Raw genomic sequence first — 60,948 nt, forward strand, 5'->3', positions numbered from 1 at the left:
GTTAAAGAGTGTTCTTCCTATGTTTTCCTCTAAGAGTTTTAAAGTGTCCAGTCTTACATTTAGGTCTCTAATCCATTTTTTTAAATTTATTTATTATTTATTTTTATTTTTGGCTGCATTGGGTCTTTGTTGCTGTGTGCGGGCTTTCTCTGGTTGCGGTGAGCAGGGGCTACTCTTCGTTGTGGTGCGCGGGCTTCTCATTGCAGTGGCTTCCCTTGTTGTGGAGCACAGGCTCTAGGCGTGTGGGCTCAGTAGCGTGGCACATGAGCTCTAGAGCACAGGCTCAGTAGTTGTGGCACACGGGCTTAGTTGCTCCACAGCATGTGGGATCTTCCCGGGCCAGGGCTCCAACCCATGTTCCCTGCATTGGCAGGCGGATTCTTAACCACTGTGCCACCAGACAAGCCCCTCTAATCCATTTTGAGTTTATTTTTGTACATGGTGTTAGGGAGTGTTCTAATTTCATTCTTTTATATGTAGCTGTCCAGTTTTCCCAGCACCACTTATTGAAGAGACTGTCTTTTCTCCATTGTATATCCTTGCCTCCTTTGTCATAGATTTTCACAGTACTGATTCTTCCAATCCAACAACATGGTATATCTCTCCATTTGTTTGTTTCATCTTTGATTTCTTTCATCAGTGTCTTATAGTTTTCTGAGTACAGGACTTTTATCTCCTTAGGTAGGTTTATTCCTAGGTATTTTATTCTTTTTGTTGCAGTGGTGAATGGGACTGTTTCCTTAATTTCTCTTTCTGATCTTTCATTGTTAGTGTATAGGAATGCAAGAGATTTCTGTGCATTAATTTTGTATCCTGCAACTTTACCAAAGTCATTGATTATCTCTAGTAGTTTTCTGGCAGCATCTTTAGGATTCTCTCTATATAGTATCACGTCATCTGCAAACAGTGACAGTTTTACTTCTTCTTTTCCAACTTGTATTCCTTTTATTTCTTTTTCTTCTCTGATTGCCGTGGCTAGGAGCTCCAAAACTATGTTGAATAATAGTGGTGAGAGTGGACATCCTTGTTTTGTTCCTGATCTTAGAGGAAATACTTTCAGTTTTTCACCATTGAGAATGATGTTTGCTGTGGGTTTGTTGTATATGGCCTTTATTATATTGACGTAAGCTCCCTTTACGCCCACTTTCTGGAGAGTTTTTATCTAAATGGGTGTTGAATTTTGTCAAAAGCTTTTTTTGCATCTATTGAGATGATCATATGGTTTTTATTCTTCAATTTGTTAATATGGTGTATCACACTGATTGATTTGCGTATATTGAAGAATCCTTGCATCTCTGGGATAAATCCCACTTGACCATGGTGTATGATCCTTTTAATGTGTTATTGGATTCTGTTTGATAGTATTTTGTTGAGGGTTTTTGCATCTATATTCATCAGTGATATTGCTCTATAATTTTCTTTTTTTGTAGTATCTTTGTCTGGTTTTGGTATCAGGGTGATGGTGGCCTCATAAAATGAGTTTGGGAGTGTTCCTTCCTCTGCAATTTTTTGGAAGAGTTGAGAAGGATGGGTGTTAGCTCTTCTCTAAATGTTTGATAGAATTCACCTGTGAAGCCATCTGGTCCTGGACTTTTGTTTGTTGGAAGATTTTTAATCACAGTTTCAATTTCAGTGCTTGTGATTGGTCTGTTCATATTTTCTATCTCTTCCTGGTTCAGTCTTGGAAGGTTATACCTTTCTAAGAATTTGTCCATTTCTTCCAGGTTGTCCATTTTATTGGCATAGAGTTGCTTGCAGTAGTCTCTTATGATGCTTTGTATTTCTGTGGTGTCCATTGTAACTTCTCCTTTTTCATTTCTCATTTTACTGATTTGAGTCCTCTCCCTCTTTTTCTTGATGAGTCTGGCTAATGGTTTATCAGTTTTGTTTACCTTCTCAAAGAACCAGCTTTTAGTTCTAGTCATCTTTGCTATTGTTTATTTTGTTTCTAATTTCATTTCTTTCTGCTCTGATCATTATGATTTTTTTCCTTCTATTAACTTTGGGTTTTGTTTGTTCTTCTTTCTCTAGTTCCTTTTGGTGTAAGGCTAGATTGTTTATTTGAGGTTTTTCTTGTTTCTTGAGGTAGGCTTGTATTGCCAAAAACTTCCCTCTCAGAACTGCTTTTGCTGCATCCCATAAGTTTTGGATCATTGTGTTTCCATTGTAATTTGTCTCTAGGTATCTTTTTATTTCCTCTTTGATTTCTTCAGTGATCTCTTGGTTATTTAGTAATGTATTGTTTAGTGTCCATGTGTTTGTGCTTTTTGCTGTTTTTTCCCTGTAATTGATTTCTAATCTCATAGCATTGTGGTTGGAAAAGATGCTTGATATGATTTCAATTTTCTTAAATTTACCAAGGCTTGATTTGTGACCCAAGCTGTGATCTATCCTGGAGAATGTTCCATGTGCACTTGAGAAGAAAGTGTAATCTGCTGTTTTTGGATGGAATGTCTTATAAATATCAATTAAATCTATCTGGTCTATCGTGTCATTTAAAGCTTGTGTTTCCTTATTAATTTTCTGTCTGAATGATTTGTCCATTGGTATAAGTGAGGTGTTGAAGTCCTCCATTATTATTGTGTTACTGTCGATTTCCTGTTTTTTTTTTTTGAGGTACGTGGGCCTCTCACTGTTGTGGCCTCTCCCGTTGTGGAGCACAGGCTCCAGACACGCAGGCTTAGAGGCCATGGCTCACAGGCCCAGCCGCTCCGTGGCATGTGGTATCTTCCCGGACCAGGGCACGAACCCGTGTCCCCTGCATCGGCAGGCAGACTTTCAACCACTGCACCACCAGGGAAGCCCAATTTCCTGTTTTATAGCTGTTAGCAGATGCCTTATGTACTGAGGTGCTCCTATGCTGGGTGTGTATATATTTATAATTGTTATATCTTCTTCTTGGATTGATCCCTTGATCATTATCTAGTGTCCTTCCTTGCCTCTTGTAACAGTATTTTAAAGTCTATTTTATCTGATATGAGTATTGCTACTCCAGCTTTCTTAGATTTCTATTTGCATGGAGTATCTTTTTCCATCCCCTCACTTTCAGTCTGTATGTGTCCCTAGGTCTGAAGTGGGTCTCTTGTAGACAGTATATATATGGGTCTTGTTTTTGTATCCATTCAGCGAGCCTGTGTCTTTTGGTTGGAGCATTTAATCCATTCATGTTTAAGGTAATTATCAATATGTATGTTCCTATTATCATTTTCTTAATTGTTATGGGTTTGTTTTTGTAGGTCTTTTTCTTCTCTGTGTTTCCCACTTAGAGAAGTTCCTTTAGCATTTGTTGTAGAGCTGGTTTGGTGGTGCTGAATTCTCTTAGCTTTTGCTTGTCTGTAAAGCTTTTGATTTCTCCATCGAATCTGAATGAGATCCTTCCCGGGTAGAGTAATCTTGGTTGTAGGTTCTTCCTTTTCATCACTTTAGGTATATCGTGCCACTCCCTTCTGGCTTGTAGAATTTCTGCCGAGAAATCAGCTGTTACCCTTATGGGAATTCCCTTGTATGTTATTTGTTGTTTTTACCTTGTTGCTTTCAATAATTTTTCTTTGTCTTTAATTTTTGTCAGTTTGATTACCATGTGTCTCTGCATGTTCCTCCTTGAGTTTATCCTGCCTGGGACTCTCTGAACTTCCTGGACTTGGGTGGCTATTTCCTTTCCCATGTTAGGGAAGTTTTCAACTATAATCCCTTCAAATATTTTCTCGGGTCCTTTCTCTCTTCTCTTTCTGGGACCCCTATAATGCGAATGTTGTTGCATTTAGTTGTCCCAGAGGTCTCTTAGGCTGTCTTCATTTCTTTTCATTCTTTTTTCTTTATTCTGTTCCACAGCACTGAATTCCACCCTTCTGTCTTCCAGGTCACTTATCCGTTCTTCTGCCTCAGTTATTCTGCTATTGATTCCTTCTAGTGTATTTTTCATGTCAGTTATTGTATTGTTCATCTCTGTTTGTTTGTTCTTTAATTCTTCTAGGTCTTTGTTAAATATTTCTGGCATCTTCTTGATCTTTGCCTCCATTCTTTTTCTGAGGTCCTGTATCATCTTTAGTTGTTTTTCTGGGGTTTTATCCTGTTCCTTCATCTGGTACAAAGTTCTCTCCTTTTCATTTTGTCTATCTCTTTGTGAGTGTGGTTTTCCTTCCACAGGCTGCAGAATTGTAGCTCTTCTTGCTTCTGCTGTCTGCCCTCTGGTGGATCTGGGCTGGCAACTCCTTTTCCTTGGGATTTTGGAGGCAATTTCCATTGTTCCCTGTCAGAGTTGCTGTTGAGAACTCTGTGCCATCCTGATTCTTGATCCTTTTTATGTGACTTGTTTTTCCTTTCTGGAAACTTATGATCTTCTCTTTGCCCCAGTGTTCTGCTATTTGGTGAGGGGTAAGTTTCTGTTATTATACAACAGGGTCCACAGAGTAGGCCAGGCCAGGTATACTTGCTGGATCCCTCCTAGGCCTTGAAAATGCAAGAAATATGAATATCTGTGCCCACTCCCCTGCATCATTACATAGTTGCAATGCAACTGCTCACATGTGATGTCTGGTCACCGTTATGCACCTGCAGGCAACATAGCATGATTGTAGTGATGGTGAGTTAGGCTGGGATTCAGACACTGCTAGTACAGACAACTCTGCCTCCCCTCCCAGATTCGTACTGGTTGATAGTCATGGGAGGTTTTATTGTGAAACTAAGAGAGAGAAGGGAGAACAGAGATGTTTAGTAGCGGTAGGGAGCTCAAGTTGTCTTGAGGAAAATGGTGAGTTTATATGGCATTGAAGTCTGTTCCCCTCAGACTCTTCAGGTCCCTGGGCAATGGGCCTGAGTCCTTAGGTTAGAGGGAGAGGTTCAAACCCAGCTAAGCTGCCTTTAAGGAAGACTTTGTGAGGACTTCCCTGGTGGTGCAGTGGTTAAGAATCCACCTGCCAATGCAGGGAACGTGGGTTCAAGCCCTGGTCCAGGAAGATCCCACATGCTGCGGAGCAACTAAGGCCGTGTGCCACAACTACTGATCCCGCACTCTAGAGCCCACAATCCACAACTACTGAGCCTGCATGCTGCAACTACCGAAGCCCGCGAGCCTAGAGCCTGTGCTCTGCAACAAAAGAAGCCACCGCAGTGAGAAGCCTGTGCACCGCAACAAAGAGTAGCCCCAGCTCGCTGCAACTAGAGAAAGCCCGCGTGCAGCAACGAAGACCCAATGCAGCCAAACATAAATAAATAAATAAATTTTAAAAAAAGAAAAGAAAGACTTCGTGAGACTGCACACCAGTCATATGGGGCCCAGATGACAATGTGTGACAAAGCTGGGGAGAGGCCATCCTCTCTGTCCTTGCAAGGAACCACCACTGATCACCTGGAGTCCTGAGAAATGCTATGGACAGCAAGAAATAGTGCTGTTGACAGAGACACAGCTTTCTCACAGTGCGCTCCATCAGCAATGGAAAATCGAGGCTCTTCCTAGAGTCTCAGGTTGTGGAAATAGACAAATGGGAAATGGAGCAGGAGAGGAGGGGCGTGTAGCTCAGCCTCAGAGCTCAAAGAGTTGGCTTCTGGAGCAGATATACATTTGCAAGGCAGTGGATCTGCAATCCACTGCAAGGCAGGGGAAGCTTTTAAGTAATCACAAGTTCTCTACACTGAGAAAAAAAATTGAGAGTTGGCTGAAGAGAGTTATTGAATAGACTATGAGTTCACTTGAGACCCTTAGTTCATTTACATGTGACAAATAGTACAGAGCTAGCAATAAAATGGAGAACCTAATTATCCAGCTTTTATTTTCAATTTTTATTTTACATTGGAGTATAGTTGATTTACAATGTTGTGTTAGTTTCAGGTGTACAGAAAAGTGATTTCATTTTACATATACATATATCTATTTTTTTTCAGATTCTTTTCCCATATAGGTTATTATAAAGTATTGAGTAGAGTTCCCTGTGCTGTACTGTGGGTCCTTTTGGTAATCTCAGCTTTCTTGATGAAAGTCATTTTATTGAGTATTACCCTGAATTGGTAAAGTGTCTGACCAGTGGATTAGAAACTGCTTTACTTCAATATGTGACTCAGAAGATGTGATCTCTTAGCAAGAAGATATACTAATGATATTCTCCCATAGCAACAGTCCCAAAATATTCACCATACCATTTTTTTGGTAGTATTCTGGGCATTTTACCACAGTGACTATTCTAATATAACAGTTTAAAAACAAGTTTCTATTTTGTACTTTTATTTATGTGAGTTGGGGTTTCAAAATATTCTGATACAAAGATCAAGAAGAGAAATCACCTGGCAGTTGAGTATATGTGGTGTCAGGTCTCTTCAATTCATCCCAATTTTCTGAATTCCATAGGTATAATGCAACCAAACTGTATCCAGTAGCCACTGAGACAGAGAGGGAACTCTTCTCTCTGGCAGTAGCTAATGTGAAATAGTTTTATGACAAGATAACACAGTCAGATTATGGAATAGAGGGAACATTTTTGCAAGAATTGTCAAGGAAAAATTCAAGACTTCAAAAACAAATATATGTCCTTGGGGAGAGGAGAAGTTTGCTTTGGCCATATTCTCAGACCCTGGGATATGTATTCACTTTCCTCTGCTTTTTTTTTTTTGCCACGCCACCTAGGATCTTAGTTCCCCGATCAGGGATCGAACCCATGCACCACCCTGCAATGGAAGCATGGAGTCCTAACCACTGGACCGCCAGGGAATTCTCTCCTCTGTTATTATTAATAATAATAATAACAATAATAATAATAGCAGCTAATACTTGATGTATCAGTTGGGATAGGCTCCGTTATGCCTGGGGGTAAACAAAATTCAGTGGCTTAACACAAAGAAAGCTAATTTCTTGCTCATGCTACCTATCCTTTATGGGTTGGCAGCGGGCTCTCACTTATTAGCTACTCAGGAATTTAGGATAATAGAGCAACCACTGTTATGGACTGAATGTTTAAGTCCATAATTCCCCAAATTCATATGTTGAGATCCTGCCCCCTAACGTGATTGTATTAGGAAGTTCTGCCTTTGGAAATTGATTAGGTCATAAGGGTGGAGTCCTCATGAATGGGATTAGTGCCTTTATGAAGGGACCCCAGAGAGCTCTATAGCCCCTTCCACCACGTGAAGACACAGTGCTAAGTCCCCTGCTGTGAACCAGGAAGCGGGCTCTCACAGAATCTTTTGGTGCCTTGATCTTGTACTTCCCAGTCTCCAGAACTGTGAGAAATAAATTTCTGTTCATAAGCCACCCAGTCTATGGTATTCTGTTATGGTACTAAGACAACCACCATCTCGAACGTTGATGGTTTCCATGCCAGAGGGAAAAAGAATCTGAGAAGTCTCAAAGCAGTAAATAAATGCTTCAGGCATGCAGTGACACATATTCTTTCTGCTCAAACTCATTGGCCACATCCAACCTTAAGAGGGCCATGAAATAAAACCCTACCATGCACCCAGAAGGCAGAAAGCCAGAGATACTTAGTGAAGAGCATTAATTGTCTATCGCTTACTGAGTGCCAAGAGCTATTCTAAATATATTACAGGCATTACCTCAGTTCAGCTTCACAAAAATCCTATGAAATAGGTGGATTTAATATCATTATCATACACATTTTACACAGAGAGGTTAAGTTACATGATAAAAGTCATACAGATAGTAAGTGGTAAAGCTCTTTTAAAGCTTTAAAAGATTTAAATCCAGTCATTCTGGTCCCATAGTCTGTGTGCTTAACCACCAGACTAGGCAATCTCTCTCTAGATGGGAAATTTTGAGAAGGATTGTCATAGATCATGGAGAGCCACTAAAGGGTTTTTAATCAGGAGAGCTAGTCAACCAGATTTGCCATTTAGAAAGCTCTCTCCGAAGAGTGGGGTGAAGGATCAAATTAACTAAGGTTAGACTATAAGGCAAGAAGGCTATTTGCATAGTGCAAGGATGAAGATGAGGAGAATTTGAACAAAGGCACAATGATCACAATTAACTGGGTAATCTTGAGCCTTTCTTTCATCAACTTGAGACTCTGTTTCATCATTTTTTGAAAACTGATTATGTTAATACCTATCCTGATGGGGTTTTCTGAGGATTATAATATATAACATAAGCAAAAACTCTGATAGTACTAAGGCTCTTGAATCATAGAGATCTAGATTAAAAACCCCAGCTCTACTACTCCCTAGATGAAGGAGTTTATTTTTCTAACTCTCAGTTTGCTCATTTGTAAAATATGTGTTAAAATAAGAAAATTTAAGTAAGTTAAAGTAAGAAAAATTATTATAAATGGGATATAGGTTGAGAAAATTAGCTTAGGAGGAAGGCAGAATTCCTTCTAGAGAAAGAACTGAGAGTTTGTTTAGGAAAAATACCTTAATGAACTTTTCTGTTTATGAAAGTCAAATCTCCTCAGGCATGGCTTAGAAGGAAAGAGCTTTAGACAGAGAATCAAATTGTTTTGATTGATAAAGTAATAGAAAATTTTAGGTTTTCTCTGATGAAAGTTTTCAGGGCATCCTGATGTTTTGGGGAAAGTAAAGAGATGGAGGAGAGTTTGCCTAGAGATAAGATAACTCTGAGCATCTGGTCTTACCAGCTTCCCTGATCCATCCTTCCCATAGCAGCAGTGACCTTTTAAAACCACTAATTGAATCATGTTGTTCCCCTTCCCCCCAGGACAGTGTCTGATACTTAGAAGTTTCTCAGTAACAATCTGCTAAACGAATGAATGAATGGAATGAGTGAACAAAAACATTTGCCAGATGGCAGGTGGGTCCCTAAAGAAAAGGACAGCCATTGAGAAATTCTGTACTTACTACACTCTGCAGTGAGGGTGGCTTTGGACAATGGTGTTTAATAATCATTTTAAAGTAGTTACCTCTTCTTTTACTGTAATTACCCCTCCTCTCCACCCCACCTCCCCAAATAACCTTCAGTAAAGGTCTGCTGCACGAAACTGCACTATTTGGGGAGGACTGAGGAGTGAAACAAGAAAGTGTCTAGGGACCAGGCAAAACAATGCCCAAAGATGTCAGTAATCACAAGAGGAGACCTAATGAACAGGGGGACCAGGAATTCAGCAGGAGCATGCATTCCAAGTGAGAGGTAACCAGAATCCTCTGAAAAGCTGGGGAGGTTGTGATGTCCTCTTATCCTGGGTTAGGAGGTTGGGCCCTTCTATTTGGCTGTTGAAGGAAAGAATAAGCTGGAGGACTTTGGAGTATTCACAACCACCACGTTACGTAAGGATGGTAAATATTTAACTCGTAGAGAGGTTTTGGGATTATATTGGGCTAATGCATATAAGGCGCTTAGCACAGCGCCTGGCACATAGTAAGAGCTCAGCTAATGTTAATTGTTGTTTCCCTTCGCTTGCCTCTACTCTCTCCACTCGCTTTCCTCCGGCTCCATTCATTCTTTTCCAAGGACATGCAGGGGGTGGGCCCACTTCCCCTCCGCCCCACCCAAGCTCCGCCCCTCACTTCTGCCCCGATTGGTTCCTGAGAGGCGGAGCGGAGGGAAGAGCCCAGTCCGAAGCGGTGGGGGCGGGGCGCATGCGCGGGCTGGGAGGGGTGGAGGAGGAGAGGAAGAGCTGCCGGAAGTAGGCGGCAGAGGTGGTGGCAGGGCTGGCAGCAGCTGCCAGGGAAACCGAGGCGCGGGACGCACGGCTCACAGACAGGCAGGCCTGGGAGTCATCTCTGCGCCCGGCACGCAGGAGGCCTGAGCGCCCCCCTTGCCTGGGCTGAGGGTCCCTGCCTGGTCCGGCAGCCTCGTCGGGACCCGGGTCTTTCCCTAAGCCCGCCAGGGGGCGCCGCGCTGAGGGGCTGCAGAGTGGGGGGCGGGCGCGGCTGACCCGAGAAGGGGTGCCGGGCCGGGCGGTGGGAGAGGGCTCTTCCCCGCTCAGGAGGTGCCCCTGGGCGGGGGACCAGGAGTCCTCACCTCTGGACTGAGGCAGGGGTTTCTGGGGGCGAGGAGGGTGCGTCGCCCTCTGCCCCCGCCGGCACCCTGGCCATGACGGGCAAATCGGTGAAGGACGTGGATCGGTACCAGGCGGTCCTAGCCAACCTGCTGCTGGAGGAGGATAACAAGTTTTGTGCGGACTGCCAGTCTAAAGGTAGCGCATCCCTCCTGGCGGGCGAGGGGTCCAGCCTCCGGGCGGCGCGGGGGAGGCGGCCTGTGTGGTGAGGGGGCGGTCTCTGGAGCTTAGGTGGCCCGGATCATCTAAATGGTAACGCGTGCTACCGTTGCTGATGAGGCTGCTAGGTGTTCTGCGGCGCCGGGATTGGTGTGGGGAGAGATTGGGAGGGCGAGTGTGTGTGGTTGGGGGGTGGGGCGGTGGTGGTGTGGGTGGAAGTGGCGTGGTGTGTGCAGGTGAGAATGTCTGTATTTCAGGGCTCTGAATGAGTTCTGGGCCGACTGTCAGTCCAGAGACAGCCCAGAGCTCGCAGCCTTCCGCTTGCAAAGCTGGGGGCGAACTGCGGTGGTGCGCGCGAGGGTGGGGGTGGGGGCGGGGAGAAGCGAGATGACGGGGAGGAAAACTGCTTAAATGATTTTTAAAGGTGGTGAGCGTCGCTGCCTGCTATTTGGTTAGCAGTTCCATCTGTCATTTTACAGCCTTGCTGAGATCTGACAGAGCGCTTAGGTGGCTTTCCTCTTTCTGGATGTGTGGAGGGGGGAACTGCCTTATGCAGTGACACAGTGCGGACTTCTAGACAGCCTAGCCCTGGCTTGTGGAGTGTGTTGGAGGCCTGATGTGTGTGTGGTGGCAGAAACTAGCAGACTGTCTGTAGTGCAGGATTGGTTTAATCAGTGCGGAGGAGGAAGCAAGGGATACATCGAATTTGTTGCTTTCATGGCCATCACCCTTCTAAAGATGAAATATGACCATTGTAGATTGGCAGAGCCATTTAGTCTTTGTTTTCTGTGCCCTCAAAGATTCATGATTTGATACAATTACAGATCAGTATGCTACGAAAGCTTGGTTATTAGTGAAATATTTGCACTCGAAATTGATAGATTATAAATATTTTGTTTCCTTATTTTCTTTCTGAATTCTTTGGAATATAAATTGGAGAAGTTGGGAAAATTCTTTTTGGTTTGGGTAGAAAGGGATATATTTTGGGAGCTATTGTTAATTTACTTTTGTTCATAATGCAGTGAATTTGCCTGGATTGTTTGCCATATAGCATGTTGGGCGTATAGTACATAACAAAGGTTCAAATGTATTTATATTTATCAATATTGAGAAAGGAAGTATATGCTTGATTGACGCTTTCACTTAATTACCTTTTATTTTAGAGAAGTAAGGTTTTGTTTTTGTTTTTTGTTTTTAATTTTGGCTGCGTTGGGTCTTCATTGCTGCACACGGGCTTTTCTCCGGTTGCGGCAAGCTGGGGCTACTCTTCGTTGCGGTGCGCGGGCTTCTCATTGTGGTGGCTTCTCTTGCTGGGAGCACGTTCTCTAGGCACGTGAGCTTCAGTAGTTGTGGCACACGGGCTCAGCAGTTGTGGCTCGCGGGCTCTAGAGCGCAGCCTCAGTAGTTGAGGTGCACAGGCTTAGTTGCTCCATGGCATGTGGGATCTTCCCAGACCAGGGCTCGAACCCGTGTTGCCTGCATTGACAGGCGGATTCTTAACCACTGCGCCACCAGCGAAGTCCGAGAAGTAAGGTTGTTTAAGGAGAACAGGAGACAGAAACTTTAATTTGGACACCTCGTATTATATTTTAGTACCCTTTACCAGTGGATAAATGGCATTTGCCATTAGGAAAGCAGGTCCCCAGACTTCTCTCCTGAATTTTTGCATTGGCAATAATTCATTTTAAAAAGTACTTTAGAATCAATTTACGTTGAGTAAGTTAATTTCTTATAGTTGACTCTTGTGAGATCTTGTGCTAGATCTATTGGAAGATTCGGTTTAAAATTTAAGAGTCTATCTCTTGGTTTTACTCAAATTCCCTTGTGTCCTCAGTTGACAGATCTTGAGTCACAGTGAAGCAACCCACTGGAGTGAGCATGGCTACATTTGGGGAGTCAGATGCCATTCTGATGATTAGTACCACCCCCATCCCCTATTTTGCATACCACTCTTATACTTACTCATATTCCTATAAAACATAACATATGGAAGAGAGGTTGATTCATCACTTCTTCCTCCAAATTTTCCGTTGCTCTTTATCAACAGAATTACTGGGGATCAGGTAATAAAACATTAGTCAATTCATTCTTAATGAGAGCTAGTAACTGCTGGTTTGTAAACTTTATTAACTGCTCTTGATAGTAGAATTCTGGTTTCTGAAACAATTTCTTTTCACAAATTAGCTTTACATTTTGGCTTGGTGGCTTCAGTGACTCGGCCATTGTATTAAAAAGGAGATGACAATGTGTCAGTCAGTCATCTTTCAGTTAAGACATTTGTTGTGGCCTCAGTTTATCCAGTTTGTGAATTAACTAGCCCCTTCCACTCTTTGAACTCCTTTTACTCATTTTCCCTCTCCTTTTTCCTGATTTTAGTTGTTGTAATCATCATGTGGACAAATGTCAGACCATGGAAGGAAGAGACACTTGCATCTGTAGATTAAGTTAGCTGTTAAGCTCTGGTAAAAATAAATAATAATAATACACTTAGTGGGAGGAGGAATTTTAAAGCTGTAAGCTAAAATGAGGTTTGTACTTGAGTATTTATCTGTAGGTCTCATGTCCTTTCTTCCTTAGAAAACTGACAGCTTAATTGTATAGGACCTGGTGAGTGACTGCTTGCTAATCCATTAATATAAAATCAGATGATGTAGCCCTGAACTGCAGACCTTTGAGCAGGTATTTTTGTAATGTTCCAAAATAACTCTGGCAATAAATCTTTTTTTAAAAAATCTTAAACTGATTTAAGAATGATATTATCTTTAGATATGTAATTTGAACATCAGAATAGAGAATAAACATGTGTTCTCTTTATATAGTACAAGTTTTGTTGGTCCTGGGGTTTTTTAACTCTCTTGAGTGTAAGACTCACCAGTTTCCGGTACCTCTAAGGCACTGAAATAATTTCTGTGTGGGAACGGAGGCTGCTTTGGTATTGCCTTTAAAAAAATGCTGTGACTTGCTTTAGGCTGAAAGATGTGGTTTCATCACCCAAAACCCTTAAGTTATTGTGACCTTTAGGGTAAAATTTTAGACTGACTTAAGTTGTGGAAGAACAGAGGACAAACATACTGGAAATTTCAGATATGTTAATGGTTAATTCCATCTAGTTGAGGCCAGGTCCCATTTTTGGATAGACCCTTGGTGGGGTTATACTGGTCTAAGGTTTAGTCTTTAGCTCTGCAGTTGCATATTTTATCAGTGTGCCTGGAATAACCCCTAATCAACCTCGTCAAAGACTGGTTTAGGACTTCCCTGGTGGCACAGTGGTTAAGAATCTGCCTGCCAATGCAGGGGACACGGGTTTGAGCCCTGGTCCAGGAAGATCCCACATGCCGCGGAACAACAAAAGACTTGTTTAAACTGGACACTATCTTATTTACGATGAAAGGATCTACCTTTCTGATGACCTGAATACTTGTATACACTGTTGGGACACTCCTTTCTCAGTATCAAGGTTAGTGAAAAATTGAGAGCTGTTTAATGAGCAAAGAATTAGAATGGAAGAAGTTTGATGGTCTTGAGGAATACTTACTTCTAACTGTGAAATACCACATGGAATTCTGGAGTCTGACAAAAACTTTGTAATACCTTTTTACTTCTCTGTTCTTCTGCTACATCCCATTTCTGAAATGTTTCACTTTGAATCACCTAACCGTTGCCTTTGTTCCAACTCCCATTATGTATTCTTAAATTTCAATTCACTCTTTGCAAAACCACTTTCATGTGGTTCAAAATTCAAAAAGTTCAAAAGGGAATATGTACAGTGAAAAGTTGTGTTCCTGTCCCTGATCCCTTAGCCACCATTTTCCAGTGCTTCTGCAAGTTACCACTGTTAGTAATTTCTTATGTGACTTTTAAGAGATAGTATATGCATGGACAAAAAAACTACATTTAAATATATTTCTTTTCAGTGTTTTTATGCAAATAGTAGCATGTTGCCCACAGTTCATGGCACCTGGCATTTTTCAGTCCACAGTATAACGTGGAGGGCATGGAGGTTCCCTCTCCATGCACATTAAAGAGCGTCCCCATTCTTTCAGGGTATTAAGTTGAAAGATATGCGTAAGTGATTTGGAAACAGTTACTCTCATTGAAGTCATCTTAGAAAGTGTCCTAGGCCCATCCATAGCACAGGTAGGCTCACCTTTCAGGTGGCAAAGAATCAGAGCTGTAGACTTTTGATGTTGGAACATACAGTTAAACTCCATTACTCTGATTATTTTAGCTTTGTGACCTTCAGCACACTACCTTTCTCAGTTTAATTTTCCTCATTTGAAAAATAAAAATGCGTCGTAAACTAAAGTGTTACACAAACGTAGGCATTATTTATTATTACCATTGCTGAACTTGTTTATTTTATCTTGATTTTATTCATTTCACTTTCAGACTTTATTCCCTTAAATACTCTAGTTACTGGAAGCCACAGTTAGAATGACTCACTGAATAACTCACCAAATAAAAAACCACCGAGTTTTTAAGCCAAAACCATTTCCTATAGGACTTTATGGTATCCTTGAGGATGTCTGGATGTTTCCTGACTCTTCAAAGCGGTATGAAAGGTTAGACCAGGGAATCTTTCTGTAGACATTTTTTTTTTAATATTAGTCCCAAATTTTAACTCTGGTAAATTAATCTCTAGCTTTGCTTTACTTTTGTTTTCTGTCAATAGCTAAATCATTGCTTGTTAAATATCATTCCTTAGAAATGAACATTCCTATCAATTTTTAATTATTTTAGCTGTATCTGTGGCACCTCTTAAGAGATTTTTTTTAATTGCATCAGATCTGGACAACAGAAGGAATTTTCCTTCCATCTCTGGTTGTTAAATACCCTTCTCCAGCCAAAATCAAATAACTTTCTGGCTTTTTACCTTAACTCTGACGGTTGTAGTCAGGTTGACACAGTTTTACTGAAAGTAATTTATAAAAGTCCCCATTAGGTTGTCTTTTTTTTTCCCATTTGAAACATGAATTATTTTATTTACATTACTCTTTAGTTCAACAAATTTTAACAATATTTAAAAATTATCTAAATTCATAAAAGTAGTTCATAAATTTCAACATTTAATTATTATGTACATACTAGGTTGTCTTTTAATATTAACTTGTTAAACCTGTTCCCTGGGAGATACTTTCCTATTCGTTCTCCTTGCCATTATCCAGTGGCAGTGGGATAGATAGTACAAAATGCCTTATCTTTTAAGAACTCTTTGCAAGCCTGAGAGTACAATCCCACACTATATATATTCATTCAGAAAATAGTTCTTAAGCACCTGCTTTGTGCCAGACACTGTACCAAGACATGTAGATTAAAAGATAGGGCCTTTGGTTTCAAGGATTTTATAGTCTAATGGGCAAGCAGATGTGTAAGCAGATACATGATGTAATGTAGTAATTATCATTGTAGGATTGTGTACAGGGAGAGATGAAAGCATTGAAGACAGCAAGAAAGTCTGCCTAGGAAGTCATGGCTCAGAGAGACGAGTAGGCTATGTCTTGAATGATAAGCATGACTTTGTCAGGTGAATTTAGGGCATTCCAGGCAGAGGAAGCAGAATGTGCAGTAGCCAAGATGTGCTGTACCGTGTGTGTGTGTGTGAGATTATTTAGTATATTCTCACTACATGTTGGGGATTGGCAAGGGATAAGGTAGGCAGAGACTCATAAGGTTAAAATTCTAGCTCTGTAGTTGACTTGCTGTATGGCATTGAGATTACGAATATGCTTTAGACTCCCTGTTGTGTAAGAAGCCCCTAGTATTGGAAGCCCACCTGCTACTCAAATGGAATTATAAATATTGCAAACATGAAATGTTCTCTAACTGCTGAGTAGTAAGGAAGGTCTGAGTATTGTGCCCACTAGATCTCCATGGAAGTGTACCCTCATGAGTACATTAAACTATCTTAGAGAAGTCTAGTGAAATGTCAGCAGTAGATGTCGTGCCATTTCTGGAGTTGATGACGTTGAATTTTGGGGCTGAGCACGCTCTCATACTCAAGCAGTCTAAGAGTGTTGAATGTTTGAGTGTGCCCTTGGTTGTTCAGTGCTTAGGATGTGTAAACAGGCAGTCGCAGCCACATCTCTCAGTATACCTTTCAACAAATCTATTGCTTTTAAATAAATCAGGAAATTTCCTTCTTTCTGCATTTTTCATCTGATGTCATTATGGTATGTAGGTGGCAGCTTTCTTGGGCACAGCTGTCTATATTACTGTTCACCACATGAGTCATTGTCGGTTTCTGTTCTGCCTGAAAATTCCATCTTGGAAATAATGTCATGCAGCTGGAGACCACAACACGTTACTCATTATGAACATTGCAGCTGGCTTTGTATGTTATGTTGAAAGCTACCTGTGCCATAAGGAAGAGATAAAGTGACTTATTAAGTGGACTCAGACTCAATTCCTCCAAATGATATCCCCTGTGAAAAAGACGCCCAACAAGAATCTGCATAAAACACAAATGTGTTTTACATTCTAAGCATACAGTGCCTAACTTTTGTCATTGTGTCTGCGTAAATCCTTACCACAGTTATACTTCTGTCTGAGCCAGTGGCCAGTTTAAGTAGATACTAACTTTGAAGAAGTTCTGTGTTGGCTCCTGGAGTGTGACAGTTCAGCATACCACACTGAAAAGGTAGGAACCAAGTCTATGTAGAGTAGAGCCCCTTAAAGTTAATTCACTTTTACCAAATTCCTCTATTGTTAAAGAAATATTCCTCTGCTAGTTAACTTCTTAAAATTGTAACTTGCTACAGTTAACACATCCACTAGAATGTAAGCTCCATGAGGGCAGGGGGTTTGTGCCTGTTTTGTTCACTATAGTATTCCTGGCACCTAGAACAATGGTTGGCACAGGTCAGGCTCTCAGTAAGTATTTGTTTGAACAGTATAAATCCTTTGTTTCTTATTAGAAGAAGTCCTTTATGAGTTATCTGAATGTTTGTGTAATTCTTAGGAAATCTAAGTTTTAAAATATATTTTAAAGGTAGGGACCCTTCAGAGAAACAGAAAGCACTGTAGGTAGTACAAGCAGAGGGAATTTAATATGGAATAGTTTCCATAGGTGATACAAGAGCCAAGAAGGTCAATGGGGTGGTGAGACAACCCAGAGATTGGCAACACCTGGGAGCTCCCAGGCCCCTAAGGAAATTAGAAGGTGCTGGTGTCACCAAAGGCTAGAAGCCTGAGCCATCTGCTGTGAGCTAGAAGCCTGGAAAGAAGAGCTGTCTGGTGGCAGCTGGAACTCGGACCAAGTAAGATAGAGAGCATTACCCTGGCTTCCCTCCTTCTCCTGCCTTTCCTCGTCAGTGCCTCCCATTGGTGGAACTTACTCATAAATCAGTTGGCAAGGGAGCCTGGGAGATGTAGTTCCCTGTGATAGTGTAGAGCAAGGGGAGGATCCAAGCTGAGACAGGCAAAGGCACAAAGGCACTTAAATCTCCAAGATGTAATTCTTTCTCCTTGTAAGTAAACAGTTATTTTGGACAAGCAATAAGAAGGGTTTTCAGGCAGATAACCTCTTGTGCTTCAAAAGGATCTAGGATCTTAACTGTTGCCAGAACAGTAATTAGTCCTGGGAAGTAATGTAACTTTGTATAGTCGTGTAACAAGTAATGTAAGTTTTATATAGGCATTGCCTATATAATTAGGATGTGCGGATTCTGTGGAATCTGTATTTGACTTTTGGTCTCCACCAGGACAATTTATCGTTTGGTTACTCAGAAAATAAGTTCCCACCCTGTTAATTCTGGGAAGCCTTAAGCATGATGTGTATGCACTGAGCTTGTCCCATCTACAACTAAAAGCTTTGAGTAACAAAGTAACACTTAAGATGTACAAAGAGAGTTTTGAGGATTGCAGCCTTAAAACCTGGTACAGATTAGACTTTCCTTGATAGTTAAGGAAGTTTTCCTTGTGCCACGTATTTTTTTAAATAGTTTGATCTGTTTGCCCGTGCCGCCCGCCCCCTGATTCAGTCCGGTTACCACTGGGTGAGAGAGGTAAGATCACTGGACATACTATCTTCTATACTGAACCTGAAAAATAAAAAGTATTTTGTCTTATTTGGAAGGTTGCTGCTGCTCCATTTAAAGACAAAGCTTCTCAAGTATGGCTACTAGTTTTCTCCTTGATTATAAAGTGTTTAATGAGTTACGTGATACAAGTTTAGCACTTTCTAGAAGTGCTTTTTTTGTCAATCAGGTCACCTGCCTTTGGGCGCCTGCCACGTTAATGGAATTGGTGGAACTAGGCCAACAAGGGTTTTCAGTGGAGTGTGAGTATGTTTGCTTTAGGCTGTTATTTTCCACAGAAGCTATGGATAAGGAACCTTCATTGAGTAAAGTTACCAATGGTAAAAAAAAAAAAAAAAAAAAAAAAAAATTGCATAGGTTTCATTCTTTTTCTGTTTTCTCCAAAAATTAATTTCCTCTTAGCAGGTACTCCTATAATTCGCAGATGTGATTGAAATGTAATTTGGTATTGTAAAAAGCGTATCAGCCTGCTTCCCAGAGTACCAGTTGTTCCCATGCAGTCCATTTTACCTTAAGAGGTACATCTATGCGTTTTTGAAGCCTCATGTTTAACAATTACAGTATTTCACTACTTTTGACTTCACTATTTGACTTTTCCATTTTCCAAACTTTCTCCTTCCCTACCCCACTCTTCTGGATCCTATATTTCCCCACAGGCTTTGTGGATGCTGGTCCATTGATGGCTGAACTGCAGGTCCCTTCCCAGTGAAAAACCCCAGAGATGAGCCAAATCTGCCTTCATCTGTGGCCATCCATCAGTGTAAGGTTGCCCTGGAGGTTGTCTTCAGTTTGTCCACCACTCCCCTTGACCCCCATGCTCCCTCCTGTGTGGCTGAAACGCCCTGGAATCCCACCTTTGTAACATATTGCTGGGATTTTATTATTGCTGCTCGTTTTCATTTTCAAGTAACGTTAAGTAGTTTTCTGACCATTTTTGTTGACTGTAGCCCTCTTTTTCCCATTTGTATATTTCCTACGGGTATTCTGGTTTGATTTTTACATACCTGTAGGATATGGTTTATTTAGAAAGTACTGGACTTCATAAGCCCACTTGGAAAATGCTCTGTTGATCCTTATTTAATTTCAAGTCAAAACTTTCAAAAAGAAATGTCTTAATCGGAAACAATGAGAACTGGATCCCTCAGGCTTCATGTCATTTCTCCTCACCCAAAAAACAAATGTGTAACTTACTCATTTTATCATGTGTTGAAAATAGTAGAGCAAATACAGGAGGAAGAGAGACCTACTGTCAGCTGTAGCTGATAAGCCTGTCCCAGCACAGAGATGTGAAAAAATAGAGCACCTTTTCTTTTCCTCTATTGCAAATAGCCATACTGTCTTTCACAGCAGTTGCTAGTGATGGGAAGACCATAAATCCCCATGCCTCTATCTCAGAGCTTATACCTTTAGATGTGAGTTTACATGTTAATCCTACAATGTTACTTCCTGAAGTGCACACGGAGTAAATTTTAACTTCTTCCTCTTTTCTTGTCTTAGTGTGAGTCCCCTCTGTGTGTGTGTGTGTATTTAGAAATGAGATCTCTAGTGTTTCAAGCCTTGAGTTAAAAACTTTGTCTTAATATTGTTTAGACGGTTTTTGTTCTAATGCCTTCAAAAAATAATTTCGTACAGAATTTTCCATGTGAACTGGTAATATCATATGCTGGTGAGGGAAGGGGCATTGGTGTCTTTTCTTGTTGATACTTTACCACTTGGGTTATAACTGACCCAAGCCCTCTGATGAGAAATAGGAAGGAAACTCCCTGTTCTTATCATGATGCTTGTGTTCAAAATAGCTGGCAACAACGGACCTAATGGAAACCAGTTTGTGTGACGGCTGATTTGAAAAAGAAAGAAAGAAAAGATTCAGGCTCTTCTGCTGTGCTGAAAGCATTTTTATTGAAATAATAGCTGTAAGGACTGGGGACTTTGTCTCTCTGAAGGTAGATGTGAGGGGTTGGGTTGGAGGAACTGTTTCAGACCGAGGAGAATTTTGAGCAAAGGTCTTTCGTAGAGTGTGAGTGCTATTATTAACGTTACTAGCTTTTATGTGAGAGAAAGGAAGCATCATTAAATACAACATTGGAATCAGGAAGATTCCAAATCACCTCCTCTGAGCATTCTGACTTGGTTTTGAGCCTAGTCTGTGAATAGGCACCAGGCACAAGTGACTCAAATCAAGGGCAGAGTAAAAATAAGGCTCAGTTTCATTAGACTTGTTATGCATATAAGGGGAAAAAAGGGACTTCCTTGGCGGTCCAGTGGTTAAGACTCCTCGCTTCCACTGCAGGGGGTGGGGGTTTGATCCCCAGTCGTGGAACTAAGATCCCACATGCTGGATGACCAAAAAGAAAAAAAAAAAAATTTGTTACCATAGGAACAGACTCCCAGACCAGTTGTGCTTATTAGCTAAACATCATTAAATGCTTTTCTTTAAAGAACAAAAACTTTATTTTTTCTCATTATGAAAGTTATTCATATTTGTGATGAAAATCATTGGAAAGTATGAAAAAGTATGATGCAGAAGGTATTTCATATAATCCTTATCACCCATTTTTTATTTCAGCTTATACTATTATAATTTTGTATCATTATTGTTTTGCTTAACATTTATCATAAGCATTTTTCATGACATTAAAAACATTTAAATGCCTTTATTGTATTCCATTGTTTGAATATATCATTGCTTAACTCTTGCCCAATTGTTGGACCCTTGGGTCTTAATTTTTCAGTGTTATAAGATAATGAGACATTGTGAATTTTTGTGTTGCTGTGAGACTAATGGGTTATTTATGTGTTCAGAGTTGAGTAGTTATGTGGGCCCTCTAATTTTAAGGAGTTGTCAGGGAGTCCTCTGGGTTGAGCCCATGTAGGGATGGCCTTGCCGTGGGGGCAGTTCATTTTGAACTGCCTCATGGCAGTGGACATTTGAGACAAGGAGCACAGAGAGCTGGGGAGAATCCAGGCTTGACCGTAAGGAACAGATGTATGGGACGTGATCACAGCAAGATGGGCCAAGATATATTCTTATATCTCACGTGCAATTTCCACGTTATATACTTGGTATGTGGAAATACTGTTGGGCCGTTGATCAGCATCTTATGTTGTTCGTACAGGCCTCCTTCACTTAAACTCAGTCCACTGAGAAGGAGGATTAGAAGCCCCACATTGGTGGAAAGGGGAATAAGAGCCACTGTGTTTTGTTTTTGTTTTACAAAGCTTTCCTTAGACTGTGAATTCCATGAGGAGAGGGACTGAGTCCCGTGTTTTCCTGTTAGCTAAAGCACAGCATCGGGTACATAGTGTCTGTGTCTCCGTCGTGAACGCTATTTAGTTATGCGTGTTCAGATCATAATCTTGTTTAGTTTTTTGAAAGTCACCCTCGTACTCTTAACTCAGATATTTGAAGCTCTGTGACGTTGCAGGAAGCCGAGCAGGTGAATCTCAAGGTTGCTCTGTGGCAGTTGCTTCTGGGCACCATCTCTTTTGTGTGCTCTGGCATCTGTACCACCTTGAAAGCTGGAGCCAGTCGCAGAGCTGGTATTCTGCCCTTTCCGCAGGAGGTTCCCCACCATTTTAGGGGAAATGGAGCAGGGAGTGTAAAACGGGAGGCTGAAATAGCAGTCCTTTAGCCTTTTTGTGGGCTGGGAGTAAATATTTAGACACTGTCCTCAGCTGCTGTAGAGATTAATCATAACCTTGCAACACTTTTAGAAGCTCCCCTTGTTCCTGCTGAAACAGGTTTGTCTAATTTGAAGAACCTTGCTTTGGCTCTTTCGAAGCCGCGATTTTTTTTCCCCAAGAGACCTGCTCTGAGTTCCTCTGCGTAATGTCCCCTTTGCAGGAACTTTCTATCCACACGGCTGGCATCTTTGCGCCGCCCACTTGCACCATACCTTCCGACCCGTACCTCATTATACCCAATTCTGAAACACCTGGCTTTTGAAACATAGTGAATATCTTCTTTTGAAAGGGCAAATCTCCACTTTTTGCTCTGCTCCCTTAAGCCAGGGCTGTTTTGATGATTAACATTCTGCGTGTCCCTGGACTAACCATCTGTATTTTGGTCCCAGAATTCATTTCTATTCTGCTCTTTCTATAGAGATGAAAGTTCTCTAGCTTTTGGATACGGTTGTGATTCAGTTAAACTCTCGCTGGTTTTCCACCTGTTTGCCATTGGTTGGGGCTCCTCTGATGTGTTGGGAAAGCTGCACACCGTCGTGGAAGGAAGAAGTTCACACGTCTGTGGTCTTGTACAAGAGTTCATTTGCTGACTCGGAAGGTTTTGTGTAAAGCCTCTCTCTGCCTGTGTGAAAAGCACGAGCTCCCCTTCAAACAAGTGAAAAATGAGTTCTGCCTGGCTTCTTGTTCTTCGCTCTCCTCCACTCCTGGGCTTCCTCTGAGGAAGAGGAACGTGGCTGGGAAGGGGTGTGGATGAGCCTTCACACACAAGCTCAGGCCTTGGGCTTTCCAGCAGCAGAGAATGTGTGTGGGAGAAGAGAAAAGAACCCCTGAAGAATAGGATATCAATTTAGGGACTATTTTTGAGCATCTACTATGTATAACACACATTTGGGGTGTAGAAAGATGATTCTCATTCCAGTCCAGCTGATGATTTCTTCTATGAACTTGGGTAAATGACTTGACCTCCCCGGGCCTTAGATTCTCCAGCTGTGCTTGGAATAGATAATCCTTAAGGTTCTTTCCAGTTTTGGAATTCTGTATCAGAATGTTCATCTCTCTGTTACAGAACAAGAGAAACAGCTTTTCCACAGGATTGGCATATTCTTATATCTCACACGCTTCAAACTAAGTGGCTTCAAGATGGTTTCTCAGCACTATTGATGTTTCGGATACTTCTTTGTTGAGAGGTTGTCCTGTATAGGAGGTAAAGCAGCATCCTTGGCCTCACCTACTAGATGCCAGTAGCACCCCAACTTTCTGCCAGTTGTGACAACTTAAAATGTCTCCAGACATTGACATTGCCACTTGGGGGGAAAATTCCTTCAGTTGAGAAGCACAGCTCTAAAGAAAGAAGAGGGGTACTGTTTGAATGTGGCTATTTTTAGTATCTATTTTCATATTGGTTCTCTGCTGCTTATTACTTGTCCTGGGGTTGGAGGATGAAGAGCAATCTCATTGGTCAAGAGCTCTATCACCTTTCTTTGGTAGCTTCTTCTAAAGATATGCCTCCCCTCAGTGGGCAGGCTTACTTTGCATCTTCAGTATTTTTTTCAGAATATGAGAAGCTATTGGTTGTTGCAAAGAGGAAGCTAAGGCTTTAACGGGAAGTAACTTAAAAAACATAAAGAACTAAATGTCCCCAGGGAGTGAAGACAATAACTTCTAGCGAATTGAGTTAAACATCTGTTTCCTGAAGTGAGGTCATGGTGATAAGAAATTAGTTTAATTATAATGTCAAGTTTTGAAATGTCAGGTCCACCTGGCCGACTTTGAAATAATTGCCCAGCTGTTAGCTCAGCAATCCATCTCTACACACCTCCAACCCCCAGCCTGATGAAAGCCATTGAGGTAGTGATTGAAATGTTCTAGCTCTCTTATAAGATCTGGGTTTTATCCTTATGCTTTTGCTACAAAATGTTGGTTTTATTTTATTTAAAAAAATTTTTAACCATTTTTTTGAAGTATAGTTAGTTTACAACACTGTGTTAGTTTCAGGTGTACAGCAAACTGATTCAGTTATATATATATATATATTCTTTTTCAGATTCTTTTCCATTATAGGTTATTAAAAGATATTGAATATAGTTCCCTGTGCTATACAGTAGGTCCTTGTTGTTTATCTATCTTATATATAGTAGTGTGTATATGTTAATCCCAGAGTCCTAATTTATCTCTCCCCCACCCCCAAAATGTTCTTTTTAGGTTGAATTACTTTACATTGTCCCCAGTGTCATCTTTTTCTTTTTTTTTTTTTCTTTTTTTTTTTGTCATCTTTTTCTCATCTCTTTTCAATCCACATTCTGGACTGGGTTGGGTGCAGAATGATGCTCTTTGCTGATTGGGGTAGAGTGTGTTCTATGAGCATCCTTGCTGGGATGCTCTGGGATCCCAGAGCCATGACTGAGACACTTGAGCCTGTGTCAGTCTCTATCCCTCAGTCCTGGCAGGCTCCGTGTTCTATTCCAGCTGAGCCTTTGCCGGAGTAATTGGCCACATGGAGCCTTCAAGCCAAACAATTGTTTGTACTGAGATAGTCTCACTGTTTGGCTCCTAATGAAATAATCTCCTTCCTGCCCCCAGTGAAAGCAGCTATTTTTTATTTCCTCCCTCCCCTTTTCAGAGAAGCCATGCCTCAGCTACCACTCTTCTCGCTTATTCATGAATGCTTTAAGCAGGGTCTTTGTGCAGAGGAAATTAGCTAGAGCCAAAATATCCGAGCTAACCAGGATACAAGGAACATTAAGGACACCCTTCCTCCTAATTTTCTATGTAGGACATTTAAATCACCTTTGTGTGGTTTTCTGAGTAATAAGGGATTCAAACCTCAAGTCCACATAAGAAAAATACTCATTCTAGGTTTTTAAAAAGTATGCTAACTTAGGCAGTTGTTACCTAAAGGAGCTCACAAAATAAAAACAAATATAAAACCCAGCGACAGAACAAGCATAGCTGAGTGCCACCGGAGAATGACACAGTGCTGTGAGAGTCAGAAGAGGAAGGAAAAAAGGCTTGATGGAGACAGCAAGATTTTCACAAAATAAGGTTTTGCAGATGGAAGTAATAGCCCACGTAGAGCTATTTGTGAGCAATATTAAGTTGATCCAGAAAGTATAAGTAGTCCAGTTTTCCTTATTTGTCAAACCTGTGAACCTCCAAAACATGAATTCAGGAAAGAGAATCCACAGGTAGAGACAGAAAGTGTCCTGCTTCTCTTTCCCTCTTTGGGTGCTTCTTCTGGATTATCGATTGCTTTCATTATATTGCTGCCTCTGCTCTAAAGCTCTGGCTCGTATATAGACACAGATCACTTCCTTTGATTCTTTTCCCTTAGCCCTGTTAACACCATTCAGAACTTTGAGTACAAAGAGGGAACAAAAAAGGGAACTTATCACAAAATATATGAAACTAAAAAACAGCCACCCTTTTCTTTGAAGGTTTAACTTCTGATCCTACCTCACTTGGCTTGTTCCCAGTCCCTGTTCTGTTTCAGAATCCTGAGGTCACGTGCCTTAGCTTCACAGGACCAGTGTAGATTCTTATTTACCTTGCTTGATTTTTTTTTTTTTTTTTTTTTCAGCACCAGGTCCTCCTCCATGTGAAAGGTACTGTCTAAGGACCCACCACCAGCAATTTTCTCTCTAGAGAAGTTGACCCAGAGGATAAAGCCAAACTAGCCTTCTTGTGCTGCTGCACACTTAGGGCTCTTTTACTCATTTCTCAGTGGATAGGCATCCAGGCCTCTTCCTAAGGTTACTGGCATAATCAGAGACCTCATCCTCCAGGCTGAACTCAGCATTCTCCAGAAAGAGAGGGGCTTCCCACTTGGAGCCCCAGCACTGTGTACCACAACTTTCATACTGGTCTCTCATGGGAGCATTTATTTGACAAGAGCTATGAACATACTGGTTTTTTTTAGAAGGGATAACTTTTATTTTGACTTCATAAAAATTTAAAACATTTAAACAGCAAAGCATTTGCTAAACAAAATAACAGAGGTTAAAGAGAAATTTAAAAACAAGAAACAAAAAATTGCAAAATGTCAATTCCCCTAATCTATGCATTTAGGACTAAACCAATAAGAATAGTACTGAGATTAGCTGGGGATGTTGTTATTTAGTTTTTGTTTATTTTTACATTGTTTTAAAAACCAATCAAAATTTGTAGGGATAAATATTGTTACATTTATAGATTTTTAATAACAGCTTGTTGCATTTCCTGTATTGTTTCAAATGCCTCCACCTGGTCACATCAAACCTCAGTTGATGCTTTAAGTAATAGAGGGTCTTTTATTGCAGCCAAAGTATAGCAGGTATGCTGTCTAGTTCTAGAGAGTCCAATGAAGTGGAAATAATATATTCTTAAGCATTATATTAAACCCTATCTTAGGAATTATAGTAAAAGCAAATGTAGCATCAATTGAATAACAGCCATTAACCAAAGAGAGAAATCAAGAGGACGTTTAAAGACAGAAAACATTAGGCAGATGTCCTACTATGCTTGTGGATATTTAGGAGGTGGCTGCTCTGTAATTAAACCTGGACATGACCCTGGGTCCCTCAGCCCTCATGGTTTGACCTCCTCCTTCCCTGGGAACTTGATGAAGGAGAGGGATTCCCTGACCCTCTCGGGCCTCTGCTTGCTGAATAGCAGGGCAGAGGAGCCCCTGGGGGAAAGCTGGAATTTAAACCCTGCTTTGGCCAATTTTGTCTCCTGTGACCATTTCTTTTCTTAGCTTGTTGAGCTTTCTCTCAGTCAACAGAGATGCCAGCCAACTTTGTTGAGGGTTTTTTCTCATGGGACATGATCCGTCTTTGATAGAAGGAAATGTTTCTTTCCAATTCTCTCTCTAGGTCTTTGGCCAGCTTTCTGTAGGAGTTGCACTTGGGGAGTACACTGCTGATATTTTCTTACACTTTGGGAAGTTTCTTCTTTACTTCTAAGCAGTAAATTCCCTCCTTGATTAACTTTGTGCGAAGTTTCATTATATGTTCTTGATGTAGTTCAGTCACTATTTGAAGTTTCAGCTGAAGCTTTTGAATTTCACTTTCAAGCTGTGAATATTCAAATTGCAAAGAGGGTTGCTCAGTTTGGAAATTTCTCATTTGACTTGTAAGCTCCTTTTCATTTGATTGTCTTCAATAATTTTTTAAAATTAATTTATTTTTGGCTGCTTTGGGTCTTCATTGCTGCGCCTGGGCTTTCTCTAGTTGCAGTGAGCGGGCTTCTCATTGCGGTGGCTTCTCTTGTTGTGGAGCACGGGCTCTAGGTGCTCGGCTGCAGTAGTTGTGGCATGCGGGCTTCAGTAGTTGTGGCTCACGGGCTCTAGAGTGCAGGCTCAGTAGTTGTGGCACACGGGCTTAGTTGCTCCGCGGCACGTGGGATCTTCCTGGACCAGGGTGCGAACCCGTGTTCCCTGCGTTGGCAGGCGGATTTTTAACCACTGTGCCACCAGGGAAGCCCATCTTCACATAATTTTTAAAATGTTCCTTGTTTTTCTCCTTCGAGCCTTCTTAAGGAAACATTTAAGTAACAGCATGGATGAGTTTCTTTGAATCTACTTCTGACTCATAGTCTAGGTGGTCTCCATTTTCTGATCCATTCTTTTTGTCTAATCCCAAATTGCCATGATCCACATAATCTCTAAAGAGAGCAGGTAAATTTGTCCTCTCCAGCACAGTTTTTGTCATAGATCTTTTTAGCTGGCTCTTTTTATGATTTACAACCTATTTCACCCGTGTAGTTGAGTTTTCAAGCTTTTTTTTCTTCACTTCCCACACTCTTTGCCCCCATCCTGCAGCTTCTCGGGAAAGGAATCCTAGGCTTTCCTGAAAATGAGTGTTTTCAACCATACCATCCATTTTTTCCCTCTGAAGTTGTTCTGCATTCTTCTGAGGCGCTTTTAGGGTGTTTTGGCACCAGTCACTAAGGGTTGGAGAGAGTTTGACATATCTTTGAGTAACCATGTATGTCCTTGAAGGCAAGCCACCATCCCTCCATGAAATGAAAGTTTAGGGGCTCACTTCTAGTTATTTTTCAAGAAAATCTACTGTGTTCTCAAGTAAAGAGGTGGACATGTTTAGATTATTACGTTTTGCCATACTCAAGGTTTGTAACATCAGAGGACTGGCCTCTGCTGCAGGCATCAGCTTGTGTAATCAGTCTAACCTTCTCACTGACTTTATGAGATTCTTCAACCCGGGCAGAAGATGTTTTGGCTAGCTCTTTCCCCCTCTTTAAAATATATCAGCTCTCTACTATGAAAACAATCATAGCATCACATACCAGAACCTCCCAGGGAAACCCCAAGAGACTTGGGCCTCAGGCTTTTAGAGAGCACCGCCAGCAGTACTGCACAGCTGCTGCTCCAGGACTGGCTGGAAAGACACCTCTGTGGCAGTCGGAGGCCCTCTGTGTAGAATCAGGGACTCACCTTATCCGGGAGTCCCTCAGTCTGCCTCTTGTCCCCAAATCAGAGAAAGGCCTCTGGGTGTCTGTGGGTGAGAGTCACCCTCTCAGATTTCTCTGTGTGGCTGGAACCTAGCAGCTGGCAGCTACACACATCGTTTTAGAGGAAGTGATGTCTTTGTTGGTATATAGAAGTAAGAAGAGGAATAACAAGAATTGATTCTAGAAAGGCCCAGATCATGGAAGAATTTAAGCCACACTTAGTTTGGAGTTCAGTTGACAGTGGGGGTCTAAATTACACGTCTTCGAATGGGGCAGTGACATCATCAGCACATACCTTGGCAGAATGTCCTTTTCAGAGGCAAAAAAAAAGTTCAAACTAGGACCTGGTCCTTTCCCTTCTGAAGTATTCTGGGAAATAGAGTTGAGTAATAAAGATACAGGTTGTTTGATTTGGTAGTCTTTATTACCAGAAACATCACCTAAGTATACATTAGTTACTGTCCACTGCTGGGATAGCCAGAAAGGAAGAGATAGAGCCTAACCTGCAATAAACCTTTACCTTCCAATAATAAATAAGGCAAATAAGATTGATGTGGAGCTAAATTTACTAAAAGTTAATTGCCCTTCCTTCAGTCTTTTCAGAGTAGTTAATTAATTTTAGAGATACAGTTATTATCTTTTAGCCCATAGCTTTGTGGCTAGCAGGGGTCAGGTAAATACCATGAGATATGTACAAGCATGTTACTGGACTAATTCAGAGCAAGTACCGGTTTTCCTAGGATTTAAAGGAAATCAATAGCCAGTGTATAGAGAAGCTAAGAAAGCTGCTGCACCTAGCAGTAGACATGTGCCTTGTTCTAGCGCTGGCCCTTTGGCTGTTTTATTGTTTTAGTTTTATTACTTTGTGTAGGCTTTTTAAAAATTGTATTTAATTTTCTCCACCACCACCCCCGCTCCAGAGCAGAGCAAGGTCAAGGCCAATCCATTGTCTGTAAGCACTGCTAACGGCAAGAGAAAGATTAACAATGTCTCCTCCTTTTTTCCCACTAGCCCCCATTCCACTTCCCTGTTGATTTCCTAGTGTTAAAGCTTTAATGTCTTTAGAGAAAGACCATTTTATTTTATTTTAAAAAGAATTTATTTATTTATTGGCTGAGTTGGGTCTTCGTTGCTGCGCGCGGGCTTTCTCTAGTTGCGGCGAGCGGGGGCTACTCTTCATTGCGGTGCGGGGGCTTCTCCTTGCAGTGGCTTCTGTTGTTGCGGAGCACACGCTCTAGGTGCACAGGCTTCAGTAGCTGTGGCACTGGGGCTCAGCAGTTGTGGCACGCGGACTCTAGAGCGCTGGCTCAGTAGTTGTGGTGCACAGGGTTAGTTGCTCCATGGCATGTGGGATCTTCCCAGACCAGAGCTCGAACCCCTGTCCCCTGCACTGGCAGGCAGATTCTTAACCACTGCGCCACCAGGGAAGCCCCAAAGACCATTTTAAGTTATCTGCTGAAATGGGTTTAGATGTAGACTAACTAATTATTTCATCAGTGAGTGCTCAGCAGTGTTCTACTTCACTAACCACCTTTTTCTGGTTACCTGGTAGGAGGATAATGTTGCTTTGCTTTGTCTCCATGGATATCATAGCAGTTTGTTTGCTACATCTGTTCTGTCGTTGACCTCCTGGATTAAGTTGGCTCAACTGGCTTGTATTTTAGTTGAGTGTAGAATAGCTGCTCTCTTCTTCTAGAATCTCCAAACCTCTATCTGTATCTTGCATTTTTTGTTATTTTATATAAATATGGGAGTAGTATAGAAGTAGCACCAGGAGGTAAAAATGGTAAGAAGGCAGATTAATGGGACTCAGTGTAAAGAAGGCATCTCTAGTATTCAATGCCATCCAACAGTAGAATGGCCTTCCTTTTGAAATGGTACATAACTGACTTAGTACCAGAGCTGTTTAGGGAGGAACCAGATAAAAGGATCTCAATGACTAATGAGAAGGTTAGACTCACCGACTTCTAATGTTCTTTCCACCTCTGATCTTCCAATTTTAAATTCCTTGGTGTAGTATTTACCTTTATTCTCTAATCAATCTCAGAAATCTTTCAATTTGTTTTGTCTCAAACATTTAAGAAGATAACTTTTAGGGCTTCCCTGGTGGCGCAGTGATTGAGAGTCCGCCTGCTGATGCAGGGGACACGGGTTCGTGCCCCGGTCCGGGAGGATCCCACATGCCGCGGAGCGGCTGGGCCCGTGAGCCATGGCCGCTGAGCCTGCGCGTCCAGAGCCTGTGCTCCGCAATGGGAGAGGCCACAGCAGTGAGAGGCCCGCGTACCGCAAAAAAAAAAAAACAAAAAAAGATTAACTTCTGCTTTTTCAAATATATGAACGTGGACAGTGTCTCTTTTTGACAAAAGGAAACAACATTCTTACAAGATGTACCGGATGGAGAGGGACTTACTTCTTCTCTTGCAGAGCGTACTCAGAGCAGAGGTTGATTGAGTAAGCTTTTATTTTGGCCTCATGGTTCCTTAAAATGTTTGTACTTGCAGAGGTTCAAAGTTACTGTTTATTGTTATTTTGGAATAGGGAACTAGGTGAATTCTCTTTTGTGTAGATGGAAATAGGCTGATAAACATACCTCTTAGTAGCCCTACTTAATTTCTCCAAGATGCCACTGGTGTTTATGTGTATTCTTCTTTGTAGTGAATCAAGGTTTGAAGGGATATAATGAGCGGAACTGAGGTACCTAGCGTTAGAATTGTTCTTAAAACAAATACTGCTGCTTCTTTGCTTTGATTCTCGAATTTCATGCTGGAGTTAATGACAGGCCAAGTTCAGGAGAAATTTGCTTCTATTTTCAAATCAGAATGTGTTGATGGAGGTTCTTCCTTACGTGTCTGTCACGTTTAAACCAGCTTTCAGTGCCAATCATAGGCTCCATGAACTGAATTTGATTTCATATTTTTAGACTCATCAAGATCTAACATCTTCAGGGAATTCCCTGGAGGTCCAATGGTTAGGGCTCCGAGCTTCCCCTGCAGGGGGCACAGGTTTGATCCCTGGTCAGGGAACTAAGGTCCTTTATGCCTCATGATGCGGCCAAAAAAAAGACCTAACATCTTCATAGATTATTTCACGTTGTACCTTCAGAACCACTGAATTTCAAGCAGGAAGGGACATGAAAATTTCCTACAAATCAGCCAGTAGAACAATGGTACTAGAAGGGACTTTACAGCTCATGGTTTACCCCACCCACTGTGCAGGGATCATTTCTCCACCATCCCTGAGAATTGATCATCCGGCCTCTTCTTGAACACTTGCACTTACTGGGATTCCACTGTTTCTGGATATGCTGCATTTGTTTTCACGGAACCTTAATTACGAGTTAGGAAATTCTTCCCCAGAGTGTGCCCAAATCAACTTCTACTCACTGGTGCTAGTTATGCCTTTGGAGCCTCACCAAAGTAACCTAATCCCTTTTCTGGGTAATATCTTTGCCTTGAAAGTGTTTGAAAAGTTCTTCTCCCTTCATTTTGCAAAACAGAAAAAAAATTGTATGCTTTTTATCTTGTTAATTGATGACTTCATTTAACAAATACTTATTTTGTATGTACTACTTGCAAGTATGGTGGTAAATGTTTGGGATAAATGATGAAGGGACAAGGTCCTTGCCTTCCAGAGCTGATTGTCTATTTAGGGCAAGAAAGTTTCGTAAGCAACTAATTGTAATAAGATGTTAAGTATTGGAAGAGCAAAGCATGCAATGGACTCTTAGCCATAGCAAAGGTCAAGATTTATTCCCTTGATGGCCTCACAGAAAGAGGTGACATTGGACTAGATTTTGACGTTTTTGAGCAGGGAATGGAGGAGAAAGCCATTTCAGGTAGGAAGAAGGTGTAGGCAAAGAGGCGTGAGTCATGACATTTTTCAGAATGATGACTTGCTCGTCCTGTGTAAAGCACGGGCTCTTAAAGGGCTTTATTATCATGCTAAGGAGTTTCAACTTATCTTTCAGCCAGTAAGGAGCCATGGATGGCTCTGTTGTTTTGTTTTTAAAATACCTGTACTGTTTTTTCTCATTACAGAAGTAATGCAAGTTCATTGCAAACAATTTAGAGAGTATGTTAAAAAATAGGAAAATAAATATTTCACAATCCCACTACCCAGAAATAATAGCTTTTAATATTTTACATATATTCTTCTAGACATTTTTTCTGTGCATACATTTATTCACATTCTTAAACAAAAATGGTTTGATTTGTTCTGTTTATACTGTTTAAAATTGTATTTTATAATTAATATAACGTGGACGTGTTTCTATATTAAATAAAGAGCTACAATTTTCTTTTCCCTGAGTAGTGATATCATAGTTCTTTTATGGAATCTGTTGATGTTTTTTGTTGGAACATTAATATATTACTGAACATTCTTAATATATTTCTTTGTGTACTTGACCTGTTGTTTCCCTGATGAATTCTTACAGGAGGGGTGGGTGGTGTTCAAAGGATTTAGTTACTTTCAATTATTATTATTATTTTTTTTTTTTTTTTGCGGTACGCGGGCCTCTCACTGTTGTGGCCTCTCGCGCTGCGGAGCACAGTCTCCAGACGCACAGGCTTAGCGGCCATGGCTCACGGGCCCAGCCACTCCGCGGCATGTGGGATCTTCCCGGACCGGGGCACGAACCCGTGTCCCCTGCATCGGCAGGCGGACTCTCAACCACTGCGCCACCAGGGAAGCCCTCAATTAATTTTTAAACAAATTTTGCCTCCCTGCTGTGTGCGAGGAACTGTGCTGTGTCCTGGGAATGTAACAGTGAACATCACAGATCTGCCTGCTCTTGTGGCACTTATAGTTTAGTGGAAAAGACATGTTCAGCAATCACACAAATAAATATATGATAAAATATGGTACAACTTAGAAAAAGTAAAGGGTAAAATAAGTGAAAGTCTATAACCTTTGAAAAGTCCTTATTTTTAGAGGTATATACCAAAGTATATACAGATTGCATGGTATGATATTTGGGATTTGCTTCAAAATATTCCAAGGTTGGGAGTTGAGTGTGTGGGAGTATAGCTGAAGTAAGATTGGCCAGAGGTTGATAATTGCTGAAGCTGCTGGTTAATTATGCTCGGCTTTTGTGTGTTTGAAATTTTCCATAACGAAATGTAAAAACCAGAAGAAAAGATGGAAGAGAGAATATAATCTGGTTTAGATTGGGGGACCAAGGAAAGGCTCCTTTGAGGAAGAAGCTTTTCAGCTGAGACCTTCATGATATATAGGAGTTGACCAGGCTACAAGGGGTGGATAGTGGTTGGGGAAGGAGCTCTTTAGGCAGTGAGAGCAGCGTGTACAAAGGCCAGAAGCCCTAAGTAAAGAACATGTTGGTGTTTTGAGGAAATGAAAGAAGGCTGGCATGATTGGAGTTGAGAAGATGGGGAAGTAGCCATGGGCCAGATCATATAAGACCTTGGAGACCACGTTAAGGATTTTGTTCTTTAATCCAACAGTGACAGAAGGCAGGCTTCCCTAGAAAGGTTTTAAGCAGCTGAGTGACAAGGTCACTTTTGCTTCTTTAAGAGCTCAAGCTGACTGTTTTGCAGAGAATGGTTTTGCTTTGGTGTTGGAGGAGAAGGGAATGTAAAAGCGGTGAGAGACATTAATTAGGAGGTTATCGCACTAGTCCAAGAGATCTGGTGCGTTTGGATTAGAGAAATAGTGTTGCAGATGGAGAGAGGAGATACTGATTTGAGAGGTATTTGGTCTTGGTGATGGTGTAGATATGGCGACTGAAGAAGAGAGGTATAAAAAATGATGTATAGGGCTTCCCTGGTGGCGCAGTGATTGAGAGTCCACCTGCCAATGCAGGGGACACAGGTTCGTGCCCCAGTCCGGGAAGATCCCACATGCCGCGGAGCGGCTGGGCCCGTGAGCCATGGCCGCTAAGCCTGCGCGTCCGGAGCCTGTGCTCCGCAACGGGAGAGGCCGCAACAGTGAGAGGCCCGCGTACGGCAGAAAAAAAAAAAAAAAAAAAAAAAAGGAAGAAAATGATGTATAAATTTCTGACTGCTGCGTTTGAACGGATGGAGGTGTAATTGATTAAGATGGAGGAGAATGGAGGAAGAACAGGTTTTGTGACAAGAGATTGAGAGTTAAGTTTGGAATATGCCATTCAGAAAATTAGCACCAATTTACATTTACACCTCTATATTTGAGACTACATGAAAAGTTTACATTTGGGGGCCTGATCTGTACAGATTTGTGTTTTGGAGAGATTATTCTGGTGGGAGTCTGTTTAGTTGTTACTCTGTGAGCTCTTTGAAATAGGGAATCTCATCTTTATTGTCTCTGCCTTTGTATTCCTGGTACCTAGCAGGCAGAGTGCTTGGCACATAGTAGGTACTCAATAAATAATATTAAAAGAATGAATGCTTAATACAACATTGTAAATTAACTATATTTCAATAAAATTTTTAAAGAAGAGCTAACAAAAAAATCTTATGCCCGTTTTAAAAAAATGAATGCTTATAGGTGAGATATGAGAAGGTCTAGGTAGAAATGGATAGATTCTGGGAAAGTTTCCAAGGTAGATTCAACAGGGCTTGGATGGAAGATGGAAGAGAATTTCTCTCCCTTCCTTCACCCTTCCTGCTGAAGAGCTTTTCAACAGCTCCAAGATGCTGGCAGGTCTAACTTATGGGTATCCATTGATTTAGCAATGTTTTCTTTTTCCCCCTTAACATTTATTTTTTGGAACTCCATGGGTTAGAGATCAACAAGTTGTAATTAGTATAATAGTAGCTTCAAGCTATCTGTAACTCTAGTTCTCTTCTCTCTGCTGATTTCTCAAGCCCAGAACCCTCCTAGGCCTAGTAGCTCTGGTGATGGGGGAAGTTTCAGCAGCAAGAAAAATTTGCAGCTGGGCATCAGTAGTTAACTCGGTTATGTAGAAGCCATCCAGTAGTTGAATGTAAATTGGATTTATTTATATGCTTTCCATTTTACAAATGGAGAAATAAGCCCTGGAGAATCTTGTCAAAAGGCGTGTAACTAGTCAGTGTAAGCCCAGGTTTCCCTGATACTGGGCTGGTGCTTACTAGAGCTGATTTCTTGACAGATTAACCAAATCCATATACTTTCTTCATTTTTACTGACCCCTCATTGCAGAGTGATTATTTATTAATTTTAATATTGCTTAATGCTTCCTGAGCCTGCTTGTCGGCCCCTGATGAATATGTTCACTTAGCCATGACCTTGCTCTTATGTTGTGCTAATCACTACCAGTTTATATCACTGTCTATCATCCTCTTTGCTTTCAGAATGGTTTGAAATATTGCCTCTCAGAGTCTCTTTCCATTTTCAACTTCAAAATGGTATCTTTTATATTTTCTCCCTGGTTGCCATGGCCAATGTGTATGGAACAATTGGATTATCTTTGCATGTATCCCATATTTAAGTAGGCTGGCCTTGTAGCAACAGTACCAGGTGCTGTGGAATCCAGGCACATCAGATGGCTGTCAGCTTCCCACCTTCCTCTGTGTGTGCAGTGGAGGCGTGTATGGACACCAGGGCAGGGTGGGGGCGTATAACAGAAAAGGGGAACAGCTGGGGGTTTGAGTAGTATATTCTCAAGGAATATATTGAGGGAGAAAAAAGAAGCTGCTTAAAATTTCATGTTTTCTGAAGACTTTGAAATTGTATCGAGGGTAAGTTTCTTTCTGCTCTTCAGTCCGTTGATTTTGATTCTGACGTTTTAGGACTAGAACTCACATTCCTAACAAGCAGCATTCTGTGGTGTTGCATAGTGTTGGCTTATACCTATGAATTCGTTAACATGCCCTTGTCAGACTTCCCTGGTGGCGCAGTGGTTAAGAATCCACCTGCCAATGCAGGGGACACGGGTTCGAGACCTGGTCGGGGAAGATCCCACATGCCACGGAGCAACTAATCCCGTGCACCACACCTACTGAGCCTGCGCTCTAGAGCCCACGAGCCACAACTACTGAGCCCACGTGCCACAACTACTGAAGCCCGCATGCCTAGAGCCTGTGCTCTGCAACAAAGAGAAGCCACCGCAATGAGAAGCCCGTGCACCGCAACGAAAAGTAGCCCCCACTCGCCGCAACTAGAGAAAGCCCAGGCGCAGCAACGAAGACCCAACACAGCCAAAAATAAATAAATTAATCAAAAAACAAAACAAAACATGCTCTTATCATGAAGGAGATGAATGGGAAATGGGTTCCAGTAATCTCATTCTATGCCTTGTTCTTATATGTAGCTCTCTTTTATTATTACCCCTCTATATTCTCAGCACTGTAAGGTGAATATTATTGTACACATTTTGTAGATGAGGAAACTGGGGTTTAGGAAGCTTAAGTATCTCTCTGAAGGTCACACAGCTAATCATTGATGAAGCTGACCTTCGAAATGTAAGTTTTTTTTCTGGCTGCAAAGATTATGCTTTTAATAACAACACCATTTTCCCATAGTTTCAGCCATATAAGTATCTCTCCTGTGTTTTCCTTTTCTCCAATTTCAGAATCCTTTATGGAGCATGCAGTTATTGATTAATAAATCTAGTGGCTTAAAACTAAAGGAGGCTGAGTGTCTGAGATAGAACTGTCCGTATTTCACTGGGAAAAGGTTGTAGGAGGGATATGGGAGGGGGAGCAGAGAAGGCTTCCTCTGACCTTTCATGAAAATTTTATTGCCTGTGTTTCTATACTGAGGCCTTGTTAGTGGCTCCAGAATATCAGGATTTAGTCTTGTATTCCTCCAAGACAAAGAGACGTTAAATACTCTGGAACGGGATCTGGAGAAATTCCACAGTTGTGACAGTAGCTTAGATGTTTGGGAATCACCTTCTCCAGACTTAGGGTCAGGAAGCAAATAGCATAACATTCCACAGGTAACTTTTTACTTTTTTAATTTTTAATTTTATTTTTGGCTGCGTTGAGTCTTTCTTGCTGAGCACGGGCTTTCTGTAGTTGCAGTGAACAGGGGCTACTCTTCATTGCAGTGCGCGGGCTTCTCACTGCAGTGGCTTCTCTTGTTGTGGAGCATGGGCTCTAGGCGTGTGGCCTTCAGTAGTTGTGGCTCGCGGGCTCTAGAGCGCAGGCTCAGCAGTTGTGGCGCACAGGCTTAGTTGCTTCCCGGACCAGGGATCAAACCCATGTCACCTGCATTGGCAGGCAGATTCTTAACCACTGCACCACCAGGGAAGTCCCACAGCTACCTTTTAATTAGTGTTTTGGGCTTCTGATTTTGTTAGCAAACAAATATAATGTAACTATCTTATGAGTTCTAGAATCTCGAGCAAAGGGAAAATGGTAAAGAAACATGAAATATTAACTTTTAGTCCCATTTTAAATCCTGTATAATTTAGATTTTACCTGAGTTCCTTTATGAAAACTGTAACCCAAAATAGACATACAGCACGCTAAGGAACCTCATTCACATCTATTTAGGTTTTCTGTTTTGTGTTTATGTTAACTCCCACTGAAAGAAGTGTGTGGATCATTTGTGTGTTTATTGGCTACATAGCAGATCTACTGTGCAAATCTGGGGATTTGAAGGGACTGAAGGTCTTTTTAGAAGATAAATCTGAGCCTAGCAAGATTAGAGCAGTAAGAGGGTATTGGGATAAAATTTGAGGCAGAGAACACCACCTGGTGGTTATAAGGAGGATCTGAGCCTTCTGTATTTGTAGTTTTTGCCATAGTATCAGTAATATCTTTGTCCAAAAATTACATTCTTACTTATAATAATTGCAGATTCAAATTTCTAAGAATAATTTTCTGCCATATGATTTTAGCATTCCCTTATTAAAACTGCTGCCAAAACCCTTAGACCAACCAAACTATTATCTGTGTCCAGCAGAAGTGAAACCTCATGTCCTTTGTTGCTCCAAATGCAGGTCCTCTTTATTTCTGTAGAAAATCAATTAGTGTCTTTTCACCTCTTTATCAAAACCTCTAACTCTGACATCATGCTTCTTTTATGTGGTAAATTTCTGCTTAGTGGAATGATGGCAGAGGAGATATTAGTGATTTTTCAGCAGGTGTTTGGCAGGTGTCATATAAAAGTAAGTCAGTTTTATCCTGTATAAAAGTTATGAAGAAGAGATTGGAAATTTCCCAGAGTGTGATTATTAGGGTGAGCAAAGTTGGCAGGGGATGGGAGATTGTGTAACAGAATTTTACTGAAATACGTATCTGAGATTTCTTTTTTATTGCTATAAGTATCTGTATTATTTGACAATCGTGAATCTAAATAATTCTGTAGTTGGGTAAAGTAGGGACATCAGCCCGAGGGGAGAGGATCCTATTAAGTGAATCTGGATGCATATTTTATAGGCCTGGTTGGGAGGGGAAGATAAACAAAGTTTTAAATTTCAGGCTGAGCCTTGAGCTGGCATGGCATGTCTGTATCTTTTTTCCTGGTAGGAAAACTGAATCCAGGTCTCACTACCATTGAAATGTTTCTTGAGGGAGGGCTGTTCGTGTAAGATACTAAATAGAATGTGACATGACTTCCCATTGTTCTCCTGGGATTTTTAAAAACCATGAGTAACAGTATTATAATATTTGCATTTCAACACTCATCAGATACTGTAAAAAGCTGCTCCATATTCAAATGCCCACACATTATATAATCCCATTTATATAAAATGTCCAGAATTGGCAAATCTACAGAGACAGAAAGTAGATTTGTGGTTGCCTGGGGCTGGGGTGGGGGGAAGTTGGGAGGAAATGGGGACTGCTTGCTAATGGGGTTGAGATTTCTTTTTGGGGTGTACACCATCACCAGAATTAGATAGTGGTGATGGTGTACAACTGTCTGAGAATACTAAAAACCACTGTGTTGTACACTTAAAGAAAACTTAAACTTAAAGAAAGCTGATTCTTGGAGGAATGAACAAAACCAATTTTTTAAAGAAAGGTGATTATGGGAATTCCCTGGCAGTCCAGTGGTTAGGACTCAGCACTTTCACTGCCAGGGCCTAGGTTCAATCCCTGGTTGGGGAACTAAGATCCTGCAAGCTGCACAGCACAGCCAAAAAAATAAAAATAAAATCTAAAAAAAAGTTTTTTAAAGATGATTGTGGTAACAGTTCTCTCACTTACGTTCTAGCAGAAATGTTGTCTGATAACCTAAATATTCCACTTTGGGTCTTGAATGTTGTTTTAATTGGTACTTTATTGGCCTGTTTCTGACCGTCACAGGACCACGATGGGCCTCCTGGAACATTGGTGTGTTCATCTGCATTCGATGTGCTGGGATCCACAGGAATCTCGGGGTGCACATATCCAGGGTAAAATCCGTTAACCTCGACCAGTGGACTCAGGAACAGATCCAGGTATTCACACAGCCCAAGAGTGAGTCAACTGCTCCCATATTTCCATGTAAAAGTAGTTCCGGATGAATTTCAGTCAAACTGGGCATAAAGGTGAAGGTAAAGGAAAGTTTAGTTGTTAAACACTTATGTCACATTTAACATTTTTAATCTTTGTATTTAAGACACAAGTTATTCTACTTATATTTTGCTTCCTTCAAAGCACTAATAGTCTATGGACTAGGACCCCATGGATCCGTGAAGGTATAAAGGGGGATCTTTGGATTATTTTCTAAGGGCCTTGGCATTTGCAGATCTAACATTTATAGTTTTAGATACTCACTTAAAAGAAGAAAACCCTCCAACACATAGACTTATAATAGTGTTTTATTGCAGAAATGCATATATGAATCTTGCTTGCTGTCAGGTTGGTGGGCTGGGCATGAGATACTTAAGTTAGTGAGTCCAGCCTGGCCCAAGAGCTGCACCTCCATGTGGCTTCATTGTTCTATATTCTCTTCCTGCATTGAAACTTGTTAAAGTAATTTTTTAAAAAAATATTTTTTCCTTTGTTTGGGGGGAAAGAAGCTCCAAACAAAACGAGTTGCTAAAGTTGGTGTTAGAAATAAGAGGTTATTCCTAACAGAAAATGGCTTTAGAAGTTACTTTAGATTATTTTTATGGATTCACTAAAGGACTAAAAGGTTAGTTATATTTTCCAGTTACACTTTACTGTATCTTATGAAGGAAATTACATGCCATGGAGGTATTTGGGAATTTGAAGATTTTTTAAAATCTTGGAATTTCTCTCTCACAAGTGTTAAGGAGTCTTTCAAAAGCCTAATGAGAAGCACATTTATTGGTACTACAACGGAATAGGTTAATTACTGCTATAAACTCAGAATTGTAGTTGTTCCTGATTATTGCCTGCCTGATTAGGCACTGATTATTGCCTGCCAAGTAGACATTTTGATTGGCAGCTATGTCTTGGACTTTCAAATGGGATCTTGAATTATTATTGAATTAAATGTATCCTGTCAGACAAATCTTTCAATAAAAGGAGGAGGGGTGGCAGGAAAGACAGCTGTGAAAGTAAATGGTTGGGAGTAGAGCAGAGAGAATCATGGATTGGAAACCAGAAGACAGGTTTAAATCTCGGTTCTCCCATTCCCTAGGTTGGTTCTTCAATTGTAAAATGGTACAATTGGGTGAGAAGTTTTTCAGTTCTTTCCTGATGTGACATTCCTTGTTTCCACATCTTTTTTATTGCAGTGCATGCAAGAGATGGGGAATGGAAAGGCAAACCGACTTTATGAAGCCTACCTGCCTGAGACCTTTCGGCGACCTCAAATAGACCCGTATCTTTTCTGGAGCAACTCAGAAGGCTGAGTGGTTTTTTTTGGTGTTTTGGGAGAGTCACACAAGACTCAGAACCCATGATCTGACTGGGCCATATTTATATGTGGATTAGTCGAAGTCTGGCTTTTCCTCTCTCCAGCAACCAAGACACACAGGAAGTCCACATATACTTTCTAATGTCAGAATGGTGGTGTCACATGGGGAAGACTTGTTCAGGAATTAAGACTGCAGTGGTTCACTGTGAATTCTTCCATAAAGTGACATCTCCAATAATTTTTGGATCTCTGAAACCATTGTTTGATAAAAAGAATATTTATTGTGCTATGTTGAGTTAGCAAAACTACCATTCATTTTTAACACCTTTTTATGTCCTAGCTCAAAGAATTAACTGTTGTTGACCAGTTAATCCATGACTTTCTTCCCCCATCCCCTCAAAAGGAGATAGCACCCAGCTCACAAAACCAAACCCCCTGAACGCAGTGCTTCTCAAAATGTGGTTTGTAGACCATCTTGTTAGAGTTTGCTTTTGGTGGGTGCAGGTGGAACCTGTTAAATGCAGATTTGGGGCCCTGCAGAGGATCCACTGATCAGAATCTGGCAGTGGGGCACAAGAGGTTATAAGGGGCACTCGGGTGCCTTTGTTTAAGACTTGTTGACTTAAGGGCTTTAAAATAGATAAATGACTGCTTTACCTGTATTCTAGAACAGCCACAGGCTCCACTGATGTCAAAATGAGGATTGATCCCATTTTCTGCTATCATTACTCTGAAGGAAAATCCTAGGAAATGGTGATTCCCTGCAGTAACCACAAAGGAGGCATTTAAAGGTTTTGGTCAGGGAAACCCCACGTGAAGAGACGGGAGCCATATGGGGAAACCAGGCAGGAGGGAGAGAGGAGAACAATGTTCCATGAGATACAAATTGACCTTTTATAGTCATTCCATGAGAAAGATTTGTTTGATTTATCCTTAATAAGCTTTTTGCAGAGCTGTCGAGGGATTTATTCGAGATAAATATGAGAAGAAGAAATACATGGACCGAAGTCTGGACATCAATGCCTTTAGGGTTGGTTGTAAATCTTTCAAGTTTTGTTCATAATAAGTAATTTGCTTATTAATCAGCCCAGGTGGGAATTTGAAGAACAGCTACCAAAATACTCTAAGTCCATAAAGGAAAAAAAAAAGCCAGCTATAGAATCAAGACCATGAAGTATCATGGAGCAAACTTTTGCCGCAGGGATGGACCAACCATCGGTGAATTCTTTACCGTGATTTGGATTTAGGTGTTAGTGATTCCCAGTTCCAAATTCTTCAAATGGACATGTTGGGCATGCTAGATCAAACAGAATAATATGTGTGCGTATGTGTATACACGTGTGTGTGTGTGTGTGTGTGTGCGCGTGCATTTTTTTGCTGTAAATGCAGTCAACAAAATTAGGTGTAATTAAAGCACCAGAGTTTCCTTCAGTTTGACCAGCATATTATTTCCAGTGTGTCGACAGACTGCCAATGGGACCCTTGTTCTTGAGAGGGGGTTTTAGGAGACTCCCAGTCGCCAAGTACACTTTTCATCCTAGGCGTGTAGTTAGAATCTGAAATACAGTGTATGATAACTGGACAAGTATAACATACGGGAGGAAGTACAACACGGTTTCTGGAAGAAGAAAATATGCCTGACTAATGACAACTAGAGTGGAACCAATCAATATGACTATTTAGACCTTCAAAAAGCCTTTGACAAGACTCTATAGTAAATTTGCCTTGGAATAATTAACTGTTTCTCTACCCAAGGAAGTATGGAGAATATGGGATTCTCCAGTTCTAGCCAAGGACCTATCTAGCTATCCTCTATCTTCTATCTGTTATTTATTTTAATGGAAGATGTACTAGCCAGTGAAATCATTAAGTTTACACAGGGCTGTAAGCCCTTCCAGGCAATTTAAAGTCAAGCTAATTGGAATCAGCTCCAGACTGATCTTTTGAGCTTGTGTGAAAAGGGACACTAACTGGGAGGTGAATTTCAATGTAGGCAAGTGCAGGGTAATACGTGTAGTTAGGTAAAGATAATTCCTTCTCAACTTAGTATGAAGGACTCTTACCTCACAGTCATCCAGAAAAGGGACCTGGAAGTTATTGTAACTGTCCCAAGAAAGAATTAACCCAGTGCACAGCTACGGCTTGGATGGCATCATCAAAAAGGGTTTGAAACCAAAGCACAAACGTTTTCCTTTCACTTGTAGAAAACTGTGGTCTCTTTCCTTAGCTCTATTCATTGTACCAGACCATATGAAATCAGACAAGGTCAGAAAAAGGTATCTGAGGTAATTCAGAAGGTGGGAGAAGAGGAAAGAGAAGCTATATGGAGATAGATAGTGTTCGTTCGTAATTACAACACATGTGCCGTACCCATGAAAGCAGCCTGTTTTACTCACTGACTGTTTCCATTTAGGAAGGAAATATTTCCTATGTGCCAAAGAGCTATTTCTTTTTTTTTTTTTTTTTTTTTTGCTGTACGCGGGCCTCTCACTGTTGTGGCCTCTGCCGTTGTGGAGCACAGGCTCCGGACGCGCAGGCTCAGCGGCCACGGCTCACGGGCCCAGCCGCTCCGCGGCACGTGGGATCTTCCCCGACCGGGGCACAAACCCGTGTCCCCTGCATCGGCAGGCGGACTCTCAACCACTGCGCCACCAGGGAAGTCCAAAGAGCTATTTCAAACTTTTTTATTTGATGTACTTAGATTTTTAAAAAATACTCTTGCAAAGATTTATATGCCAAGAATTAATATTTGCTAAGTGAAGGCATTTATTATCAAATCTAAAAGAAACTGGCTTTGTTAATTAAAGAGTATTCTTTTTAAATGGACAGATAGGACATTTTTAACTTCAAGAAATAAAGTGTTCTGTATTAAAGCATTACACTATGCATGAAACAGACATAGCTGCATGTGTTCTTCATGATTATAATACCACTTTATAGATAATATGAAAGTTAAAGTGGAAAATCCATGCCTACTCTTATCTTTACTGATGATTATCATTTTGGTGTGTTCCCCCATTTTCTCCTACTTTTTGGAGGCGTAATTATAGTACAGTTACATAGAATGTCTCCTGCTTTCACTCGACTTAACAGATCTTTTTTTTGTAACGTTACTTGTTAGTTTTCACAACTTGTAATTGTTGAATCTTATTCAGTGAGTAACTAGATCACAGTTTATTTTACTATTCTCCCCTGTGGCATAAAGGTTAAGTTTTTCTTCAGCATATAAAATTCTGGGATGAAGTTCTTGGTGTATATAACCTTTTCCATGTTTTGGATTATTTTCTTAAGATACATTACAAAATATCGTATTATCTAGGGTAAAGGGTTTCAGCATTTGTCTCTTTGTACTTTTGCCAATATACTTTCTAGAAGTTGTGCTATTTTATACTGTCTTCTCAGCATTGGGTAAGAGTGGTAGTTTTACTCAATCCCTACCAATATTAGATATTATTATTAAGATTTTTCTCCCTCAAAAAGTGCTTTTTTTTTTTTTTTTTTGGCTATGCCTTGCAGCTTGAGGGATCTTAGCTCCCCAACCAGGGATTGAACATGGGCCCTCAGCAATGTAAGCGCAGAGTTCTCACCACTGGACCTCCAGGGAATTCCCCCCAAAATTAATTTTAAATTTCACTTTTCGATCATTAGCAGGGCTGACCATTTTTCATGTGTATGCTATACTTCCTTTTGTTTTTAGTCAAATTTTATTTTTTAAAAAAGCAGCAGATCAACATTACAATTCAAGAACCTGATGTAAATATGCACTTGACAATGAAGCACATCTGAGTATGGAGTGAAAAAAGTTTTCCAAAAAACCATCAAATGTATCATCTCCAAATACCCAAATAATAAGTCACTTCTACAGGCCTTTTGTTGAGTGGAATCGTAAACAAAGAACAGAAGATTTATTGCTGCGAAAACAAATCTGTAGTACAGTAGTATGAATCTTGGGTATTAAGCATATCAGTTGAATCAAGTTAGGAAGTTGAAAATCTAATAAGAAATTGGTGTGTATGAGAGAAAGTCTATAAGCCAGCTGACCCAAGAGCAACTGAGATATCAAACTTGTTCAGTGAGACCAGACATTATTTTAAATCTCCATATTTTGAAGGCAATTAAAAATTACAATTCCAACAGCCCACAAACTAAATTTAAAAAACTGTAGAAAGCATTAAAACCATGTTCAAAGAGCCACTTTTCCAGCTCAATTTCAGCACCCCAAGGGAAAAGAAAAGCATCCATGACTATCACAGATGAAAACAGAATGAATGTCATCAGAATCAGTTATTTTTCCCCACTGAGGTATAAAATCTATATAGAAATTTGATACTATACTGTAACAACTTGTACTTCTCATAGTTCTATTTTAATGTCCTTTAGACCCTGTTTAATATAGTTTTCTTAATTGTTATAAAAATGTTTTCATGATTCTGAATCTGGTTCCAGTTCTTTTTCATTTTTTTATATCAATATTTAATAACACTAGCTACCAGTTCTGATCAGAAAAAAAATCTTGGACGTCTCTTCATTATAACAGCATATTCAGCAGAAATTACTGGTGTGCAAGCAAACCATAAAAGGTACAGCTCTCTGGAAATCACATTTCGTAGATTGTTTCAGTCTGAATATGCTTTACAATGATTCTTGATGGAAGACTCTTCCGATCTTGTAAACATCAGTGTGCACAGTCTTGCTACTACGTAGTTTCATATCCTTGGACAGGAGGGCCGGTTCACAGCTAGTGAAAGCGAGAACAGTCTAAGTTTTAACGGCTGATAAACCCTACATCCTACAGGAGGAAAGCACTTTTCCTTTTTTGCTACTTAAGAATGTGGCAGAAATGGATGCTGAGGTAGCCCCGTCAATCCTTATTTTCTTCTTTCTTTGTAAATTTGGTCTCAAAATTCTGGAAGGGAGACATTTCGAAGAAGCCACTGCTAGGACTGGCTTCCACTGCAGTCTCTAATGCAGGGCACCTGGCTATCCTCTTCTGTGGCTTTATCTAGGCACTGATTACTGTTCACAGGCTGCAGGGTTAATTTCGCCGGGTCATACTCCCAAAGTTGGTTGCCTTTTAGGTGGTAGCGTTTGAGCATTGTGACTGGGCCAGTAAGTTTGCAGACAAAGGTCATCGGTTCTAATTTCTTTGTTGGCAGTGTAAGAGAAAACCGGATTACCTCCCATACCATGACAGTTAAAAATTCCAACTTTTTCATTCTCTTTTCTAGCCATGTTATACAGACACTGATTTGTTTCCACATTTCGTATCTCTCCCAAAGAGAAATAGTGATGTGGAATCTGAGAATCTGCATAAATATTCTCTAGGTACCAAAAGAAAGGTCTGCATTGGAGTTTGCGTCTTAGACCAAGTCTTGGTGATATATCTCCATAATCTACCTTTGTAACACCTGGATAAATTATACAGAAGAAATGCTTGAATTCATCCATACACACTTCTGCAAGTCATCTGTTGTTTTTATTGATAATCTGCCCTGTGCCTCCTGGAAACGTGTAGGGTGTAGCTTTCTGAAACACATGTCCAACATGTGAGCAAGTAACAATCTCCAAAGTTCCTCCACACTGCCAAATCCTAAAGGAAATTTCTAGGTTTTCTCCTCCCCAAATATCCATTCCAGCATCATATGTTCCAATTTCCTGAAAGTAATCTCTATTGAAAAAAGGCCTCCTGCCATTGTAGGTGTTCTCACGGGAAGAATTCCATCCCCTTTCCTTCTGTCCATTTCTCTTTGGGGAACAGGATACCAGCGAAAATTAAGCTTCCAGTTGAATCCACCATAGGTCATGTCAGAACCTGCCTTGTATTCAAAATTATCATCACTGATCACATCAATGATAGGATAGTCCACTGTCTTCCTGTCATGTTTGATCCTGGCTAAGAGAGGCTCCAGCCATCCCACTGTACACTCACAGTGAGCATCTTAAAAGGTGATCACTTGGCCTTTAGACACTTGGCCTTTAGACACTGCAGCTCCTTTTAACCTAGCTCTGATCAATCCAGAGCATTGCTTCATTCGAATGACATGAACTGGTAATTTAATTTTTTCACCTCTCTAGAGGTCTTTTCAAAAAGTCTCTTTCACTGGCCTCATCTACTAGAACAATTTTTTCTCGCATGTGTCTTGGTGAGCGATTAATGACACTATGCACACTTCGCAGAAGTGTGCTCCAAGCCTCATCGTGGGAAACAATCACCACACTTGTTGTGATAATATTCCTTGTATCCAGGAATATTATCTGGATACACCTTTGTTTTACACCCTTCTAACCTAACATCTGGTAAAGATCTGTTGAGTGCAGTCATCTCACTTGCCGTTAAATTGAACTGATTGATTTTAAACATGTCTTTCATCTTTTCTTGATCCTCTTTAGTAGGAATGACGACTGGTTTCCCCATTTCTCCAGGACTTTCATGAGGCTTTTGTACTGGCTCTAGAACATCCCCAGCAGGAAGTCCTCTCTTTATTTTTTCATCACAGTTGTTGCATTCACTGAAGTGAAACAGCAGGAACATATCCAAGAGTACCCAAATCAAGGAGGTGGCTAGGACCACCTTGCAATACGCAGATTTTCTCACGGCACTTTAAGTCAAACGCAAAATTTTAAAATATATATAAATATACAAAGGTCATGAAAATTATTCCAATCCAGTTTCATCAGCAATCACGCTCATAACCTTGGTCCGCGCGCGGCGGCGGCGGCGGCGGCGGGCGCTCCTCGGGGCCGGCTCGGGAGGTCGCGGCGCGGTCCCGTGGGCCGCAGCGCGGGCGCTATTTGTCGGGCTACCGCCCGCCGCTTCGCCTCCTCGACCACTGCCTGCTGCTCGCCCGACGCGAGCCCCGCCTCCGCCGCCTCTACTTCCTTTTATATGCCTGTGTTCTTGTTTACTTTGTGGCTCTGTTATGCATTGAGATTTGATGATAAAAATGTGACCAGTAACGGTATAATCTGTGACAGTATTATGAAACTGCCTCTGAAAGTAACAAAAACTGAGAAAGGCTTTCTAATATTCTGGTTTTGATGTGCTTTTTGGTTTTATACAGATGATGCATTCAGGACACCCTGAAAGGGATACTTGAATCCTTTTACTCATTTTTGCCTTATTTTCTTGATTTTTGTTTTTCTAATCCTTAAGCTTGGTTTATTTTCTTATTTTTAAAAAAGGAGATGAAGAGGGAGAGAACTTTTGATGGAAGTTAGAAAATCACAAAGGCTGTATGCCGAGTAAGATGAACAGTTTTCACCCCTGTGCCAAGTTGAGCAAGTTAAACTAGGGTCAAAAAGGGGCAGCAAAACTGGTGAAATGGTTTAACCCCTGTAGATAACCCCATCTGCACACTAGCGGTCATAAGTGTGTTAGACAGAACAAGGAGGGAGGTGCTTAAGAAATTTGAAAGATGCCTCTTGCAGTCTTGAGGCCAGGGTGGAAGAGGCCAACGCTCATGCCTCACACCAAGAAACCCCGAGTTTGTCAGACTCCTACATCGGATTCAGTAGGGATATTTGTGTCCTTTTGGGCCATTTGAGGTTATAATTTGTTGAACTGTTAGTCACCATGGGGCCTGTTCTTTGTCTTGTTTTGTTAAATCATCCTAGAAAGAAAAAGATGACAAGTGGAAAAGAGGGAGCGAACCAGCTCCGGAGAAAAAAATGGAACCTGTTGTTTTTGAGAAAGTTAAAATGGTAAGTGGGGAAGTATGTGCACTGTGTGGACGGCCTTGTTCACATGGCGTGTTCACATGTGGAGGGGACAGGTGGGGTGGTGTTGATAGCATATCGCACCGTTGCACCTGGGGCTAAAGGGGGGCCACGTTTGGGTTAGATCACCCGCTGACACTTCTGCTGCTTTCTCATTGCCTTGTTGCTGCCTGATCTGCTCTGTAACACTTCTTTTGGGGTCCAGATGGGAGCTTAGGAAATGCATCTGTCCCATCTGAGCAAGAGGCACGTTTCATGGCAGAATGCCAAGGCTCTGTGACACCTTCTGAGCAGAGGCTACATTAGTCCTTCTCTCCTTAGACCTTCTTTACCTCGTTTTCCTGTTGTGGTTAAGGACAGTCCAGAAGCCAGGCTATCCTCATCCATTTTAAACCATCCCTTCTTGTATTCTTTCTCTGTCATATGGAAGTAGACACCTTTCTTTTCCCACAGGACATATTGTGGCAGTGGTAGTAGATGCTCCACTATAGGAGTTTAGATTCTTGGGAAAGAGGACTTTTTCCTGTTTGCTTAAGGAGGAGTCTTTTATCGTCATTCTGAGTTGCGCTGTCTGTAGAACGCATTCCTTAGTGATACTGGCAGAGTGAATTAGGTAACCTTTAACTGAGCTTCTTTTCAGTATTAAAGGTTTTCTAATCACTGGGAGATGTGCTGGCTCTTGTACCATCGGACACCTGCCTTTATTCTTGGCTTTTCCTGGAACCAGAAACTGCTGCTCCTGTTGGATACCCTGATCTGTGGTTGTCTTGGTTTCAGAAAGATCTGTCTCTTCAGAAAGCCAAATAAGCACAGATGACAGCTTTGTTTTTCACTTTAGCTTTGATTTCTGCACTGTGCCTCCTGACTTGATTTTTTCACACGATACTTCCTGAGTTGTGTTTCTTTGGTAACTCTCTTTGAATAACAGCAGCCATGCCACAAGAATCCCTGTGGCTTTACAGTAGAGAGGAGAATAGAAGGTTCAAAAACACCTGCTTATTTTTTTCTGTAACGTATTTTCACCTTAGCCACAGAAAAAAGAAGATCTACAGCTACCTCGGAAATGTTCCCCGAAATCCACAGCACCTGTCATGGATTTGTTGGGCCTTGGTAAGAGTTAGACTTTTCCACTCCCGTAATCATACAAATTTTGATGAATTCTCTGTGATCCTGGGAAGATAGGTAGAGATGGGACTCTTCGGTTGGTGGCTTCATCACTAAGATTGTTCCCTCGTGTTCTTCCTGTTGTTTTACATCTGAGCAGTTGTTCTAAGAGGTGTTTCATTTTTCACTGTACTGTGAAAAATGTACAGTGATAGAGTAGTGCTTAAGTACAGTAGTGGTGGAGCATGGCCTTTGAAGCCAAAGTCCCAACTCTGCCACTTACTATCTATGTGACCTTGGGTAGCTTACTCAACCTCTAAACATTACTTTCCTAACCTATGTAGTGAGGATGATATGAGTCTACTTCAAAGACGATGTTGGAAGGGTTAAATGAGATAATGCCTCTAAAACTCTTAGCTCCTTGCCCAGCACAAACTAAGCATTCATTAAACGTTAGCAAGTTTCACTAAACCAGCACCTGTGAGCCCTGCCCCCATCCCTCTCATTTTCCAGGTGCATCCTGTTTCTGAGACGGCCCATTACCTTGTGATCATGATTTTCCTCCAAACTTTTGAAACCCTGAGCTAGTGGTTCTACCCCCTTCAGAAATAAGAGCCTATTCTTACCTTTCACAGTACTGATGGCTATACTTTGTTTCAGTCCATTCCTGCTTATTTAGGTTATTGGCTACTTCGGCTTCTAATGTCTGTACTTTTCATTTCTCTCTGAAAATGAGTCCTACACAGCTTTGCTCCTCAAATAGCCCGAAAGGAGCCAGCCAGCCCCCTTGTGGTGGTGCTAACGTAGCCTTCAAGCCTGGGTTTCTGCTGTCCTTTGCCTGAAAGCTGGGCTACAGGCTTCTCCAGACTGTTCTGGGGAATGTGGGGTGAGGCCTCTTGTGAGATGCCCCATCCAAGCTGGGTGGTTCCAGAGCATAGATTTCTGGGTCCATGATGGAGCATGTGGGCCTTCGCTGCTTTGTGTCTAGAATAGAAGGAAGGAATGGGCTTAATGAGCAGTGCTACGTTTTAACTTTGATCTGTCTTTCCAGATGCTCCTGTGTCCTGCACCATTGCAAATAGTAAGACCAGTAATACCCTAGAGAAGGATTTAGATCTTTTGGCCTCTGTTCCGTCTCCCTCTTCTTCAGTTTCCAGAAAGGTGAGTCTTGTGGGTGCCTCAGGATTAAAGAGCATTCTGGAAAGGGTGATTCTGATAACTTAATCATGGAACCAAGTCATGCTTCCTTGGTGGAATTGGACTTTGGTTTTCTTGATTCTTCCCTTAACGCTATCATCTCTGGTACAGCCTAAGGTTACTATTCATTCCATGTTGTCTCCTGCCCAAAAAGAGTGGGCCCTTTGAGTGGACTTCTGTTGAAGGTGTGTCAGATTGTAAAGGCTGATCCTGTAGGTCAGCTCCTCAGCCTGAGTTATTGCCAGAGAGTTTGTAAGTAGGAAAGACTTGAAACCTTTAATGGCTACCGTTTGTGGAATACCTGCTGTGTACAACAGGCTCAGTGCTAGGTGATTTTGTATCTCATTTTGTATATTTCATTTATGATTTAAGATACTCACCACAGGGCTTCCCTGGTGGCGCAGTGGTTGAGAGTCCGCCTGCCGATGCAGGGGACACGGGTTCGTGACCCGGTCCGGGAAGATCCCACATGTCGCGGAGCGGCTGGGCCCGTGAGCCATGGCCGCTGAGCCTGCGTGTCTGCAGCCTGTGCTCCGCAACGGGAGAGGACACAGCAGTGAGGGGCCTGCATACCGCAAAAAAAAAAGACTACAATACTCACCACAACCCTGTAAAATGGATCTTTTATAGATGAGGAAATGTTAGTTCAGAAAAGTTAATGTGACTAGCTTCTCGTTGCACAACTAGTAAGTGGTGGCACTGGGATCTTAATTCAGTTCTCTCTGGATGCATCGGTTGTAGGTCATTTTTATTTGTTTATGTGTTAGTTTTCCACCAAATCACATTGTTTTGCTAAAGAACAAAGAATTATACCAGAGCTTAACTATCAGGTGTTTCCAGATATTTGTATGGTAAAAGTGTCAGGAAGCTATTAACTCGAGCCACAAATTCTTTTGCAAATGTTAGAAGCGGCAGAGAGATGCGGGAAGTCCTTACAGAGACCCCCCATGAGGACCATTCCAATCCCCACCCCCCTCCCTCTTTGCCCTAAGGTTGTAGGTTCCATGCCAACCGCGGGGAGTGCCGGCTCTGTTCCCGAAAACCTAAACCTGTTTCCAGAGCCAGGGAGCAAATCAGAAGAAACAGGCAAGAAGCAGCTCTCTAAAGACTCCATCCTTTCACTGTATGGATCCCAGACGCCTCAGATGCCTGCCCAAGGTAGAGTTTATGGGGGTCATGGCAATGTGCCGGACAGAGACGTGAGGCCTTACATGCAGGAATCATTTGTTGTGACAGGGGCAGTTGCTCTGGGGGCCAGGACATCACACTCCAAACAAACCTGAACATGACATTCCTTGTGAAGCTACCAAGTATCAGGAGATAGAGATTAACGTAACTCAGAGCCATACTTCTGTGGTGTCTGGCATCACAGCTCTGTGAAGTCTGACTCAGGGTCCGGATCTGGACCCTAAAGGGGAAGTGGCTGTGTCAGCAGCCCGCTGGAAGCCATAGCAAGTCTTGTAGGGGCTCTGTCTAACCGTTTTGCTGTGTAAAAGAGCATTCTGAGTTGAGGAATTCTAGCTGGAAAGGAGCAGCCAGTGAGAGTTTGGACTCACCTTGTACGCATTCCTCTTTAACAGATCTGTATGTATGTTTTCTTGGCAGCAATGTTCATGGCTCCTGCTCAGATGGCATATCCCACAGCCTACCCCAGCTTCCCTGGGGTCACACCTCCTAACAGCCTAATGGGGAGCATGATGCCCCCACCAGTAGGCATGGTAGCTCAGCCAGGAGCTTCTGGTATGGTTGCCCCCATGGCCATGCCTGCAGGCTATATGGGTGGCATGCAGGCATCCATGATGGGTGTGCCAAACGGAATGATGACCACCCAGCAGGCCGGCTACATGGCAGGCATGGCAGCTGTGCCCCAGACTATGTATGGGGTTCAGCCAGCTCAGCAGCTGCAGTGGAACCTTACTCAGGTAAGCTGCTCCATTTCACTCAGGACAAGAGTTCTGAGCCTCCCTCAAGCCTGTCTCACTTAGTGTCTCTCCCTTACCCTTTGAATCCTTACAGTGTAAATGAGATATTGCCAGAGACATTCTCGGGTTTGCTTCATTTATTTATTTTTTTAACAGAAAATCTGTCTAACCTCAGACTTTCTAAGGCATTTTGGGTTCCTGTAGAATAAGGGTAACTGCCTAATTCTAAAACTCTCCACACATTCATCAAAACAGCCTATACAGAGAAACAATGAGTGCAGATAAAAGCACCCATAACTCACGACTACCGCATCTAATAGAATACTACAAACCTCAAATTACATGACAGTAGGCACATAAACACCGAAATCCAGCGGAGCCAGCATCACAGAGAGACCATGTGAAAAGAGGAGAGGGAGCAGGGCGCTAGAGGTGACAGAGCATAGATAAAATCACCCCCTAGAAAGAGAAGGCCCTGTCGTGATTAGAGACATGCTGAGAAGAGGTCTGAGACGTGGTGGAGTAGAACTCTGGTTACTTGGAGAATCAAAAACAAGGGACTTGAAATATATAGGTTTATGGGTGGTAGCTTTGGAAAAGCATTGTGTCTAGGAGAGATGGGGATGACCTAGAAGGAGGGGGTGCTCTTTGGAGACCTGGTGGCGAAGGGGAAGTAAGAAATGAGAAGTGGAAAAGAGAATCACAAAATCAGAAGGTCCACCATTCTCCTTCCCATCAAATAATCATTTCACTATACTAACAGAAGAGGGCGCTCTTGTACTAACAAATCTAGTAGTCTCCCCAGACCCTCTCACCTGTCTGTATTATTGCTGATTCGAAAAAATAGAGCACTACAAACTAAACAGAAAGTGGCAGATGACATTCGTACAAAACTACTATGAGAAGAAAATAGAAAATGAAAAATCAAAACATTTCAGGAAGTGGAAATTCTTCCCCAAAAGCAGTCACGAAGTAGAAGAAAACTGTTACACAATCCACCAATCTGAATTAAATGTCCTATAACAAACACTTGCAGATAAGACAAAGCAGCCTGAATCAGAAATTTAAAAACTTACAAGCAAAATGGACAAAAAACTGGAAGTTGTGAAGTGAAAGTTTACTGAACACAGGAAACAAATTGAAAAATGACACAATTATCTTAGAAATAGACTGAATTACAAGGTAGTCAAAGGAGAAAAGATTCAACTGAAAATATATTTGGCATTGAGGAAAGGCATGAAACAGCTCAGAGAAGAGAACTAAATATAGAGAGCTGTAATAAGAATCAGAGAGAAAGTAATGCAGAAGTTAGGCAAAGAAGACCTAACATAAATATATTTGGAGACTCCCAAAGAAAAAGACAAAATAGTGGAACAGAATTAATATATTTAAAACTATAATACAAAACCATCTCTTAGAAATAAAAGACTTGAATATAATATTGAAAGAACCCACTGTGTATCTGGAAAAATTGACTCAGAATGGTCAACTCTAACATATCCCAGTAAACTTTTAGACTCTGTAGACAAGAAAAAAAATCCATGAGTCCATAGTGATATTTTTTAAAAGTGGGTGTGGGATAGAAGGAGGGAAAGCCTTCTTTGCTGAAGAATGACAACTAATAATTGTAGAAAGAACAGGGTATTCACACATTCTCAAAGAAATACCCTTCAGATTACTTATTAAGTACAGTGAAAGAACATATGATGGATACAACCTTAGATAAGTGATCAAACATAGAATTATCAACAGTGGGGCACATTAATTTCATGTGCTTCCTGGTATCTTATACTAAGAAGGACACATTATCACTTACATAGAAGTTTTGCCCAAAATATTTAACTTGGATCCAATCATAAGAAAACATGAGATAAATCTAAATTGAAGTATTTTCTGTAAAATAACCAACCTGGACTCTTAAAACAGTGTCGGGGAAAAATGGCGGGGGAACTCTTCTAGATTAAAGGAGACTAAAGAGATGTAAAATTGAAACGTAATGTATATTAGAATATAGTGTTAATATTAAACATCTTGGACATATTAGTTGTAATGTGGTTCTAGGAAAGTCTTCTTTCTTATGAGATGACTCCTGACTTATTAAGGGGTGAAATGTCACGATATGTGCAATTTTCAGTGCCCATCAAAAATTTTAAAAAGCTGACACATATGTATATATCAGAGAGAGAATAAGGCAAAAATGTTAACAATTGGTGAATTTAAGGAGCGATATATGGGTTTCATTGTACTATTCTTTCAGCCTTTCTGTAAATTTGAAATTTTCTTTAAAAGCTGGCGGAAGAAAAATAGTTATACCTTCTCCTAAAGGAAAAGAACTTAAACAGAAAATGGACCAGGCTTGGGAAATTTAAGGCATTTTTCTTTGAGAAATAGCTGCTTCTGTTCACTGCCAGAGCCCAGGCTTTCAATTGAATTCATAAAGAGGCCCCAACCCCACCCAGGCCTGATGCCACGGACTCTTTTCTCCCAGCAGTTTCCCTTCTCATACACTGAAGTCCTGAAGACATGTTGGTCTTTTTTTTTTTTTTTTGCCTTCCTTTGTTCATTCTGAATCGTCCAGTTTCCTTTTCTTCTTCTTCTTCTCTCTGCTGGAGCTCTTTCCCTGACACTGTCAGTAATGACTCTGCTGGAGATAAGACAGGAGCACCAGCGTGGAGGCTTCTCTTTATACTCTCAGGGTTGGCCACGGCCAGTTCACAACAGGCCCCTTCTTTTCAGGATGAGAGATTGGAAAAGAAACAGAGACTAACCTCCCATGCCGCTTTTATGTTGACTCGCTCCAGGATTCCCCCTTCCCCTTACTGAGCACTAGTCTCAGACAACATCTCCCTTCTGGAAAGTCCTTCATCTTCGTGGTCTGGTATCCTCGGAATGATCCGAGAGGGTTCAGGGCAGTTATGTACCACGACAGAGCTCCCCTTTGTCTCACTCTCCCCTCCCCGCAGGCGGAAGGACTCCTTCCCTGCCTGTTGCTCTAATTGGCCACAGGCCCACAGCCTGGTCTGAGACTCTCCTCTCTCCCTTTCAGATGACCCAGCAGATGGCTGGGATGAACTTCTGTGGCGCCAATGGCATGCTGAGCTATGGACAGTCCATGAACGGTGGGAACGGACAGGCAGCAAATCAGACTCTCAGCCCTCAGATGTGGAAATAAACACAACGCACCTGGATGACTACCACTCTCCTCAGCCACCTCTCTCCCGTGTTTCCTCTTTCCCCAGCTGCTCCCCCACCCCCATCCCCTTTCCTACCTCTCTCTGTTTGGTTTAGAAACTGCTCAATCCATCACTTGGGACTTGGCATTCTGCCCAGCCCAGCCACGTCCCAAACACGCGGACCTCTCTGTTGTTTTCTGTCGTGCCTGTCCCCTAGCTCTCCTGACTCCCTCCCCAGCCTCAGCCCTGGTCCTCTCCTGGCACCAGCACCTTAGCAACTGTTGGCAGAAGGCACTTAGACTGCAGGATCAATGTGCACACCTTTGAGCACCTTTCCCACCAGGTGAAACCTCCTATCAGACTCAGAAAGGTCTGATAAGCTATTTCCATATGTTTAAATTTGGGGTGAAAACAGAGGCATGCTCCCCTGACTTATGGGAATGAAGAAAGTAATGAAATCAAATTAAATATTCCTTGGGTCTTAGAGCAGGTTGGCCCTAGCCCTGGCATGAGGCAAACGCCCTCCTACAAGGACGAGTGAAAATATGACTCTGCCTTGCCCTGAATTGCTTTCTGGATCTGAGGCTTCAGGACTTGCTGCTTCGGCCAGCCTTTATTAACACCAAAGACTCTACGAAGGTTCCCCACAAAAACACACACCCATTTCCCTGCCTCCATACTGCCTTCAGTAGGATCTGACTTTGTGGCTGGAGGACCAACCCCTCCCGTGGGAATGCAGAGCTTAACATGTGTACTGCTTGTGTGTGTGTGTGTGTGTGTGTGTGTATTCCACCTCCCACTCCCTCCCCATCTGCTCTGGGTATTTTTGGTTTTGTTTTTTTAGTTTTAGGTTTGCAACAGAGAGGAGTTAATTTATCAACAGCCTAAAACTGTTGCCAGTTTTTCTTTAGTTAAAAAAAGGTACAATCTAATTGGTAGCTCCTGTCCTCCTTTCCCCTCTCCGCCCTGCCAGTCGCTCTCTCCTGCCGGTGTGTCCAGGCTGCTCTGTGTCCCCACCTGTCCAGGTGTATGAGGCAGAGTGCCTGGACAGCTTTCCTCTTAGTCATCATTCACCCCACTTGAAAATTAAAACAAGAAAACTTTGCTTAAAAGATTTCGTCTTTGGGAACCACAACTCCTGGTTGCCTTTCTCCTGTGTATGTGTAAATTCCTTAATAAATATTGCAGGGAAGGACCGCTCGCTTGCTCTCACTGTGTCCCTCTTGGAGGAGGGTGAGTTCCACGCAGGTTTTCTGCTTTCCAGGGGCAGTTCCCTCACTTTCCTTATATTTAAAAACTATTACATTTAGGATGGATAAGCAACAAGGTCCTACTGCACAGGGAACTATATCCAATCTCCTGGGATAAACCATAATGGAAAAGAATATAAAAAAAGAATGTTATATGTATATAACTGAGTCACTTTGCTATACAGCAGAGATTAGCACAACATTGTGAGTCAACTGTGTTTCCATTAAAAAACAAAAAACTTTGGACAGAACATACCCAGGGGCCAGGCCCAGGCCCAGGCCCAGGCAGTCAGAAAGGGGGCCTTTCTCCAGGGGTGTCTAGAGTTGTGAGGGAGGGAACTCTGGATTTCTGTACCTACTGGAGTCCCAGAACATCAGAACTAGAAGCACTCCCCCCCAACCCCCCAGCCAATAAAAAGCTCAGCCCACACCCACCCTTCCTTGGAGCACACCTTTTGAATACTTCCAGGTGTAAGTGAGAGGATAGCACAGTGGCTAAGAAAGTCAGCTCTGGATCAGACTGCCAGTGTTCATTTCCCTTCTTACTCTGTGATCTGGGCAAGCTACTCAGCCCCTGGGTCTCAGTGTAAAATGGGACTCATGGTAATACTTTAAGTAAAATGAATCTGACTTTGTGGCTGGAGGACCAAAGTGCCCTGGTGCATTTAGCACACAGGGCACTTTGCACTCAAATGTTAGCAAATATTATGTACCATTATGTGTTAGGTATTAATTCATTCAACAGATATTTAACAAGTGCTTACAATGTGCCAAGTACTGTCTTAGGCTCTGGAATGAAGCACTGAATCAAAACCCCTTGATCTCGTGGGGTAGAGTGGTAGGAGAGATGGACGACAAACAAGTAAATAAATTATTTAATTTCAGGTAGTAATAATACAAGGTAAGACAAGTTTAGATGGTGGGTATGGGACCGTTTGGATGGAACAGTCAGAAGGAGGTTACATTGGAACTGAGACCTGAATAAGGAGCCAGTCGTGTGGAGATCTGGAAAAAAATGAGAGCAAAGGTAGGCGTCTGCGTTGGAAATCGTTTGGTGGAGGTATTGGTTTGGGAGTCATCAGGGTGTGGATGGTATGTAAAGCCATGAGACCAGTTGAAATCGCCTAAGGAGAGAGCATAAAGAGAAGAGGACTGAGCCTTGGGGGCCATCAGCTTTTAGAATTTGGGAAGAAGAGATAAGAAGAAAATGAATCTGACGTAGTCCCTGCTCTCAAGAAGCTTACAGAATCATGGGGCAACAGACTTAGAATCTCTTTTACATGTTTTATGGGAGCTAGGAAGGTCAGGGAAGCCTTCCTAAGGTCAGAGGCATTTGAGCTGAGTCCTGGGGGCCAGGGAGGAGTTAACCAGTGGGTGAGGTGGGGGTGAGGAGAAGAGTCGTCCAGACAGTACCATGTGAAGGAAGAGACAGAAACCTGCAAGAGCACAGAACATTCCAGGAAGCACAAGCAGTTCTGTTTCTAAGATCTGATGTGAGTCAAGGTGTGGTGAGAGGTGAGACGCAAGTGGGTTTGGGCCAGATCACGGGGGGCTTCCTTCACCCTAGGAAGGAGTTTAGCCTAAAGCATTGTAAACAGTGGAGTGACATGGTCAGATCTGAGTATCAGGCGGCTCGCTCTTGGATTGCTGACAACAGTGTGTTTTGAGAGAACAAGACCAGGTCTAGGGAACCAGAGCAGGGCAAGAGCTGAATGAGAGCCTTGGCAGTGGAGGTGGGGAGACTGGAGCTGCTTGGAGGAGCATTTCACGAACAGCTTATGAGGCACATGGAGTGCTAAAAGGTGTAACACAAAAATGCTAAAATAAGTTTGGAAAAGACTGCGTGTTGTATCACTTCTTGTACTGACAGATCTAGAATATAATATCCAAAAAAAAAAAGGAATTCTCTGGCAGCCCAATGGTTAGGACTCGGTGCTTTCACTGCACCTGGTTGTCTTGGGTCTACCGTGGTCGGGGAACTGAGATCCTGCAAGCTGTGCAGCCTGCACCAAACCAAACCAAAACAAAAACAAATAGCAATGGCTCCCAAAAGTCCTGTGGTAAAACTATTTAAAACAATTAATAGACTATATTTTTTAGAGTGGTTTTAGGTTCACAACGAAATTGAGCAGAAAGTACAGAGAGTTCCCATATACCCCTGTCCCCCACCTAGCCTCCTCCGCTTTTGACATCCTGCACCAGAGCTGTACATTTATTACAAACAATGAACCTACACCAACAGATCATTATCATAATTTACATTATGGTTCATTTTGGTGTTGTATATTCTATGGGTTTTGACAAAAGTACAATGACATGTATTCACCATTATAGTATAATACAGAATAGTTTCACTGTCTTGAAAACCCTCTGTGCTCTGCATATCCATCCCTTGCTCTCACATAACTCCTGGAAACTAATGATTTTTTTTTTTTTACTGTCTCCATAGTTTTGCCTTTTCCAGAATGTCATAGAGCTGGAATCATACAGTTTGTAACCTTTTCAGATTGACTTCTTTTACTTAGTAATATGCATTTTTGTCTTTTCATGGCTTGTTAGCTCATTTCTTTTTAGTGCTGAATAGTATTTCAGAGCCTGAATGTGCCACAGTTTATCTATTCACTTACTGAAGGACATCTTGGTTGCTTCCAAGTTTTGGCAATTATAAATAAAGTTGCTATAAATATCTGTGTGCAGGTTTTTGTGTAGACATAAATTTCCAATCCATTTGAGTTATTACCAAGGAGCATGATCATATGATAAGAGTATATTTAGTTTTGTAAGAAATTGCCAAGTGTCTTCCAAAGTGGCTGAACCATTTTGCATTCCTACCAGTGATGAATGAGAGTTCCTATTGCTCCACATCCTTGCTAGCATTTGGTGTTGTCAGTGTTTTTGGATTTAGGCCATTCTAATAGGTGTGTAGTAGTACCTCACTGCTGTTTTAATTTGCAGTCACCTAATATGTAGTGTTGAATATCTTTTCAAATGTTTGTTTGCCATCTGTATACTTTGATTAGATTAAATTTAAGAACTGTTTATCAAAAGATTCCATTAACAGAGTAGAAAGGCTTACCATAGAGTAAGGGAAAATATTTGAAACACATGATAAAGGGCTTGTATTCAGAATATATGAAGAACTGCAAAACGAGAAAAAGACAGGCAAGCTAATGGAAAAACACAATGTGGACCTGGCTAGGCACTTCAAGAGGCTACCCAAATGACTACCAAACATATGAAGAGATGCCCAATCTCATTAGTAATTGGGGAAATACAAATAAAAACCACAATGAGACATCACTAAACACCTACCAGAATGGCTAAAATGAAAAAAGATCATCCAAGTGTTGGCAAATATGTGGAGCAATGGGAACACACAACTGGTAGGAGCATAAATTGATACAACTACTTTGGAAAATGGTTTAGTATTATCTACTAATGTTGCTACATAGATATACCTATAATTCAGTAATTCTGCTCCTAGGTATACACCAAATAGAAATGCATGTACATGAGCATAAGAGTGTTCATCATTATTCATGATATCGCCAAACCAGAGACAATCCAGATGTCCATCAGCAGAAAAATGGGTAAAGAAATTGTAGTATATTTATGTAATA

At 41.5% G+C, this 60,948-nt stretch overlaps 1 protein-coding gene and 1 pseudogene across 1 annotated transcript; one reads left to right on the plus strand and one right to left on the minus strand.

Annotated features, from left to right (window-relative positions):
- Window positions 1–9,994: 9,994 nt before the first annotated feature.
- SMAP2 (small ArfGAP2) lies at window positions 9,995–56,077 on the plus strand. The gene is made up of 10 exons (XM_065883591.1): window positions 9,995–10,097; window positions 39,463–39,596; window positions 40,845–40,930; window positions 41,918–41,996; window positions 48,581–48,667; window positions 49,711–49,792; window positions 50,838–50,947; window positions 51,976–52,141; window positions 52,589–52,905; window positions 55,952–56,077. Exons 1-10 carry the CDS (start codon window positions 9,995–9,997, stop codon window positions 56,075–56,077), a joined length of 1,290 nt encoding a protein of 429 aa, XP_065739663.1.
- LOC136130353 (polypeptide N-acetylgalactosaminyltransferase 1-like) lies at window positions 45,865–48,506 on the minus strand (annotated as a pseudogene).
- Window positions 56,078–60,948: the final 4,871 nt, after the last annotated feature.

This window comes from Phocoena phocoena, chromosome 1 (genome assembly GCF_963924675.1).
Source record: "Phocoena phocoena chromosome 1, mPhoPho1.1, whole genome shotgun sequence".
Lineage (NCBI taxonomy): Eukaryota > Metazoa > Chordata > Mammalia > Artiodactyla > Phocoenidae > Phocoena > Phocoena phocoena.

What these genes read in the sequence shown, in the direction of transcription:
- SMAP2 (XM_065883591.1), top strand. Translation starts at nt 9,995, where the DNA reads ATGACGGGCAAATCGGTGAAGGACGTGGATCGGTACCAGGCGGTCCTA. An exon ending in TGCGGACTGCCAGTCTAAAG is followed by an intron (nt 10,098 to 39,462) that starts GTAGCGCATCCC and finishes TGACCGTCACAG; the next exon opens with GACCACGATGGGCCTCCTGG. An exon ending in TGGACATCAATGCCTTTAGG is followed by an intron (nt 41,997 to 48,580) that starts GTTGGTTGTAAA and finishes AAATCATCCTAG; the next exon opens with AAAGAAAAAGATGACAAGTG.